Raw genomic sequence first — 72089 nt, forward strand, 5'->3', positions numbered from 1 at the left:
AAGCATAAAATACAATATAAATAGAAGGGCTTTTCCATCGCACAAAATGAATAACTGCAGCCAGTGTGAAAGTACTGGTCATTTCTACGTTCCGGGCAGCCTATGCTACACTCTAGGGCGTTGCTCCACCAGATCGAATAGTTAGGACCTTAGAAGTCGACGCCAGAAGCATAAAATACAATAAACATGCAACAGTCTTTCCATCGTATAACAGGAATAACTGCAACCAGTGTGAAGGTACTGGCCATTTCTACGCTCCGGGTAACCCAGGGGTCACTCTAGGGCGTTGCTCCACCATATCGAATAGCTACGGCCTTAGAAGTCAACGCCAGAAGCATAAAGTACAATAAAAATACAACAGTATTTCTATCGTATAACAGGAATAACTGCAACCAGTGTGAAAGTACTGGCCATTTCTACGTTCCGGGTAACCTAGGGGTCACTCTAGGGCGTTGCTCCACCACATCGAATAGCTACGGCCTTAGAAGTCAACGCCGAAAGCATAAAATACAATATAAATACAACAGCTTTTCCATCGTATAAAATGAATAATTGCAACCAGTGTGATAGCAATGGTCATTTCTACGTTCCGGGCAACCTAGGTTCCACTCTAGGGCGTTGCTCCACCAGATCGAATAGTTAGGGCCTAAGAAGTCAACGCCAGAAGCATAAAATACGACATAAATACAACAGCTTTTCCATCGTCTAAAACGAATAATGGTAACCAGTGTGTAAGTTATGGTCATTTCTACGTTCCGGTGAACCTAGGCTTCACTCTAGGACGTTGCTCCACCAGATCGAAAAGTTAGGGCCTTAGAAGTCAACGCCCGAAGCATAAAATGCAAAATAAATAGAACAGTTGTTCCATTGTATAAAACGAATAACTGCAACCAGTGTGAAAGTACTGGTCATTTCTACGTTCCGGGCAGCCTAGGCTTCACCCTAGGGCGTTGTTCCACCAGATGGAATAGTTAGGGCCTAAGAAGTCAACGCCAGAAGCATAAAATACGACATAAATACAACAGCTTTTCCATCGTATAAAACGAATAATGGTAACCAGTGTGTAAGTTATGGTCATTTCTACGTTCCGGTGAACCTAGGCTTCACTCTAGGACGTTGCTCCACCAGATCGAATAGTTAGGGCCTATGAAGTCAACGCCAGAAGCATAAAATACAATAAAGGTGCAACAGTATTTCCTTCGTGTAACAGGAATAATTGCAACCAGTGTGATTGTTATGGTCATTTCTACTTCCCGGGCAACCTAGGCTTCACTCTAGGGCGTTGCTCCACCAGTTCGAATAGTTAGGGCCTTAGAAGTCAGCGCCCGAAGCATAAAATGCAAAATAAATAGAACAGTTTTTCCACTGTATAAGACGAATAACTGCAACCAGTGTGAAAGTACTGGTCATTTCTACGTTCCGGGTAACCTAGGCTTCACTCTAGTGCGTTGCTCCACCAGATCGAATAGCTAGGGACTTAGAATTCAACGCCAGAAGGATAAAATACAATATAAGTACAACAGTTTTTCCATCGTATAAAATGAATAATTGCAGACATTGTGAAAGTAATGGTCATTTCTACGTTCCGGTCAACCTAGGCGTCACTCTAGGGCGTTGCTCCACCAGATCGAATAGTTAGGGACTTAGAAGTCAACGCCAGAAGCATAAAATACAATAAAGATGCAACAGTTTTTCCGTCATACAACAGGAATAACTGCAAACAGTGTGAAAGTACTGATCATTTCTACGTTCCGGGTAACCTAGGTTTCACTCTAGGGCGTTGCTCCACCAGATCGAACAGCTTGGGCCTTAGAAGTCAACGCCCGATGCATAAAATACAAAAAAATAGAACAGTTTTTCCATGTATAAAACGATTAATTGCTACCAGTGTGAAAGTTATGGTCATTTCTACGTTCCGGCCAACCTAGGCTTCACTCTAGGACGTTGCTCCACCAGATCGAATAGTTAGGGCCTTAGAAGTCAGCGCCCGAAGCATAAAATGCAAAATAAATAGAACAGTTTTTCCATCGTATAAAATGAATAATTGCAGACATTGTGAAAGTAATGGTCATTTCTACGTTCCGGTCAACCTAGGCGTCACTCTAGGGCGTTGCTCCACCACATCTAATAGCTACGGCCTTAGAAGTCAACGCCAGGAGCATAAAATACAATATATATACAACAGCTTTTCCATCGTATAAAATGAATAATTGCAAACAGTGTGAAAGTAATGGTCCTTTCTACGTTCCGGGTAACCTAGGCGTCACTCTAGGGCGTTGCTCCACCATATCTAGTAGATACGGCCTTAGAAGTCAACGCCAGAAACACAAAACACAATAAAAATGCATCAGTTTTTCCATCGTATAGCATGACTAATTGCAACCAGTGCGAAAGTAATGATCATATCGACATTTCGGGCATCCCAGACTTAACTCTGAGGCGTTGCTCCACCAGATCGAAGAGCTAGGGCCGTAGAAGTCAACGCCAGAAGCATAAACTACAAAATAAGTACAAAAGTCTTTCCATCGTATAAAACGAATAATTGCAACCTGTGTGATGGTTATGGACATATCTACGTTCCGGGCGACCTAGGCTTCACTGTAGGTCGTTGCTCCACCAAATCGAATAGTTAGGGCCTTAGAAGTCAACGCCCGAAGCATAAAATACAATATAAGTACAACAGTTTTGCCATCGTATAAAATGAATGATTGCGAACATTGTGAAAGTAATGGTCATTTCTACGTTCCGGGCAACCTACGCGTCACTCTAGGGCGTTGCTGCTCCACATCTGATAGCTACGGCCTTAGAAGTTAACGCCGGAAGCATAAAATACAATATAAATACAACAGCTTTGCCATAGTATAAAATGAATAATTGCAAACAGTGTGAAGGTAATGGTCGTTTCTACGTTCCGAGCAACCTAGGCTTCACTCTAGGCCGTTGCTCCACCAGATCGAATAGTTAGGGCCTTAGAAGTCAGCGCCAGAAGCATAAAATACAATAAAGATGCAACAGTTTTTCCGTCATGCAACAGGAATAACTGCAAACAGTGTGAAAGTACTGGTCATTTCTACGTTCCGAGCAACCTAGGCTTCACTCTAGGGTGTTGCTCCACCAGATGGAATTGCTAGGGCCTAAGAAGTCAACGCCCGAAGCATAAAATGCAAAATAAATACAACAGATTTTCCATGTATAAAACGAATAATTGCTTCCAGTGTGAAAGAGTTGGTCATTTCTGCGTTACGGGCAACCCTGGCTTCACCCTAGGGCGTTGTTCCACCAGATCGAACAGGTAGGGCCATGGAAGTCAACGCCCCAAGCATAAAATACAATAAATATACAAGAGTTCTTCCATCGTATAACAGGAATTATTGCAACCAGTCTGAAAGTGATGGCCATTTCTACGTTCCGGGCAACCTAGGCTTCACTCTGGGGCGTTGTTCCACCAGATCGAATAGTTAGGGCCTAAGAAGTCGACGCCAGAAGCATAAAATACAATATAAATATAACAGTTATTCCATCGTATAAAACTAATAATTGTTTCCAGTGTGAAAGTTATGATCATTTCTACGTTCCGGGCAACATAGGCTTCACCGTAGGGCGTTGTTCCACCAGATGGAATAGTTGGGGCCTAAGAAGTCAACGCCAGAAGCATAAAATACGTTATAAATACAACAGCTTTTCCATCGTATAAAACGGATAATGGCAACCAGTGTGAAAGTTATGGTCATTTCTACGTTCCGGGCAACCTAAGCTTCACCCTAGTGCGTTGCTACACCAGATCGAATAGCTAGGGCCTTAGAAGTCATCGCCTGAAGCATACAATACAATAAAAATACAACAGTTTTACCATCGTATAACAGGAAGAATTGTATCCAGTGTGAAAGTGATGGTCATTTCTACGATCCGGGTAACCCAGGTTTCACTCTAGGGCGTTACTGCGCCACATCGAATAGCTACGGCCGTAGAAGTCAACGCCTGAAGCATAAAATGCAATAAAAATACAACAGTTTTTTCATCGTATAACAGGAATAATTGCAGCAAGCGTGAAGGTAATGGTCATTTCTACGTTCCGGGCATCCTAGGCATCGCTCTTGGGCGTTGCTCCACCAAATCGGATAGTTAGGACCTTAGAAGACAACGCCAGAAGCATAAAATACAATATAAATACAACATTTGTTCCATCGCATAACAGGAATAATTGCAACCAGTGTGAAAGATATGGTCATAACTACGTTCCGGGCAACCTAGGCTTCACTCTAGTGTGTTGCCCCACCAGATGGGATTGCTAGGGACTTAGAATTCAATGCCAGAAGCATAAAATTCAATATAAATATAACACCTTTTCCATCGTATAAAACGAATAATAGCAACCAGTGTGAAAGTTATGGTCATTTCTACTTCCCGGGCAACCTAGGCTTCACTGTAGGTCGTTGCTCCACCAAATCGAATAGATAGGGCCTTAGAAGTGAACGCCAGAAGCATAAAATACAATATAAATACCACAGTTTTTCCATCGTATAAAACGAATAATTGCAACCAGTATGAAACTTATGTTCATTTCTACGTTCCAGGCAACCTAGGCTTCACTCTAGGGCGTTGCTCCACCAGATCAAACAGTTAGGGCCTCAGAAGTCAACGCCCGAAACATTAAATACAAAATAAATAGAACAGTTTTTCCATTGGATAAAACGAATAATTGCTACCAGTGTAAAAGTTATGGTCATTTCTACGTTCCGGGCAATCTAGGCTGCACTCTAGGGCGTTGCTCCACCAGATCGAATAGTTAGGGCCATAGAAGTCAACGCCCGAAGCATAAAATACAAAATAAATAAAACAGTTTTTCCATCGTACAAAACGAGAAATTGCAAACAGTGTGAGAGATATGGACATTTCTACGATCCGGGCTACCTAGGCTTCACTCTATGGCGTTCTTCCACCACATCGAATAGCAACGGCCTCAGAAGTCAACGCCAGAAGCTTAAATACAATATAAATATAACAGTTTTTCCATCGTATAAAACGAATAATAGCAACCAGTGTGAAAGTTATGGTCATTTCTACGTTCCGGGCAACCTAGGCTTCACTCTGCGGCGATGCTCCACCAGACCAAGCAGATAGGGCATTAGAAGTCAACGCCCGAAGCATAAAATACAAAATAAATAGAACGGTTTTTCCACTGTATAAAACGAATAATTGCTGCCAGTGTAAAAGTTATGGTCATTTCTACGTTCCGGGCAACCTAGGCTTCACCCTAGGGCGTTGTACCACCAGATCGAATAGTTAGGGCCTATGAAGTGAACGCCAGAAGCATAAAATACAATATAAATAGCACAGTTTTTCCATCGTATAAAACGAATAATTGCAACCAGTATGAAACTTATGTTCATTTCTACGTACCGGGCAACCCAGGTTTCACTCCAGGGCGTTGCTCCACCAGATCGAATAGTTACGGCCTAAGAAGTCAACGCCAGAAGCATAAAATACAATAAAAATACAACAGTCTTTTCATCGCATAACAGGAATAATTGCAACAAGCGTGAAAGTAATGATCATTTCGGCGTTACGGGCATCCTAGACTTAACTCTGAGGCATTGCTCCACCAGATCGAATAGTTACGGCCTAAGAAGTCAACGCCAGAAGCATAAAATACGATAAAGATGCAACAGTTTTTCCTTCGTATAAAATGAAGAATTGCAACCAGTGTGAAAGTTATGGTCATCTCTACGTTCCCGGCAACCTAGGCTTCACTGTATGGCGATCTTCCACCACATCGGATAGCTAGGGCCTCAGAAGTCAACGCCTGAAGTATAAAATACAATAAAAATACAACAGTCTTTCCATCCTATAACAGGAATAATTGCAACCCGTGTGAAAGGGATGGTCATTTCTACGTTCCAGGCAACCTAGGCTTCACTCTAGGGCGTTGCTCCACCAGATCAAACAGTTAGGGCCTCAGAAGTCAACGCCCGAAACATTAAATACAAAATAAATAGAACAGTTTTTCCATTGGATAAAACGAATAATTGCTACCAGTGTAAAAGTTATGGTCATTTCTACGTTCCGGGCAATCTAGGCTGCACTCTAGCGCGTTGCTCCACCAGATCGAATAGTTAGGGCCTTAGAAGTCTACGCCCGAAGCATAAAATACAAAATAAATGAAACAGTTTTTCCATCGTATAAAACGAAAACTTGCAAACAGTGTGAAAGATATGGACATTTCTACGATCCGGGCTACCTAGGCTTCACTCTATGGCGTTCTTCCACCACATCGAATAGCAACGGCCTCAGAAGTCAACGCCAGAAGCTTAAATACAATATAAATATAACAGTTTTTCCATCGTATAAAACGAATAATAGCAACCAGTGTGAAAGTTATGGTCATTTCTACGTACCGGGCAACCTAGGCTTCACTCTAGGGCGTTGCTCCACCAGATCGAATGGTTAGGGCCTTAGAAGACAACGCCCGAAGCATAAAATACAAAATAAATAGAACAGTTTTTCCATCGTATAAAACGAGTAATTGCTACCAGTACGAAAGTTATGGTCATTTTTACTTTCCGGGCAACCTAGGCTTCACCCTAGGGCGTTGTTCCACCTGATGGAATAGTTAGGACCTAAGAAGTCAACGCCAGAAGCATAAAATACGATATAAATACAACAGCTTTTCCATCGTATAAAACAAATAATTGCAACCAGTTTGATAGTGATGGTCATTTCTACGTACCGGGCAACCTAGGCTTCACTCTAGGGCGTTGCTCCACCAGATCGAATGGTTAGGGCCTTAGAAGACAACGCCCGAAGCATAAAATGCAATAAAAATACAACAGCTTTTCCATCGTATAGCAGGATTAATTTGCAACCAGTGTGATAGTAGTGGTCATTTCTACGTTCCGGGCAACCTAGGTTTCACTCCAGGGCGGTGCTCCACCAGATCGAATAGTTACGGCCTAAGAAGTCAACGCCAGAAGCACAAAATACGATAAAGATGCAACAGTTTTTCCATCGTATAAAACGAATAATTGCAACCAGTGTGAAAGTTATGGTCATTTCTACAGTCCGAGCAACCTAGGCTTCACTCTAGGGCGTTGCTCCACTACACCCAATGGTTAGGTCCTTAGAAGTCAACGCCAGAAGCATAAAATACGATATAAATACAACAGCTTTTCCATCGTATAAAAGGAATAATTGCAAACAGTGTGAAAGTAATGGTCATTTCTACGTTCCGGGCAACCTAGGCATCACTGTATGGCGTTCTTACACCACATCGAATAGCTACGGCCTCAGAAGTCAACGCCTGAAGTATAAAATACAATAAAAACACAACAGTCTTTCCATCCTATAACAGGAATAATTGCAACAAGCGTGAAAGTAATGATCATTTCGGCGTTTCGGGCAACCTAGGCTGCACTCTAGGGCGTTGCTCCACTAGATCGAATAGTTAGGGCCTTAGAAGTCAACGCCCGAAGCATAAAATACAAAATAAATAAAACAGTTATTCCATCGTATAAAACGAATAATTGCTACCAGTGTGAAAGATATGAACATTTCTACGATCCGGGCTACCTAGGCTTCACTCTATGGCGGTCTTCCACCACATCGAATAGCAACGGCCTCAGAAGTCAACGCCAGAAGCATAAAATACGATATAAATACAACAGCTTTTCCATCGTATAAAACAAACAATTGCAACCAGTGTGAAAGTTATGGTCATTTCTACGTTGCGGGCAACCTAGGCTTCACTCTACGGCGATGCTCCACCAGATCAAACAGATAGGGCATTAGAAGTCAACGCCCGAAGCATAAAATACAAAAGAAATAGAACGGTTTTTCCATTGTATAAAACGAATAATTGCTGCCAGTGTAAAAGTTATGGTCATTTCTACGTTCCAGGCAACCTAGGCTTCACCCTAGGGCGTTGTACCACCAGATCGAATAGTTAGGGCCTAAGAAGTGAACGCCAGAAGCATAAAATACAATATAAATACAACAGTTTTTCCATCGTATAAAACGAATAATTGCAACCAGTATGAAACTTATGGTCATTTCTACGTACCGGGCAACCTAGGCTTCACTCTAGGGCGTTGCTCTACCAGATCGAATAGTTAGGGCCTTAGAAGTCAACGCCCGAAGCATAAAATACAAAATAAATAGAACAGTTTTTCCATCCTATAAAACGAATAACTGCTACCAGTGTGAAAGTTATGGTCATTTATACTTTCCGGGCTACCTAGGCTTCACCCTAGGGCGTTGTTCCACCAGATGGAATAGTTAGGGCCTAAGAAGTCAACGCCAGAAGCATAAAATACGATATAAATACAACAGCTTTTCCATCGTATAAAACAAATAATTGCAACCAGTTTGATAGTGATGGTCATTTCTACGTTCCGGGCAACCTAGGCTTCACTCTACGGCGTTGCTTCACCAGATCAAACAGTTAGGGCCTTAGTAGTCAACGCCCGAAGCATAAAATATAAAATAAATAGTACTGTTTTTCCATTGTATAAAACGAATAATTGCTACCAGTGTAAAAGTTATGGTCATTTCTACGTTCCGGGCAACCTAGGCTTCACCCTAGGGCGTTGTACCACCAGATGGAGTAGTTAGGGCCTAAGAAGTCAACGCCAGAAGCATAAAAAACGATATAAATACAACAGCTTTTCCATCGTACAAAACGAATAATTGCAACCAGTGTGGAAGTTATGGTCATTTCTACGTTCCGGGCAACCTAGGCTTCACTCTAGGGCGGTGCTCCACCAAATCGAATAGCTAGGGTCTTAGAAGTCAACGCCAGAAGCATAAAATACAATAAAGATGCAAAAGCTTTTCCATCGTATAACAGGAATAACTGCAAACAGTATGAAAGTACTGGTCATTTCTACGTTCCGGGTAACCTAGGTTTCACTCTAGGGCGCTGCTCCACCTGATCGAATAGTTAGGGCCTAAGAAGTCAACGCCAGAAGCATAAAATACGATATAAATACAACAGCTGTTCCATCGTATAAAACAAATAATTGCAACCAGTTTGATAGTGATGGTCATTTCTACGTACCGGGCAACCTAGGCTTCACTCTAGGGCGTTGGTCCACCAGATCGAATAGTTAGGGCCTTAGAAGTCAACGCCCGAAGCATAAAATATAAAATAAATAGAACAGTTTTTCCATCGTATAAAACGAAAAATTGCTACCAGTGTGAAAGTTATGGTCATTTCTACGTTCCGCGCAATCTGGGCTTTACCCTAGTGCGTTGTTCCACCAGATCGAAGAGTTAGGGCCTAAGAATTCAACGCCAGGAGCATAAAAAACGATATAAATACAACAGCTTTTCCATCGTATAAAACGAATAATTGCAACCAGTGTGGATGTTATGGTCATTTCTACGTTCCGGGCAACCTAGGCTTCACTCTAGGGCGGTGCTCCACCAAATCGAATAGCTAGGGCCTTAGAAGTCAACGCCAGAAGCATAAAATACAATAAAGATGCAAAAGTTTTTTCATCGTATAACAGGAATAACTGCAAGCAGTATGAAGGTACTTGTCATTTCTACGTTCCGGGTAACCTACGTTTCACTCTAGGGCGTTGCTCCACCAGATCGAATAGCTAGGGACTTAGAATTCAACGCCCGAAGCATAAAATACAAAATAAATAGAACAGTTTTTCCATCGTATAAAACGAATAATTGCTACCAGTGTGAAAGTTATTGACATTTCTACTTTCCGTGCAACCTAGGCTTCACCCCAGGGCGTTGTTCCACCAGATGGAATAGTTAGGGCCTAAGAAGTCGACGCCAGAAGCATAAAATACGATATAAATACAACAGCTTTTCCATCGTATAAAACAAATAATTGCAACCAGTTTGATAGTGATGGTCACTTCTACATACCGGGCAACCTAGGCTTCACTCTAGGGCGTTGCTCCACCAGATCGAATAGTTAGGGCCTTAGAAGTCAACGCCCGAAGCATAAAATATAAAATAAATAGAACAGTTTTTCCATCGTATAAAACGAATAATAGCAACCAGTGTGAAAGTTATGGTCATTCCTACGTTCCAGGCAACCTAGGCTGCACTCTAGGGCGTTGCTCCACCAGATCGAACAGTTAGGGCCTCAGAAGTCAACGCCCGAAGCATTAAATACAAAATAAATAGAACAGTTTTTCCATTGGATAAAACGAATGATAGCAACCAGTGTGAAAGTTATGGTCATTTCTACGTTCCGGGCTATCTAGGCTGCACTCTAGGGCGTTGCTCCACCAGATCGAATAGTTAGGGCCTTAGAAGTCAGCGCCCGATGCATAAAATACAAAATAAATAAAACAGTTTTTCCATCGTATAAAACGAAAACTTGCAAACAGTGTGCAAGATATGGACATTTCTACGATCCGGGCTACCTAGGCTTCACTCTATGGCGTTCTTCCACCACATCGAATAGCAACGGCCTCAGAAGTCAACGCCAGCAGCTTAAATACAATATAAATATAACAGTTTTTCCATCGTATAAAACGAATAATAGCAACCAGTGTGAAAGTTATGGTCATTTCTACGTACCGGGCAACCTAGGCTTCACTCTAGGGCGTTGCTCTACCAGATCGAATAGTTAGGGCCTTAGAAGTCAACGCCCGAAGCATAAAATACAAAATAAATAGAACAGTTTTTCCATCGTATAAAACGAGTAATTGCTACCAGTGTGAAAGTTATGGTCATTTCTACTTTCCGGGCAACCTAGGCTTCACCCTAGGGCGTTGTTCCACCAGATGGAATAGTTAGGACCTAAGAAGTCAACGCCAGAAGCATAAAATACGATATAAATACAACAGCTTTTCCATCGTATAAAACAAATAATTGCAACCAGTTTGATAGTGATGGTCATTTCTACGTACCGCGCAACCTAGGCTTCACTCTAGGGCGTTGCTCAACCAGATCGAATGGTTAGGGCCTTAGAAGTCAACGCCCGAAGCATAAAATACGATATAAATACAACAGCTATTCAATCGTATAAAACGAATAATTGCAACCAGTGTGAAAGTTATGGTCATTTCTACGTTCCGGGCAACCTAGGCTGCACTCTAGGGCGTTGCTCCACTAGATCGAATAGTTAGGGCCTTAGAAGTCAACGCCCGAAGCATAAAATACGATATAAATACAACAGCTTTTCCATCGTATAAAACAAGTAATTGCAACCAGTGTGAAAGTTATGGTCATTTCTCCGTTCCGGGCAACCTAAGCTTGACTGTATGGCGATCTTCCACCACATCGGATAGCTACGGCCTCAGAAGTCAACGCCTGAAGTATAAAATACAATAAAAATACAACAGTCTTTCCATCCTATAACAGGAATAATTGCAACCCGTGTGAAAGGGATGGTCATTTCTACGTTCCACGCAACCTAGGCTTCGCTCTAGGGCGTTGCTCCACCAGATCAAACAGTTAGGTCCTTAGAAGTCAACGCCAGAAGCATAAAATACGATATAAATACAACAGCTTTTCCATCGTATAAAAGGAATAATTGCAAACAGTGTGAAAGTAATGGTCATTTCTACGTTCCGGGCAACCTAGGCTTCACTGTATGGCGTTCTGCCACCACATCGAATAGCTACGGCCTCAGAAGTCAACGCCTGAAGTATAAAATACAATAAAAACGCAACAGTCTTTCCATCCTATAACAGGAATAATTGCAACAAGCGTGAAAGTAATGATCATTTCGGCGTTTCGGGCAACCTAGGCTGCACTCTAGGGCGTTGCTCCACTAGGTCGAATAGTTAGGGCCTTAGAAGTCAACGCCCGAAGCATAAAATACAAAATAAATAAAACAGTTATTCCATCGTATAAAACGAATAATTGCTACCAGTGTGAAAGATATGAACATTTCTACGATCCGGGCTACCTAGGCTTCACTCTATGGCGGTCTTCCACCACATCGAATAGCAACGGCCTCAGAAGTCAACGCCAGAAGCATAAAATACGATATAAATACAACAGCTTTTCCATCGTATAAAACAAACAATTGCAACCAGTGTGAAAGTTATGGTCATTTCTACGTTCCGGGCAACCTAGGCTTCACTGTACGGCGATGCTCCACCAGATCAAACAGTTAGGGCCTTAGAAGTCAACGCCCGAAGCATAAAATACAAAATTAATAGAACAGTTTTTCCATCGTATAAAACGAATAATTGCTACCAGTGTGAAAGTTATGGCCATTTCTACTTTCCGGGCAACCTAGGCTTCACCCTAGGGCGTTGTTCCACCAGATGGAATAGTTAGGGCCTAAGAAGTCGACGCCAGAAGCATAAAATACGATATAAATACAACAGCTTTTCCATCGTATAAAACAAATAATTGCAACCACTTTGATAGTGATAGTCATTTCTACGTACCGGGCAACCTAGGCTTCACTCTAGGGCGTTGCTCCACCAGATCGAATAGTTAGGGCCCTAGAAGTCAACGCCCGAAGCATAAAATATAAAATAAATAGAACAGTTTTTCCATCGTATAAAACGCAAAATTGCTACCAGTGTGAAAGTTATGGTCATTTCTACGTTCCGCGAAATCTGGGCTTTACCCTAGGGCGTTGTTCCACCAGATGGAATAGTTAGGGCCTAAGAAGTCAACGCCAGGAGCATAAAAAACGATATAAATACAACAGCTTTTCCATCGTATAAAACGAATAATTGCAACCAGTGTGGAAGTTATGGTCATTTCTACGTTCCGGGCTACCTAGGCTTCACCTTAGGGCATTGTTCCATCAGATCGAATAGTTAGGCCCTAAGAAGTGAACGCCAGAAGCATAAAATACAATATAAATACAACAGTTTTTCCATCGTATACAACGAATAATAGCAACCAGTGTGAAAGTTATGGTCATTTCTACGTTCCGGGCAACCTAGGCTTCACTCTACGGCGATGCTCCACCAGATCAAACAGTTAGGGCCTTAGAAGTCAACGCCCGAAGCATAAAATACAAAATAAATAGAACGGTTATTCCATTGTATAAAACGAATAATTGCAACCAGTGTAAAAGTTATGGACATTTCTACGTTCCGGGCATCCTAGGCTTCACTCTAGGGCGTTGCTCCACCAGATCGAATAGTTAGGGCCTTAGAAGTCAACGCCCGAAGCATAAAATATAAAAGATAGAACAGCTTTTCCATCGTATAAAACGAAAAATTGCTACCAGTGTGAAAGCTATGGTCATTTCTACTTTCCGGGCAACCTAGGCTTCACGCTAGGGCGTTGTTCCACCAGATGGAATAGTTAGGGCCTAAGAAGTCAGCGCCAGAAGCATAAAATACGATATAAATACAACAGCTTTTCCATCGGATAAAACAAATAATTGCAACCAGTTTGATAGTGATGGTCATTTCTACGTACCGGGCAACCTAGGCTTCACTCTAGGGCGTTGCTCCACCAGATCGAATAGTTAGGGCCTTAGAAGTCAACGCCCGAAGCATTAAATATAAAATAAATAGAACAGCTTTTCCATCGTATAAAACGAAAAATTGCTACCAGTGTGAAAGCTATGGACATTTCTACGTTCCGGCCAACCAAGGCTTCACCCTAGGCCGTTGTTCCACCAGATCGAATAGTTAGGGCCTAAGGAGTGAACGCCAGAAGCATAAAATACAATATAAATACAACAGTTTTTCCATCATATAAAACGAATGATAGCCACCAGTGTGAAAGCTATGGTTATTTGTACGTTCCGGGCAACCTAGGCTGCACTCTAGGGCGTTGCTCCACCAGATCGAATAGTTAGGGCCTTAGAAGTCAACGCCCGAAGCGTAAAATACAAAATAAATAAAACAGTTTTTCCATCGTATAAAACGAAAAATTGCAAACAGTGTGAAAGATATGGACATTTCTACGATCCGGGCTACCTAGGCTTCCCTCTATGGCGTTCTTCCACCACATCGAATAGTTAGGGCCTTAGAAGTCAACGCCCGAAGCATAAAATACAAAATAAATAAAACAGTTTTTCCATCGTATAAAACGAAAAATTGCAAACAGTGTGAAGGATATGGACATTTCTACGATCCGGGCTACCTAGGCTTCACTCTATGGAGTTCTTCCACCACATCGAATAGCAACGGCCTCAGAAGTCAACGCCAGAAGTTTAAATGCAATATAAATATAACAGTTTTTCCATCGTATAAAACGAATAATAGCAACCAGTGTGAAAGTTATGGTCATTTCTACGTTCCGGGCAACCTAGGCTTCACTCTACGGCGATGCTCCACCAGATGAAACAGTTAGGACCTTAGAAGTCAACGCCCAAAGCATAAAATACAAAATAAATAGAACGGTTTTTCCATTGTATAAAACGAATAATTGCTGCCAGTGTAAAAGCTATGGTCATTTCTACGTTCCGGGCAACCTAGGCTTCACCCTAGGGCGTTGCTCCACCAGATCGAATAGTTAGGGCCCTAGAAGTCAACGCCCGAAGCATAAAATATAAAATAAATAGAACAGTTTTTCCATCGTATAAAACGCAAAATTGCAACCAGTGTGGAAGTTATGGTCATTTCTACGTTCCGGGCAACCTAGGCTTCACCCTAGGGCATTGTTCCATCAGATCGAATAGTTAGGCCCTAAGAAGTGAACGCCAGAAGCATAAAATACAATATAAATACAACAGTTTTTCCATCGTATACAACGAATAATAGCAACCAGTGTGAAAGTTATGGTCATTTCTACGTTCCGGGCAACCTAGGCTTCACTCTACGGCGATACTCCACCAGATCAAACAGTTAGGGCCTTAGAAGTCAACGCCCGAAGCATAAAATACAAAATAAATAGAACGGTTATTCCATTGTATAAAACGAATAATTGCAACCAGTGTAAAAGTTATGGACATTTCTACGTTCCGGGCATCCTAGGCTTCACTCTAGGGCGTTGCTCCACCAGATCGAATAGTTAGGGCCTTAGAAGTCAACGCCCGAAGCATAAAATATAAAATAAATAGAACAGCTTTTCCATCGTATAAAACGAAAAATTGCTACCAGTGTGAAAGCTATGGTCATTTCTACTTTCCGGGCAACCTAGGCTTCACGCTAGGGCGTTGCTCCACCAGATGGAATAGTTAGGGCCTAAGAAGTCAGCGCCAGAAGCATAAAATACGATATAAATACAACAGCTTTTCCATCGTATAAAACAAATAATTGCAACCAGTTTGATAGTGATGGTCATTTCTACGTACCGGGCAACCTAGGCTTCACTCTAGGGCGTTGCTCCACCAGATCGAATAGTTAGGGCCTTAGAAGTCAACGCCCGAAGCATAAAATATAAAATAAATAGAACAGCTTTTCCATCGGATAAAACCAAAAATTGCTACCAGTGTGAAAGCTATGGTCATTTCTACTTTCCGGGCAACCTAGGCTTCACGCTAGGGCGTTGTTCCACCAGATGGAATAGCTAGGGCCTAAGAAGTCAGCGCCAGAAGCATAAAATACGATATAAATACAACAGCTTTTCCATCGTATAAAACAAATAATTGCAACCAGTTTGATAGTGATGGTCATTTCTACGTACCGGGCAACCTAGGCTTCACTCTAGGGCGTTGCTCCACCAGATCGAATAGTTAAGGCCTTAGGAGTCAACGCCCGAAGCATAAAATATAAAATAAATAGAACAGTTTTTCCATTGTACAAAACGAATAATTGCAACCAGTGTAAAAGTTATGGACATTTCTACGTTCCGGCCAACCTAGGCTTCACCCTAGGCCGTTGTTCCACCAGATCGAATAGTTAGGGCCTAAGGAGTGAACGCCAGAAGCATAAAATACATTATAAATACAACAGTTTTTCCATCATATAAAACGAATGATAGCCACCAGTGTGAAAGCTATGGTTATTTGTACGTTCCGGGCAACCTAGGCTGCACTCTAGGGCGTTGCTCCACCAGATCGAATAGTTAGGGCCTTAGAAGTCAACGCCCGAAGCGTAAAATACAAAATAAATAAAACAGTTTTTCCATCGTATAAAACGAAAAATTGCAAACAGTGTGAAAGGTATGGACATTTCTACGATCCGGGCTACCTAGGCTTCCCTCTATGGCGTTCTTCCACCACATCGAATAGTTAGGGCCTTAGAAGTCAACGCCCGAAGCATAAAATACAAAATAAATAAAACAGTTTTTCCATCGTATAAAACGAAAAATTGCAAACAGTGTGAAGGATATGGACATTTCTACGATCCGGGCTACCTAGGCTTCACTCTATGGAGTTCTTCCACCACATCGAATAGCAACGGCCTCAGAAGTCAACGCCAGAAGTTTAAATGCAATATAAATATAACAGTTTTTCCATCGTATAAAACGAATAATAGCAACCAGCGTGAAAGTTATGGTCATTTCTACGTTCCGGGCAACCTAGGCTTCACTCTACGGCGATGCTCCACCAGATGAAACAGTTAGGACCTTAGAAGTCAACGCCCAAAGCATAAAATACAAAATAAATAGAACGGTTTTTCCATTGTATAAAACGAATAATTGCTGCCAGTGTAAAAGCTATGGTCATTTCTACGTTCCGGGCAACCTAGGCTTCACCCTAGGGCGTTGTACCACCAGATCGAATAGTTAGGGCCTAAGAAGTGAACGCCAGACGCATAAAATACAATATAAATACAACAGTTTTTCCATCGTATAAAACGAATAATTGCAACCAGTAAGAAAGTTACGGACATTTCTACTTTCCGGGCAACCTAGGCTTCACCCCAGGGCGTTGTTCCACCAGATGGAATAGTTAGGGCCTAAGAAGTCGACGCCAGAAGCATAAAATACGATATAAATACAACAGCTTTTCCATCGTATAAAACAAATAATTGCAACCAGTTTGATAGTGATGGTCACTTCTACGTACCGGGCAACCTAGGCTTCACTCTAGGGCGTTGCGCCACCAGATCGAATAGTTAGGGCCTTAGAAGTCAACGCCCGAAGCATAAAATATAAAATAAATACAACAGTTTTTCCATCGTATAAAACGAAAAATTGCTACCAGTGTGAAAGTTATGGTCATTTCTACGTTCCGGGCAACCTAGGCTTCACTCTAGGGCGTTGCTCCACCAGATCGAATAGCTAGGGAATTAGAATTCAACGCCATAAGAATAAAATACAATATAAGTACAACAGTTTTTCCATCGTATAAAATGAATAATAGCAACCAGTGTGAAAGTTATGGTCATTTCTACGTTCCGGGCAACCTAGGCTTCACTCTACGGCGATGCTCCACCAGATCAAACAGTTAGGGCCTTAGAAGTCAACGCCCGAAGCATAAAATACAAAATTAATAGAACAGTTTTTACATCGTATAAAACGAATAATTGCTACCAGTGTGAAAGTTATGGCCATTTCTACTTTCCGGGCAACCTAGGCTTCACCCTAGGGCGTTGTTCCACCAGATGGAATAGTTAGGGCCTAAGAAGTCGACGCCAGAAGCATAAAATACGATATAAATACAACAGCTTTTCCATCGTATAAAACAAATAATTGCAACCACTTTGATAGTGATAGTCATTTCTACGTACCGGGCAACCTAGGCTTCACTCTAGGGCATTGCTCCACCAGATCGAATAGTTAGGGCCCTAGAAGTCAACGCCCGAAGCATAAAATATAAAATAAATAGAACAGTTTTTCCATCGTATAAAACGAAAAATTGCTACCAGTGTGAAAGTTATGGTCATTTCTACGTTCCGCGAAATCTGGGCTTTACCCTAGGGCGTTGTTCCACCAGATGGAATAGTTAGGGCCTAAGAAGTCAACGCCAGGAGCATAAAAAACGATATAAATACAACAGCTTTTCCGTCGTATAAAACGAATAATTGCAACCAGTGTGGAAGTTGTGGTCATTTCTACGTTCCGGGCAACCTAGGCTTCACTCTAGGGCGGTGCTCCACCAGATCGGATAGTTAGGGCCTTAGAAGTCAACGCCCGAAGCATAAAATACAAAATAAATAAAACAGTTTTTCCATCGTATAAAACGAAAAATTGCAAACAGTGTGAAGGATATGGACATTTCTACGATCCGGGCTACCTAGGCTTCACTCTATGGAGTTCTTCCACCACATCGAATAGCAACGGCCTCAGAAGTCAACGCCAGAAGTTTAAATGCAATATAAATATAACAGTTTTTCCATCGTATAAAACGAATAATAGCAACCAGTGTGAAAGTTATGGTCATTTCTACGTTCCGGGCAACCTAGGCTTCACTCTACGGCGATGCTCCACCAGATGAAACAGTTAGGACCTTAGAAGTCAACGCCCAAAGCATAAAATACAAAATAAATAGAACGGTTTTTCCATTGTATAAAACGAATAATTGCTGCCAGTGTAAAAGCTATGGTCATTTCTACGTTCCGGGCAACCTAGGCTTCACCCTAGGGCGTTGTACCACCAGATCGAATAGTTAGGGCCTAAGAAGTGAACGCCAGAAGCATAAAATACAATATAAATACAACAGTTTTTCCATCGTATAAAACGAATAATTGCAACCAGTATGAAACTTATGGTCATTTCTACGTACCGGGCAACCTGGGCTTCACTCTAGGGCGTTGCTCTACCAGATCGAATAGTTAGGGCCTTAGAAGTCAACGCCCGAAGCATAAAATACAAAATAAATAGAACAGTTTTTCCATCGTATAAAACGAATAATTGCTACCAGTGTGAAAGTTATGGTCATTTCTACTTTCCGGGCAACCTAGGCTTCACCCCAGGGCGTTGTTCCACCAGATGGAATAGTTAGGGCCTAAGAAGTCAACGCCAGAAGCATAAAATACGATATAAATACAACAGCTTTTCCACCGTATAAAACAAATAATTGCAACCAGTATGATAGTGATGGTCACTTCTACGTACCGGGCATCCTAGGCTTCACTCTAGGGCGTTGCTCCACCAGATCGAATAGTTAGGGCCTTAGAAGTCAACGCCCGAAGCATAAAATATAAAATAAATAGAACAGCTTTTCCATCGTATAAAACGAAAAATTGCTACCAGTGTGAAAGCTATGGTCATTTCTACTTTCCGGGCAACCTAGGCTTCACGCTAGGGCGTCGTTCCACCAGATGGAATAGTTAGGGCCTAAGAAGTCAGCGCCAGAAGCATAAAATACGATATAAATACAACAGCTTTTCCATCGTATAAAACAAATAATTGCAACCAGTTTGATAGTGATGGTCATTTCTACGTACCGGGCAACCTAGGCTTCACTCTAGGGCGTTGCTCCACCAGATCGAATTGTTAGGGCCCTAGAAGTCAACGCCCGAAGCATAAAATATAAAATAAATAGTACAGTTTTTCCATCGTATAAAACGAAAAATTGCTACCAGTGTGAAAGTTATGGTCATTTCTACGTTCCGCGAAATCTGGGCTTTACCCTAGGGCGTTGTTCCACCAGATGGAATAGTTAGGGCCTAAGAAGTCAACGCCAGGAGCATAAAAAACGATATAAATACAACAGCTTTTCCATCGTATAAAACGAATAATTGCAACCAGTGTGGAAGTTGTGGTCATTTCTACGTTCCGGGCAACCTAGGCTTCACTCTAGGGCGGTGCTCCACCAGATCGAATAGTTAGGGCCTTAGAAGTCAACGCCCGAAGCATAAAATACAAAATAAATAAAACAGTTTTTCCATCGTATAAAACGAAAAATTGCAAACAGTGTGAAGGATATGGACATTTCTACGATCCGGGCTACCTAGGCTTCACTCTATGGAGTTCTTCCACCACATCGAATAGCAACGGCCTCAGAAGTCAACGCCAGAAGTTTCAATGCAATATAAATATAACAGTTTTTCCATCGTATAAAACGAATAATAGCAACCAGTGTGAAAGTTATGGTCATTTCTACGTTCCGGGCAACCTAGGCTTCACTCTACGGCGATGCTCCACCAGATGAAACAGTTAGGACCTTAGAAGTCAACGCCCAAAGCATAAAATACAAAATAAATAGAACGGTTTTTCCATTGTATAAAACGAATAATTGCTGCCAGTGTAAAAGCTATGGTCATTTCTACGTTCCGGGCAACCTAGGCTTCACCCTAGGGCGTTGTACCACCAGATCGAATAGTTAGGGCCTAAGAAGTGAACGCCAGAAGCATAAAATACAATATAAATACAACAGTTTTCCCATCGTATAAAACGAATAATTGCAACCAGTATGAAAGTTATGGACATTTCTACTTTCCGGGCAACCTAGGCTTCACCCCAGGGCGTTGTTCCACCAGATGGAATAGTTAGGGCCTAAGAAGTCGACGCCAGAAGCATAAAATACGATATAAATACAACAGCTTTTCCATCGTATAAAACAAATAATTGCAACCAGTTTGATAGTGATGGTCACTTCTACGTACCGGGCAACCTAGGCTTCACTCTAGGGCGTTGCGCCACCAGATCGAATAGTTAGGGCCTTAGAAGTCAACGCCCGAAGCATAAAATATAAAATAAATACAACAGTTTTTCCATCGTATAAAACGAAAAATTGCTACCAGTGTGAAAGTTATGGTCATTTCTACGTTCCGGGCAACCTAGGCTTCACTCTAGGGCGTTGCTCCACCAGATCGAATAGCTAGGGAATTAGAATTCAACGCCATAAGAATAAAATACAATATAAGTACAACAGTTTTTCCATCGTATAAAATGAATAATAGCAACCAGTGTGAAAGTTATGGTCATTTCTACGTTCCGGGCAACCTAGGCTTCACTCTACGGCGATGCTCCACCAGATCAAACAGTTAGGGCCTTAGAAGTCAACGCCCGAAGCATAAAATACAAAATTAATAGAACAGTTTTTCCATCGTATAAAACGAATAATTGCTACCAGTGTGAAAGTTATGGCCATTTCTACTTTCCGGGCAACCTAGGCTTCACCCTAGGGCGTTGTTCCACCAGATGGAATAGTTAGGGCCTAAGAAGTCGACGCCAGAAGCATAAAATACGATATAAATACAACAGCTTTTCCATCGTATAAAACAAATAATTGCAACCACTTTGATAGTGATTGTCATTTCTACGTACCGGGCAACCTAGGCTTCACTCTAGGGCGTTGCTCCACCAGATCGAATAGATAGGGCCCTAGAAGTCAACGCCCGAAGCATAAAATATAAAATAAATAGAACAGTTTTTCCATCGTATAAAACGAAAAATTGCTACCAGTGTGAAAGTTATGGTCATTTCTACGTTCCGGCCAACCTAGGCTTCACCCTAGGCCGTTGTTCCACCAGATCGCATAGTTAGGGCCTAAGAAGTGAACGCCAGAAGCATAAAATACAATATAAATACAACAGTTTTTCCATCATATAAAACGAATGATAGCAACCAGTGTGAAAGCTATGGTTATTTGTACGTTCCGGGCAACCTAGGCTGCACTCTAGGGCGTTGCTCCACCAGATCGAATAGTTAGGGCCTTAGAAGTCAACGCCCGAAGCGTAAAATACAAAAGAAATAAAACAGTTTTTCCATCGTATAAAACGAAAAATTGCAAACAGTGTGAAAGATACGGACATTTCTACGATCCGGGCTACCTAGGCTTCCCTCTATGGCGTTCTTCCACCACATCGAATAGTTAGGGCCTTAGAAGTCAACGCCGAAGCATAAAATACAAAATAAATAAAACAGTTTTTCCATCGTATAAAACGAAAAATTGCAAACAGTGTGAAGGATATGGACATTTCTACGATCCGGGCTACCTAGGCTTTACTCTATGGAGTTCTTCCACCACATCGAATAGCAACGGCCTCAGAAGTCAACGCCAGAAGTTTAAATGCAATATAAATGTAACAGTTTTTCCATCGTATAAAACGAATAATAGCAACCAGTGTGAAAGTTATGGTCATTTCTACGTTCCGGGCAACCTAGGCTTCACTCTACGGCGATGCTCCACCAGATGAAACAGTTAGGACCTTAGAAGTCAACGCCCGAAGCGTAAAATACAAAATAAATAGAACAGTTTTTCCATCGTATAAAAGGAATAATTGCAAACAGTGTGAAAGTAATGGTCATTTCTACGTTCCGGGCAACCTAGGCTTCACTCTAGGGCGTTGCTCCAACAGATTGAATAGTTAGGGCCTTAGGAGTCAATGCACGAAGCATAAAATGCAATAAAAATACAACAGTTTTTCCATCGTATAACAGGATTAATTGCAACCAGTTTGAAAGTGATGGTCATTTCTACGTTCCGGGCAACCTAGGCTTCACCCTAGGGCGTTGCTCCACTAGATCGAATAGCTAGGGCCTAAGAAGTCAACACCAGAAGAATAAAATACAAAATAAATACAACAGCCTTTCCACCGTATAAAGCGAATAATTGCAACCTGTGTGAAGGTTATGGTCATATCCACGTTCCGGGCAACCTAGGCTTCACTGTAGGGCGTTGCTCCACCAGATCGAATTGTTAGGGCCAAAGAAGTCAACGCCCGAAGCATAAAATACAAAATAAAAAGAACAGTTTTTCCATCGTATAAAAGGAATAATTGCAAACAGTGTGAAAGTAATGGTCATTTCTACGTTCCGGGCAACCTAGGCTTCACTCTAGGGCGTTGCTCCACCAGATGAAACAGTTAGGGCCTTAGAAGTCAACGCCCGAAGCATAAAATACAAAATAAATAGCACAGTTTTTCCATTGTATAAAACGAATAATTGCTACCAGTGTAAAAGTTATGGTCATTTCTGCTTTCCGGGCAACCTAGGGTTCACCCTAGGGCGTTGTTCCACCAGATGGAATAGTTAGGGCCTAAGAAGTCAACGCCAGAAGCATAAAATACGATATAAATACAACAGCTTTTGCATCGTATGAAAGGAATAATTGCAAACAGTGTGAGAGTAATTGTCATTTCTACGTTCCGGGCAACCTAGGCTTCACTCTAGGGCGTTGCTCCACCAGACCAAACAGTTAGGGCATTAGAAGTCAACGCCCGAAGCATAAAATACAAAAGAATTAGAACAGTTTTTCCATTGTATAAAACGAATAATTGCTACCAGTGTAAAAGTTATGGTCATTTCTACGTTCCGGGCAACCTACGCTTCACCCTAGGGCGTTGCTCCACCAGACCGAATAGTCAGGGCCTAAGAAGTGAACGCCAGAAGCATAAAATGCAATAAAAATACAACAGTCTTTCCATCCTATAACAGGAATAATTGCAACCCGTGTGAAAGTGATTGTCATTTGTACGTTCCAGGGAACCTAGGCTTCACTCTAGGGCGTTGCTCCACCAGATCGAATTGTTAGGGCCAAAGAAGTCAACGCCCGAAGCATAAAATACAAAATAAATAGAACAGTTTTTCCACTTTATAAAACGAAGAATTGCTACCAGTGTAAAAGTTATGGTTATTTCTACGTTCCGGGCAACCTAGGCTTTACCCTAGGGCATTGTTCCATCAGATCGAATAGTTAGGCCCTAAGAAGTGAACGCCAGAAGCATAAAATACAATATAAATACAACAGTTTTTCCATCGTAGAAAACGAATAATTGCAACCAGTGTGAAAGTTATGGTCATTTCTGCTTTCCGGGCAACCTAGGCTTCACTCTAGGGCGTTGCTCCACTAGATCGAATGGCTAGGGCCTTAGAAGCCAACGCCAGAAGCATAAAATACGATATAAATACAACAGCTTTTCCATCGTATAAAAGGAATAAATGCAAACAGTGTGAAAGTAATGGTCATTTCTACGTTTCGGGCAACCTAGGCTTCACTCTAGGGCGTTGCTCCGACAGATTGAATAGTCAGGTCCTTAGAAGTCAACGCCCGAAGCATAAAATGCAATAAAAATGCAACAGTTTTTCCATCGTATAACAGGATTAATTGCATCCAGTTTGAAAGTGATGGTCATTTCTACGTTCCGGGCAACCTAGGCTTCACCCTAGGACATTGTTCCATCAGATCGAATAGTTAGGCCCTAAGAAGTGATCGCCAGAAGCATAAAATACAATATAAATACAACAGTTTGTCCATCGTAGAAAACGAATAATTGCAACCAGTCTGAAAGTTATGGTCATTTCTATATTCCGAGCAACCTAGGCTTCACTCTAGGGCGGTGCTCCACCATATCCAATAGCTACGGCCTTAGAAGCCTACGGCTGAAGCATAAAATACAATAAAAATACAACGGTCTTTTCATCGTTTAACAGGAATAATTGCAACAAGCGTGAAAGTAATGATCATTTCGGCGTTTCGGGCATCCTAGACTTAACTCGGAGGCACTCCTCCACCAGATCGAATAGTTAGGGCCTAACAAGTCAACGCCAGAAGCATAAAACACAATATAAATACAACAGTTTTTCCATTGTATAAAACGAATAATTGCTACCAGTGTAAAAGTTATGGTCATTTCTACGTTCCGGGCAACCTAGGCTTCACCCTAGGGCGTTCCTCCACCAGATCGAATAGTTAGGGCCTAAGAAGTTAACGCCAGAAGCATAAAATACAATATAAATACAACAGTTTTTCCGTCGTATAAAACGAATAATTGCAACCAGTGTGAAAGCTATGGTAACTTCTACATTCCGAGCAACCTAGGCTTCACTCTAGGGCGTTGCTCCGACAGATTGAATAGTCAGGTCCTTAGAAGTCAACACCCGAAGCATAAAATGCAATGAAAATACAACTGTTTTTCCACCGTATAACAGGATTAATTGCAACCAGTTTGAAAGTGATGGTCATTTCTACGTTCCGGGCAACCTAGGCTTCACTCTAGGGCGTTGCTCCACTAGATCGAATAGCTAGGGCCTCAGAAGTCAACGCCCGAAGCATAAAATACAAAATAAATAGAACTGTTTTTCCATTGTATAAAACGAATAATTGCTGCCAGTGTAAAAGTTATGGTCATTTCTACGTTCCGGGCAACCTAGGCTTCACCCTAGGGCGTTGTACCACCAGATCGAATAGTTAGGGCCTAAGAAGTCAACGCCAGGATCATAAAAAACGATATAAATACAACAGCTTTTCCATCGTATAAAACGAATAATTGCAACCAGTGTGGAAGTTATGGTCATTTCTACGTACCGGGCAACCTGGGCTTCACTCTAGGGCGTTGCTCTACCAGATCGAATAGTTAGGGCCTTAGAAGTCAACGCCCGAAGCATAAAATACAAAATAAATAGAACAGTTTTTCCATCGTATAAAGCGAATAATTGCTACCAGTGTGAAAGTTATGGTCATTTCTACTTTCCGGGCAACCTAGGCTTCACCCCAGGGCGTTGTTCCACCAGATGGAATAGTTAGGGCCTAAGAAGTCGACGCCAGAAGCATAAAATACGATATAAATATAACAGCTTTTCCATTGTATAAAACAAATAATTGCAACCAGTTTGATAGTGATGGTCACTTCTACGTACCGGGCAACCTAGGCTTCACTCTACGGCGTTGCTCCACCAGATCGAATAGTTAGGGCCATAGAAGTCAACGCCCGAAGCATAAAATATAAAATAAATAGAACAGTTTTTCCATCGTATAAAACGAAAAATTGCTACCAGTGTGAAAGTTATGGTGATTTCTACTTTCCGGGCAACCTAGGCTTCACCCTAGGCCGTTGTTCCACCAGTTCGAATAGTTAGGGCCTAAGAAGTGAACGCCAGAAGCATAAAATACAATATAAATACAACAGTTTTTCCATCATATAAAACGAATGATAGCAACCAGTGTGAAAGTTATGGTCATTTCTACGTTACGGGCAACCTAGGCTGCGCTCTAGGGCGTTGCTCCACCAGATCGAATAGTTGGGGCCTTAGAAGTCAACGCCCGAAACATAAAATACAAAATAAATAAAACAGTTTTTCCATCGTATAAAACGAAAAATTGCAAACAGTGTGAAAGATATGGACATTTCTACGATCCGGGCTACCTAGGCTTCACTCTATGGCGTTCTTCCACCACATCGAATAGCAACGGCCTCAGAAGTCATCGCCAGAAGCTTAAATACAATATAAATATAACAGTTTTTCCATCGTATAAAACGAATAATAGCAACCAGTGTGAAAGTTATGGTCATTTCTACATTCCGAGCAACCTATGCTTCACTCTAGGGCGTTGCTCCAACAGATTGAATAGTTAGGTCCTTAGAAGTCAACGCCAGAAGCATAAAATACGATATAAATACAACAGCTTTTCCATGGTATAAAAGGAATAATTGCAAACAGTGTGAAAGCAATGGTCATTTCTACGTTCCGGGCAACCTAGGCTTCATTCTACGGCGTTGTTCCACCAGATCGAATAGTTAGGGCCTAAGAAGTCAACACCAGAAGAATAAAATACAAAATAAATACAACAGCTTTTCCATCGTAAAAAACGAGTAATTGCAACCAGTGTGAAAGTTATGGTTATTTCTACATTCCGAGCAACCTAGGCTTCACTCTAGGGCGTTGCTCCACCAGATCGAATAGTTAGGTCCTTAGAAGTCAACGCCAGAAGCATAAAATACGATATAAATACAACAGCTTTTGCATCGTATAAAAGGAATAATTGCAAACAGTGTGAAAGTAATTGTCATTTCTACGTTCCGGGCAACCTAGGCTTCACTCTAGGGCGTTGCTCCACCAGACCAAACGGTTAGGGCCTTAGAAGTCAACGCCCGAAGCATAAAATACAATTTAAATAGAACAGTTTTTCCATTTTATAAAACGAATAATTGCTACCAGTGTAAAAGTTATGGTCATTTCTACGTTCCGGGCAACCTAGGCTTCACCCTAGGGCATTGATCCATCAGATCGAATAGTTAGGCCCTAAGAAGTGAACGCCAGAAGCACAAAATACAATATAAATACAACAGTTTTTCCTTCGTAGAAAACGAATAATTGCAACCAGTGTGAAAGTTATGGTCATTTCTACGTTCCGGTCAACCTAGGCTTCACTCTAGGACGTTGCTCCACCAGATCGAATAGTTAGGGCCTATGAAGTCAACGCCAGAAGCATAAAATACAATAAAGGTGCAACAGTTTTTCCATCGTATAACAGGAATAATTGTAACCAGTGTGAAGGTAATGGTACGTTCTACGTTCCGGGCAACCTAGGCTTCACTCTAGGGCGGTGCTCCACCAGATCAAACAGTTACGGCCTATGAAGTCAACGCAAGAAGCATAAATTACAATATAAGTACAACAGCTTTTCCATCGTATATAATGTATATTTGCAAACAGTGTGGAAGTAATTGTCATTTCTACGTTCCGGGCAACCTAGACTTCACGCTAGGGTGTTGCTCCACCAGATGGAATAGCTAGGGCCTTAGAAGTCAACGCCCGAAGCATAAAATGCAAAATAAATACAACAGTTTTTCCATTGTATAAAACGAATAACTGCAACCAGTGTGAAAGTACCTGTCATTTCTACGTCCCGGGTAACCTATGTTTCACTCTAGGGCGTTGCTCCACCAGATCGAATAGCTAGGGACTTAGAATTTAACGCCAGAAGGATAAAACACAATATAAGTACAACAGTTTTTCCATCGTATAAGATGAATAATTGCAGACATTGGGAAAGTAATGGTCATTTCTACGTTCCGGTCAACCTAAGCGTCACTCTAGGGCGTTGCTCCACCACGTCTAATAGCTACGGCCTTAGAAGTCAACGCCAGGAGCATAAAATCGCTTCTGTCTCGCAGTCGCGAGACTGCGACGACAGAAGAATGGAAGAAAGCGCAGTCTGAAGACGAAGACGTCGGGAATATCCTCCGTTGCAAACAGCAAAGGCACAAACCCGACTGGCAGGAAATCGCAAAATACTCGCCCCTGACCAAATTCTATTGGACGGTGTGGGATTCCCTGGAAGTCAGAGAAGAGCTTCTATTCCGGAAGTGGGAATCCGCGAATGAAACAGCGTCCACGTGGCTTTTGGTTGTGCCCCAAGGGAAAGTACCGCAGGTCCTGCAAGAATGCCATGGATCCCCTATAGCAGGGCACTTTGGCATCAAGAAAACACTTGCGAAGGCACGGCAACAGTACTACTGGGCGAGCTGCCGCCGAGACGTGGAAGAGTGGTGCCAGCGCTGCAAGATATGCGCGGCGAAGAAAGGGCCACGACAGAAAGGAGCGGGACCCCTGAAGACTTATAACGTGGGAGCCCCCTTTGAAAGGATTGCACTGGATGTCGTGGGTCCACTTCCAAAGTCAAATGCAGGGAACAAATACTTGCTGGTAGTGGCCGACTATTTCACGAAGTGGCCAGAGGCGATACCCATGCCGAATCAGCAAGCCGTGACCGTAGCCAGGGCCCTCCTGGTGCACGTGATCAGTCGACACGGAGTCCCCTTGGAGCTACACTCGGACCAAGGAAGAAACTTCGAGTCGGCTGTGTTCCAGGAGTTGATGCGGATACTGGGAATCCGGAAGACTCGGACTACGCCGCTGCACCCCCAGTCAGATGGAATGGTGGAACGCCTGAATCGAACATTGCTGCAGTACCTGGCCATGTTCGTTTCGGAACACCAAAGAGACTGGGACGAATGGATCCCGCTATTCCTACTGGCGTATCGGTCCTCCAAACACGAGTCGACACAGATGACACCGTCAATGGTGCTTTATGGAGAAGAGATACGCCTCCCAGCTCATCTCTGGAGAGGATCCCCACCAGAGGAGGAGCATGACGATGCAGAGACAGAATACACCACTCGCATCAGAGAGAAGATGAAGAGGATCCATCGATTCGTTCGTCATTGCCTGGACTTGACCAGCACAAAAATGAAAACCTGGTACGATAGCCACGTCCGAGCAATCGTCTTCGTCCCAGGCGAAAAGGTCTGGTTGTTCCAACCACGGAGGACCAAAGGAAAATGTCCAAAACTCCAGTCCGACTGGGAAGGACCGTACACGGTGGAAGACAAACTAAATGACATCATCTACCGTATTCGACGCTCGCCGAGGTGCAAATGCAAGATCGTGCACGTGAACCGTTTGGCGAAGTATGAAGGGCAGGAACACCCATTCCCTTAGCAAGCATGACTTCAAGAGGATAACATGCAAAGAAGAGAAGAAACAAGGTCGCAAGAAACATCAAGAGGCAAGAGGAGAGCTAAGGGAAGCCGGAGGAAAACCCTTCACAGTATAGTTTCCCCAGTCAGCAACGAGAGGACGAACGAAGCAGCCATGAATCCCCACTTGGACGAGCAAGAATGTGGAGGACGTCATCGTGGGTCCCGTAGGACTGGACGCCTGTCTCCGTAAGACGTCTGAAGCCAGGTCTTGCGCTCCTGGCAGGACGCAGAGACGAGAGGGCGTCGCCTGCCACCGCGGGATGCCGGATGGTTTTCTCTGGCCAAACGCACGTCCAAGGTCACCGCCGAAGAAGAGAGATCAATCACAATACCGACAGGAAGTCGAAGGAGGGACCTGGAGACAATCAAGGAAGAATGGGAGTTCACGAAACTTCGGACCGTCCTCACCCAAGAAGAAGATGCGCCATCGAAGAAGACTAGGGTGAGTTTCCCTTCTCTACCCTTCGTACTGCTTCGCCGTCCAGGGACACAACGGCTACCATCGTGTGCCGCCCGGGGTCCGCAGTGCGGGCCGGCCGACAGCGGGTGGGGGACTTAACCGTACGCGGGTCTGCTTCCCCACACCGGAGAAGTCTCGCTTTCCCGGGAAGGCGGGCCTCCGGGGCCGGTCCCTGGATTTGCGGCGCACCTATGGATCTATATAGAGATCCCCTTGCCATACGAGGAATGATGATTCCTCGGTGGGAAACAAGGAGGTGCGTCCGGCGGGGTTGCTTCGTCGGGAGAGACCGTAGGGAACAGGACCCGAGAAAACGTCAAGAGAGAAGCACGCAAGTCACAAGAAGCAAGAGGAAGGGTGAGGAACCAAAGAAGAAAACTCCCATGGAAACAGGACCAGGTCCCAGAGAACCACCACCTTGCCCAAGGTTTTTGCGTGGTTTTCCTTGGGACAAAGGGCGAATGCCAAGGTGGCATCTGTCTGGAAAGGCCACGCAGGTATTATTCTTGTATACCTCTTTTTCCAGGCAGCAGTTTCCGAGTGCCGACCGTTCCAGAGGACTGACTTGAAGCGGTCGGGACGCCCGCTCTAGAAGGAGGGGAGCAATGTTGCGAGCACCCGGTACACAGCCACGGCCAACTGGTGCTCGCGAGAAGAATAATCGAAAATCGAAAGAGATCGATTAGAGTGACAGCTGTCAAGCTGTCAGTGGAGACCGCGATCGCGAGTGAATTGGTTGTACGCGAAACTATCGGCCAACTAACTGTATACTCAAGTGTAAATAAAGTGTATTATAAACTAAAATGCCCCGTGGAGTTCCTCGAGCGGCGGTGGGCCGTCGCCGGCGGACCTACCGTCGCAACAATATAAATACAACCGCTTTTCCATCGTATAAAATGAATAATTGCAAACACTGTGCAAGTAATTGTCATTTCTACGTCCGGGCAACCTGGGCTTGACTCTAGGGCGTTGCTCCACCAGATCGAATAGCTAGGGACTTAGAACTCAATGCCAGGAGCATAAAATGCAATATAAATAGAACAGCTTTTCCATCGTTTACAACCAAAATAATAGCAACCAGTGTGAAAGTTATGGTCATTTCTACGTTCCGGGCAACCTAGGCTTCACTCTAGGGCGTTGCTCCACCAGATCGAATAGTTAGGGCCTTAGAAGTCAACGCCCGAAGCATAAAATGCAATAAAGATGCAAGAGTTTTTCCATCGCATAACAGGAATAATTACAACCAGAGTGAAGGTAATGGTATGGTCTACGTTCCGGGCAACCTAGGCTTCACTCTAGGGCGGTGCTCCACCAGATCAAATAGTTAAGGCCTAAGAAGTCAACGCCAGAAGAATAAAATACAATATAAGTACAACAGTTTTTCCATCGTATAAAATGAATGATTGCGAACATTGTGAAAGTAATGGTCATTTCTGCGTGCCTGGCAACCTACGCGTCACTCTAGGGCGTTGCTGCTCCACATCTGATAGCTACGGCCTTAGAAGTTAACGCCGGAAGCATAAAATACAATATAAATAGAACAGCTTCGCCATCGTATAAAATGAATAATTGCAAACAGTGTGAAGGTAATGGTCATTTCTACATTCCGAGCAACCTAGGCTTCACTCTAGGGCGTTGTTCCACCACACGGAATAGTTAGGGCCTAAGAAGTCAACGCCAGGAGCATAAAAAACGATATAAATACAACAGTTTTTCCATCGTGTAAAACGAATAATTGCAACCATTATGAAACTTATGGTCATTTCTACGTTCCGGGCAACCTAGGCTTCACCCTAGGGCGTTGTTCCACCAGATCGAATAGTTAGGGCCTAAGAAGTGAACGCCAGAAGCATAAAATGCAATAAAAATACAACAGCCTTTCCATCCTATAACAGGAATAATCGCAACCCGTGTGAAAGTGATGGTCATTTCTACGTTCGAGGCAACCTAGGCTTCCCTCTAGGGCGTTGCTCCACCAGATCGAATTGTTAGGGCCAAAGAAGTCAACGCCCGAAGCATAAAATACAAAATAAATAGAACAGTTTTTCCATCGTATAAAAGGAATATTTGCAAACAGTGTGAAAGTAATGGTCATTTCTACGTTGCGGGCAACCTAGGCTTCACTCTAGGGCGTTGTTCCACCAGATGGAATAGTTAGGGCCTAAGAAGTGAACGCCAGAAGCATAAAATACAATATAAATACAACAGTTTTTCCATCGTAGAAAACGAATAATTGCAACCAGTGTGAAAGTTATGGTCATTTCTGCTTTCCGGGCAACCTAGGGTTCACCCTAGGGCGTTGTTCCACCAGATGGAATAGTTAGGGCCTAAGAAGTCAACGCCAGAAGCATAAAATATGATATAAATACAACAGATTTTCCATCGTATAAAACAAATAATTGCAACCAGTTTGATAGTGATGGTCATTTCTACGTACCGGGCAACCTAGGCTTCACTCTAGGGCCTTGCTCCACCAGATCGAATAGTTAGGGCCTTAGAAGTCAACGCCCGAAGCATAAAGTATAAAATAAATAGAACTGTTTTTCCATTGTATAAAACGGATAATTGCTACCAGTGTAAAAGTTATGATCATTTCTACGTTCCGGGCAACCTAGGCATCACTCTACGGCGTTGTTCCACCAGATCGAATAGTTAGGGCCTGAGAAGTCAACACCAGAAGAATAAAATACAAAATTAATACAACAGCCTTTACACCGTATAAAACGATTAATTGCAACCTGTGTGAAGGTTATGGTCATATCTACGTTCCGGGCAATCTAGGCTTCACTGTAGGGCGTTGCTCCAGCAGATCGAAGTGTTAGGGCCTAAGAAGTCAACGCCCGAAGCATAAAATACAATAGAAATACAACAGTTTTTCCATCGTATAAAACGAATAATTGCAACCATTATGAAACTTATGGTCATTTCTACGTTCCGGGCAACCTAGGCTTCACTCTATGGCGTTCTTCCACCACATCGAATGGCTACGGCCTCAGAAGTCAACGCCTGAAGCATAAAATACAATAAAAATGCAACAGTCTTTCCATCCTATAACAGGAATAATTGCAACCCGTGTGAAAGTGATGGTCATTTCTAAGTTCCAGGCAACCTAGGAATCACTCAAGGGCGTTGTTCCACCAGATCGAATAGTTAGGGCCTAAGAAGTCAACGCCAGAAGCATAAAATACAATATAAATACAACAGTTTTTCCATCGTATAAAGCGAATAATAGCAGCTAGTGTGAAAGTTATGGTCATTTCTACGTTCCGGGCAACCTAGGCTTCACTCTAGGGCGTTGCTGCACCAGATCAAACAGTTAGGGCCTTAGAAGTCAACGCCCGAAGCATAAAATACAAAATAAATAGAACAGTTTTTCCATTGTATAAAACGAATAATTGCTACCAGTGTAAAAGTTATGGTCATTTCTACGTTCCGGGCAACCTAGGCTTCACCCTAGGGCGTTGTTCCACAAGATCGAATAGTTAGGGCCTAAGAAGTGAACGCCAGAAGCATAAAATGCAATAAAAATACAACAGTCTTTCCATCGTATAACAGGAATAATTGCAATCCGTGTGAAAGTGATGGTCATTTGTACGTTCCAGGCAACCTAGGCTTCACTCTAGGGCGTTGCTCCACCAGATCGAATTGTTAGGGCCAAAGAAGTCAACGCCCGAAGCATAAAATACAAAATAAATAGAACAGTTTTTCCATCGTATAAAAGGAATAATTGCAAACAGTGTTAAAGTAATGGTCATTTCTACGTTCCGGGCAACCTAGGCTTCACTCTAGGGCGTTGCTCCACCAGATCAAACAGTTAGGGCCTTAGAAGTCAACGCCCGAAGCATAAAATACAAAATAAATAGAACATTTTTTCCATTGTATAAAACGAATAATTGCTACCAGTGTAAAAGATATGGTCATTTCTACGTTCCGGGCAACCTAGACTTCACTCTAGGGCGGTGCTGCACCACATCGAATAGCTACGGCCTTAGAAGCCTACGCCTGAAGCATAAAATACAATAAAAATACAACAGTCTTTTCATCGTATAACAGGAATAATTGCAACAAGCGTGAAAGTAATGATCATTTGGGCGTTTCGGGCATCCTAGACTTAACTCTGAGGCACTGCTCCACCAGATTGAATAGTTTGGACCTAAGAAGTCAACGCCAGAAGCATAAAATACAATATAAATACAACAGTTTTTCCATTGTATAAAACGAATAATTGCTACCAGTGTAAAAGTTATGGCCATTTCTACGTTCAGGGCAACCTAGGCTTCACCCTAGGGCGTTGTTCCACCAGATCGAATAGTTAGGTCCTAAGAAGTGAACGCCAGAAGCATAAAATACAATATAAATACAACAGTTTTTCCATCGTATAAAACGAATAATTGCAACCAGTGTGAAAGTTATGGTCATTTCTACATTCCGAGCAACCTAGGCTTCACTCTAGGGCGTTGGTCCAACAGATTGAATAGTTAGGGCCTTAGAAGTCAACGCCCGAAGCATAAAATGCAATAAAAATACAACAGTTTTTTCATCGTATAACAGGATTAATTCAAACCAGTTTGAAAGTGATGGTCATTTCTACGTTTCGGGCAACCTAGACTTCACTCTAGGGCGTTGCTCCACTAGATCGAATAGCTAGGGCCTATGAAGTCAACGCCAGAGGCATAAAATACAATATAAATACAACAGTTTTTCCATCGCAGAAAACGAATAATTGCAACCTGTGTGAAGGTTATGGTCATATCTACGTTCCGGGCAACCTAGGCTTCACTGTAGGGCGTTGCTCCACCAGATCGAAGTGTTAGGGCCTAAGAAGTCAACGCCCGAAGCATAAAATACGATATAAATACAACAGCTTTTCCATCGTATTAAATGAATAATTGCAAACTGTGTGAAAGTAGTGGTCATTTCTGCGTTCCGAGCAACCTAGGCTTCACTCTAGGGCGTTGCTCCACCAGATCAAACAGTTAGGGCCTTAGAAGCCAACGCCTGAAGCATAAAATACAATATAAATATAACAGTTTTTCCATCGTATAAATGAATAATAGCAACCAGTGTGAAAGTTATGGTCATTTCAACGTTCCGGGCAACCTAGGCTTCACGCTAGGGCGTTGCACGACCAGATCAAACAGTTAGGGCCTATGAAGTCAACGCCAGAAGCATAAAATACAATAAAGGTGCAACAGTTTTTCCATCGTATAACAGGAATAATTGTAACCAGTGTGAAGGTAATGGTATGTTCTACGTTCCGGGCAACCTAGGCTTCACTCTAGGGCGGTGCTCCACCAGATCAAACAGTTACGGCCTAAGAAGTCAACGCAAGAAGCATAAATTACAATATAAGTACAACAGCTTTTCCATCGTATATAATGTATATTTGCAAACAGTGTGGAAGTAATTGTCATTTCTACGTTCCGGGCAACCTAGACTTCACGCTAGGGTGCTCCTCCACCAGATGGAATAGTTAGGGCCTTAGAAGTCAACGCCCAAAGCATAAAATGCAAAATAAATAGAACAGTTTTTCCATTGTATAAAACGAATAATTGCTACCAGTGTAAAAGTTATGGTCATTTCTACGTTCCGGGCAACCTAGGCTTCACCCTAGGGCGTTGCTCCACCAGATCGAATAGTTAGGTCCTTAGAAGTCAACGCCAGAAGCATAAAATACGATATAAATACAACAGCTTTTGCATCGTATAAAAGGAATAATTGCAAACAGTGTGAAAGTAATTGTCATTTCTACGTTCCGGGCAACCTAGGCTTCACTCTAGGGCGGTGCTCCACCAAATCGAATAGCTAGGGCCTTAGAAGTCAGCGCCAGAAGCATAAAATACAATAAAGATGCAAAAGCTTTTCCATCGTATAACAGGAATAACTGCAAACAGTATGAAAGTACTTGTCATTTCTACGTTCCGGGTAACCTAGGTTTCACTCTAGGGCGTTGCTCCACCAGATCGAATAGCTAGTGACTTAGAATTCAACGCCATAAGAATAAAATACAATATAAGTACAACAGTTTTTCCATCGTATAAAATGAATAAATGCAACCAGTGTGAAAGTTATGGTCATTTCTACATTTCGAGCAACCTAGGCTTCACTCTAGCGCGTTGCTCCACCTGATCGAATAGTTAGGGCCTTAGAAGTCCTCGCCTGAAGCATTAAATACAAAATAAATAGAACAGTTTTTCCATTGTATAAAACGAATAATTGCTACCAGTGTGAAAGTTATGGTCATTTCTACGTTCCGCGCAACCTGGGCTTTACCCTAGGGCGTTGTTCCACCAGATGGAATAGTTAGGGCCAAAGAAGTCAACGCCCGAAGCATAAAATACAAAATAAATAAAACAGTTTTTCCATTGTATAAAACGAATAATTGCACACAGTGTGAAAGTAATGGTCATTTCTACGTTGCGGGCAACCTAGGCTTCACTCTAGGGCGGTGCTCCACCATATCGAATAGCTACGGCCTTAGAAGCCTACACCTGGAGCATAAAATACAATAAAAATACAACGGTCTTTTCATCGTATAACAGGAATAATTGCAACAAGCGTGAAAGTAATGATCATTTCGGCGTTTCGGGCATCCTAGACTTAACTCTGAGGCATTGCTCCACCAGATCGAATAGTTAGGGCCTAAGAAGTCAACGCCAGAAGCATAAAATACAATATAAATACAACACTTTTTCCATTGTATAAAACGAATAATTGCTACCAGTGTAAAAGTTATGGTCATTTCTACGTTCCCGGCAACCTAGGCTTCACCCCAGGGCGTTGTTCCACAAGATCGAATGGTTAGGGCCTAAGAAGTGAACGCCAGAAGCATAAAATGCAATAAAAATACAACAGTCTTTCCATCCTATAACAGGAATAATTGCAATCCGTGTGAAAGTGATGGTCATTTGTACGTTCCAGGCAACCTAGGCTTCACTCTAGGGCGTTGCTCCACCAGATCGATTTGTTAGGGCCAAAGAAGTCAACGCCCGAAGCATAAAATACAAAATAAATAGAACAGTTTTTCCATCGTATAAAAGGAATAATTGCAAACAGTGTTAAAGTAATGGTCATTTCTACGTTCCGGGCAATCTAGGCTTCACTCTAGGGCGTTGCTCCACCAGATCGAATAGTTAGGGCCTAAGAAGTGAACGCCAGAAGCATAAAATACAATATAAATACAACTGCTTTTCCATCGTATAAAACGAATAATTGCAACCAGTGTGGAAGGTATGGTCATTTCTACGTTCCGGGCAACCTAGGCTTCACTCTAGGGCGGTGCTCCACCAAATCGAATAGCTAGGGCCTTAGAAGTCAGCTCCAGAAGCATAAAATACAATAAAGATGCAACAGCTTTTCCATCGTATAACAGGAATAACTGCAAACAGTATGAAAGTACTTGTCATTTCTACGTTCCGGGTAACCTAGGTTTCACTCTAGGGCGTTGCTCCACCAGATCGAATAGCTAGTGACTTAGAATTCAACGCCATAAGAATAAAATACAATATAAGTACAACAGTTTTTCCATTGTATAAAACGAATAATTGCTACCAGTGTAAAAGTTATGGTCATTTCTTCGTTACGGGCAACATAGGCTTCACTCTAGGGCGGTGTTCCACCATATCGAATAGCTACGGCCTTAGAAGCCTACGCCTGAAGCATAAAATACAATAAAAATACAACGGTCTTTTCATCCTATAAAAGGAATAATTGCAACAAGCGTGAAAGTAATGATCATTTCGGCGTTTCGGGCATCCTAGACTTAACTCTGAGGCATTGCTCCACCCGATCGAATAGTTAGGGCCTAAGAAGTCAACGCCAGAAGCATAAAATACAATATAAATACAACAGTTTTTCCATCGTATAAAACGAATAATTGCAACCAGTGTGAAAGTTATGGTCATTTCTACATTCCGAGCAACCTAGGCTTCACTCTAGGGCGTTGCACCAACAGATTGAATAGTTAGGGCCTTAGAAGTCAGCGCCCGAAGCATAAAATGCAATAAAAATACAACAGTTTTTCCATCGTATAACAGGATTAATTGCAACCAGTTTGAAAGTGATGGTCATTTCTACGTTCCGGGCAACCTAGGCTTCAGTCTAGGGCGTTGCTCCGCTAGATCGAATAGCTAGGGCCTTAGAAGTCAACGCCAGAGGCATAAAATACAATGTAAATACAACAGCTTTTCCATCGTAAAAAACGAATAATTGCAACCAGTGTGAAAGTTATGGTCATTTCTACATACCGAGGAACCTAGTATTCACTCTAGGGCGTTGCACCAACAGATTGAATAGTTAGGGCCTTAGAAGTCAGCGACCGAAGCATAAAATGCAATAAAAATACAACAGTTTTTCCATCGTATAACAGGATTAATTGCAACCAGTTTGAAAGTGATGGTCATTTCTACGTTCCGGGCAGCCTAGGCTTCAGTCTAGGGCGTTGCTCCACTAGATCGAATAGCTAGGGCCTTAGAAGTCAACGCCAGAGGCATAAAATACAATATAAATACAACAGCTTTTCCATCGTAAAAAACGAATAATTGCAACCAGTTTGAAAGTGATGGTCATTTCTACGTTCCGGGCAACCTAGGATACACCCTAGGGCGTTTCTCCAACAGATTGAATAGTTAGCGCCTTAGAAGTCAACGCCCGAAGCATAAAATGCAGAATAAATAGAACAGTTTTTCCATCGTATAAAACGAATAACTGCAACCAGTGTGAAAGTACTGGTCATTTCTACGTCCCGGGTAACCTATGTTTCAGTCTAGGGCGTTGCTCCACCAGATCGAATAGCTACGGCCTTAGAAGTCATCGCCAGGAGCATAAAATACAATATAAATACAACCGCTTTTCCATCGTATAATATGAATAATTGCAAACACTGTGCAAGTAATTGTCATTTCTACGTTCCGGGCAACCTAGGCTTCACTCTAGGGCGTTGCTCCACCAGATCGAATAGCTAGGGACTTAGAACTCAATGCCAGGAGCATAAAATGCAATATAAATAGAACAGCTTTGCCATTGTTTACAACCAAAATAATAGCAACCAGTGTGAAAGTTATGGTCATTTCTACGTTCCGGGCAACCTAGGCTTCACTCTAGGGCGTTGCTCCACCAGATCGAATAGTTAGGGCCTTAGAAGTCAACGCCCGAAGCATAAAATGCAATAAAGATGCAAGAGTTTTTCCATCGCATAACAGGAATAATTACCACCAGTGTGCAGGTAATGGTATGGTCTACGTTCCGGGCAACCTAGGCTTCACTCTAGGGCGGTGCTCCACCAGATCAAATAGTTAGGGCCTAAGAAGTGAACGCCAGAAGCATAAAATACAATATAAATACAACAGATTTTCCACCATATAAAACGAATAATTGCAACCAGTGTGAAAGCTATGGTCATTTCTACGTTGCGGGCAACCTAGGCTTCACTCTAGGGCGTTGCTCCAACAGATTGAATAGTCAGGGCCTTATAAGTCAACGCCCGAAGCATAAAATGCACTAAAAATACAACAGTTTTTCCATCGTATAACAGGATTAATTGCAACCAGTTTGAAAGTGATGGTCATTTCTACGTTCCGGGCAACGTAGGCTACACTCTAGGGCGTTGCTCCACCAGATCAAACAGTTAAGGCCTTAGAAGTCAACGCCCGAAGCATAAAATACAAAATAAAAAGAACAGTTTTTCCATCGTATAAAACGAATAACTGCAGCCAGTGTGAAAGTACTGGTCATTTCTACGTCCCGGGTAACCTATGTTTCACTCTAGGGCGTTGCTCCACCATATCGAATAGCTACGGCCTTAGAAGCCTACGCCTGAAGCATAAAATACAATAAAAATACAACGGTCTTTTCATCGTATAACAGGAATAATTGCAACAAGCGTGAAAGTAATGACCATTTCGGCGTTTCGGGCATCCTAGACTTAACTCTGAGGCATTGCTCCACCAGATCGAATAGTTAGGGCCTAAGAAGTCAAAGCCAGAAGCATAAAATACAATATAAATACAACAGTTTTTCCATTGTATAAAACGAATAATTACTACCAGTGTAAAAGTTATGGTCATTCCTACGTTCCGGGCAACCTAGGCTTCTCCCTAGGGCGTTGTTCCACCAGGTCGAATAGTTAGGGCCTAAGAAGTGAACGCCAGAAGCATAAAATACAATATAAATAAAACAGTTTTTCCATCGTATAAAACGAATAATAGCAACCAGTGTGAAAGTTATGGTCGTTTCTACATTCCGAGCAACCTAGGCTTCACTCTAGGGCGTTGCTCCAACAGATTGAATAGTTAGGGCCTTAGGAGTCAATGCACGAAGCATAAAATGCAATAAAAATACAACAGTTTTTCCATGGTATAACAGGATTAATTGCAACCAGTTTGAAAGTGATGGTCATTTCTACGTTCCGGGCAACCTAGGCTTCCCTCTAGGGCGTTGCTCCACTAGATCGAATAGCTAGGGCCTAAGAAGTCAACACCAGAAGAATAAAATACAAAATAAATACAACAGCCGTTACACCGTATAAAACGAATAATTGCAACCTGTGTGAAGGTTATGGTCATATCCACGTTCCGGGCAACCTAGGCTTCACTGTAGGGCGTTGCTCCACCAGATCGAAGTGTTAGGGCCTAAGAAGTCATCGCCCGAAGCATAAAATACAATAGAAATGCAACAGTTTTTCCATCGTACAAAACGAATAATTGCAACCATTATGAAACTTATGGTCATTTCTACGTTCCGGGCAACCTAGGCTTCACCCTAGGGCGTTGTTCCACCAGATCGAATAGTTAGAGCCTAAGAAGTGAACGCCAGAAGCATAAAATGCAATAAAAATACAACAGCCTTTCCATCCTATAACAGGAATAATTGCAACCCGTGGGAAAGTGATGGTCATTTCTACGTTCCAGGCAACCTAGGCTTCCCTCTAGGGCGTTGCTCCACCAGATCGAATTGTTAGGGCCAAAGAAGTCAACGCCCGAAGCATAAAATACAAAATAAATAGAACAGTTTTTCCATCGTATAAAAGGAATAATTGCAAACAGTGTGAAAGTAATGGTCATTTCTACGTTTCGGGCAACCTAGGCTTCACTCTAGGGCGTTGCTCCACCAGATTAAGCAGTTAGGGCCTTAGAAGTCAACGCCCGAAGCATAAAATACAAAATAAATAGAACAGTTTTTCCATTGTATAAAACGAATAATTGCTACCAGTGTAAAAGTTATGGTCATTTCTGCTTTCCGGGCAACCTAGGGTTCACCCTAGGGCGTTGTTCCACCAGTTGGAATAGTTAGGGCCTAAGAAGTCAACGCCAGAAGCATAAAATACGACATAAATACAACAGCTTTTCCATCGTATAAAACAAATAATTGCAACCAGTTTGGTAGTGATGGTCATTTCTACGTACAGGGCAACCTAGGCTTCACTCTAGGGCGTTGCTCCACCAGATCGAATAGTTAGGGCCTAAAAAGTCAACGCCAGAAGCATAAAATACAATATAAATACAACATTTTTTCCATTGTATAAAACGAATAATTGCTACCAGTGTAAAAGTTATGGCCATTTCTACGTTGCGGGCAACCTAGGCTTCACCTTAGGCCGTTGTTCCACCAGATCGAATAGTTAGGGCCTAAGAAGTGAACGCCAGAAGCATAAAATACAATATAAATACAACAGATTTTCCATCATATAAAACGAATAATTGCAACCAGTGTGAAAGCTATGGTCATTTCTACATTCCGAGTAACCTAGGCTTCACTCTAGGGCGTTGCTCCAACAGATTGAATAGTCAGGGCCTTATAAGTCAACGCCCGAAGCATAAAATGCACTAAAAATACGACAGTTTTTCCATCGTTTAACAGGATTAATTGCAACCAGTTTGAAAGTGATGGTCATTTCTACGTTCCGGGCAACCTAGGCTTCACTCTAGGGCGTTGCTCCACTAGATCGAATAGCTAGGGCCTTAGAAGTCAACGCCAGAGGCATAAAATACAATATACATACAACAGCTTTTCCATCGTAAAGAACGAATAATTGCAACCAGTGTGAAAGTTATGGTTATTTCTACATTCCGGGCAACCTAGGCTTCACTCTAGGGCGTTGCTTCACCAGATCGAACAGTTAGGTCCTTAGAAGTCAACGCCAGAAGCATGAAATACGATATAAATACAACAGGTTTTGCATCGTATAAAAGGAATAATTGCAAACAGTGTGAAAGTAATTGTCATTTCTACGTTCCGGGCAACGTAGGCTACACTCTAGGGCGTTGCTCCACCAGATCAAACAGTTAGGGCCTTAGAAGTCAACGCCCGAAGCATAAAATACAAAATAAATAGAACAGTTTTTCCATTGTATAAAACGAATAATTGCTACCAGTGTAAAAGTTATGGCCATTTCTGCGTTGCGGGCAACCTAGGCTTCACCTTAGGCCGTTGCTCCACCAGATCGAATGGTTAGGTCCTTAGAAGTCAACGCCAGAAGCATAAAATACGATATAAATACAACAGCTTTTGCATCGTATAAAAGGAATAATTGCAAACAGTGTGAAAGTAATTGTCATTTCTACGTTCCGGGCAACGTAGGCTACACTCTAGGGCGTTGCTCCACCAGATCAAACAGTTAGGGCCTTAGAAGTCAACGCCCGAAGCATAAAATACAAAATAAATAGAACAGTTTTTCCATTGTATAAAACGAATAATTGCTACCAGTGTAAAAGTTATGGTCATTTCTACGTTTCGGGCAACCTAGGCTTCACCCTAGGGCGTTGTTCCACCAGATCGAATAGTTAGGGCCTAAGAAGTGAACGCCAGAAGCATAAAATCCAGTATAAATACAACAGTTTTTCCATGGTATAAAACGAATAATTGCGACCAGTGTGAAAGCTATGGTCATTTCTACATTCCGAGCAACCTGGGCTTCACTCTAGGGCGTTGCTCCAACAGATTGAATAGTCAGGGCCTTAGAAGTCAACGCCCGAAGCATAAAATACAAAATAAATAGAACAGTTTTTCCATTGTATAAAACGAATAATTGCTACCAGTGTAAAAGTTATGGTCATTTCTACGTTCCGGGCAACCTAGGCTTCACCCTAGGGCGTTGCCCCACCAGATCGAATAGTTAGGGCCTAAGAAGTGAACGCCAGAAGCATGAAATGCGATATAAATACAACAGTTTTTCCATCGTATAACAGGATTAATTGCAACCAGTGTGAAAGTTATGGTTATTTCTGCATTCCGGGCAACCTAGGCTTCACTCTAGGGCGTTGCTCCAACAGATTGAATAGTCAGGGCCTTAGAAGTCAACGCCCGAAGCATAAAATACAAAATAAATAGAACAGTTTTTCCATTGTATAAAACGAATAATTGCTACCAGTGTAAAAGTTATGGTCATTTCTACGTTCCGGGCAACCTAGGCTTCACCCTAGGGCGTTGTTCCACCAGATCGAATAGTTAGGGCCTAAGATGTGAACGCCAGAAGCATAAAATGCAATAAAAATACAACAGTTTTTCCATCGTATAACAGGATTAATTGCAACCAGTGTGAAAGTTATGGTTATTTCTACATTCCGGGCAACCTAGGCTTCACTCTAGGGCGTTGCTCCACCAGATCGAATAGTTAGGTCCTTAGAAGTCAACGCCAGAAGCATGAAATACGATATAAATACAACAGCTTTTGCATCGTATAAAAGGAATAATTGCAAACAGTGTGAAAGTTATGGTTATTTCTACATTCCGGGCAACCTAGGCTTCACTCTAGGGCGTTGCTTCACCAGATCGAATAGTTAGGTCCTTAGAAGTCAACGCCAGAAGCATGAAATACGATATAAATACAACAGGTTTTGCATCGTATAAAAGGAATAATTGCAAACAGTGTGAAAGTAATTGTCATTTCTACGTTCCGGGCAACGTAGGCTACACTCTAGGGCGTTGCTCCACCAGATCAAACAGTTAGGGCCTTAGAAGTCAACGCCCGAAGCATAAAATACAAAATAAATAGAACAGTTTTGCATTGTACAAAACGAATAATTGCTACCAGTGTAAAAGTTATGGCCATTTCTGCGTTGCGGGCAACCTAGGCTTCACCTTAGGCCGTTGCTCCACCAGATCGAATGGTTAGGTCCTTAGAAGTCAACGCCAGAAGCATAAAATACGATATAAATACAACAGCTTTTGCATCGTATAAAAGGAATAATTGCAAACAGTGTGAAAGTAATTGTCATTTCTACGTTCCGGTCAACCTAGGCTTCACTCTAGGGCGTTGCTCCACCAGATCAAACAGTTAGGGCATTAGAAGTCAGCGCCCGAAGCATAAAATACAAAATAAATAGAACAGTTTTTCCATTGTATAAAACGAATAATTGCTACCAGTGTAAAAGTTGTGGTCATTTCTTCGTTTCGGGCAACCTAGGCTTCACCCTAGGGCGTTGTTCCACCAGATCGAATAGTTAGGGCCTAAGAAGTGAACGCCAGAAGCATAAAATCCAGTATAAATACAACAGTTTTTCCATGGTATAGAACGAATAATTGCGACCAGTGTGAAAGCTATGGTCATTTCTACGTCCCGGGTAACCTATGTTTCACTCTAGGGCGTTGCTCCACCATATCGAATAGCTACGGCCTTAGAAGCCTACGCCTGAAGCATAAAATACAATAAAAATACAACGGTCTTTTCATCGTATAACAGGAATAATTGCAACAAGCGTGAAAGTAATGACCATTTCGGCGTTTCGGGCATCCTAGACTTAACTCTGAGGCATTGCTCCACCAGATCGAATAGTTAGGGCCTAAGAAGTCAAAGCCAGAAGCATAAAATACAATATAAATACAACAGTTTTTCCATTGTATAAAACGAATAATTACTACCAGTGTAAAAGTTATGGTCATTCCTACGTTCCGGGCAACCTAGGCTTCTCCCTAGGGCGTTGTTCCACCAGGTCGAATAGTTAGGGCCTAAGAAGTGAACGCCAGAAGCATAAAATACAATATAAATAAAACAGTTTTTCCATCGTATAAAACGAATAATAGCAACCAGTGTGAAAGTTATGGTCGTTTCTACATTCCGAGCAACCTAGGCTTCACTCTAGGGCGTTGCTCCAACAGATTGAATAGTTAGGGCCTTAGGAGTCAATGCACGAAGCATAAAATGCAATAAAAATACAACAGTTTTTCCATGGTATAACAGGATTAATTGCAACCAGTTTGAAAGTGATGGTCATTTCTACGTTCCGGGCAACCTAGGCTTCCCTCTTGGGCGTTGCTCCACTAGATCGAATAGCTAGGGCCTAAGAAGTCAACACCAGAAGAATAAAATACAAAATAAATACAACAGCCGTTACACCGTATAAAACGAATAATTGCAACCTGTGTGAAGGTTATGGTCATATCCACGTTCCGGGCAACCTAGGCTTCACTGTTGGGCGTTGCTCCACCAGATCGAAGTGTTAGGGCCTAAGAAGTCATCGCCCGAAGCATAAAATACAATAGAAATGCAACAGTTTTTCCATCGTACAAAACGAATAATTGCAACCATTATGAAACTTATGGTCATTTCTACGTTCCGGGCAACCTAGGCTTCACCCTAGGGCGTTGTTCCACCAGATCGAATAGTTAGAGCCTAAGAAGTGAACGCCAGAAGCATAAAATGCAATAAAAATACAACAGCCTTTCCATCCTATAACAGGAATAATTGCAACCCGTGGGAAAGTGATGGTCATTTCTACGTTCCAGGCAACCTAGGCTTCCCTCTAGGGCGTTGCTCCACCAGATCGAATTGTTAGGGCCAAAGAAGTCAACGCCCGAAGCATAAAATACAAAATAAATAGAACAGTTTTTCCATCGTATAAAAGGAATAATTGCAAACAGTGTGAAAGTAATGGTCATTTCTACGTTTCGGGCAACCTAGGCTTCACTCTAGGGCGTTGCTCCACCAGATTAAGCAGTTAGGGCCTTAGAAGTCAACGCCCGAAGCATAAAATACAAAATAAATAGAACAGTTTTTCCATTGTATAAAACGAATAATTGCTACCAGTGTAAAAGTTATGGTCATTTCTGCTTTCCGGGCAACCTAGGGTTCACCCTAGGGCGTTGTTCCACCAGTTGGAATAGTTAGGGCCTAAGAAGTCAACGCCAGAAGCATAAAATACGACATAAATACAACAGCTTTTCCATCGTATAAAACAAATAATTGCAACCAGTTTGGTAGTGATGGTCATTTCTACGTACAGGGCAACCTAGGCTTCACTCTAGGGCGTTGCTCCACCAGATCGAATAGTTAGGGCCTAAAAAGTCAACGCCAGAAGCATAAAATACAATATAAATACAACATTTTTTCCATTGTATAAAACGAATAATTGCTACCAGTGTAAAAGTTATGGCCATTTCTACGTTGCGGGCAACCTAGGCTTCACCTTAGGCCGTTGTTCCACCAGATCGAATAGTTAGGGCCTAAGAAGTGAACGCCAGAAGCATAAAATACAATATAAATACAACAGATTTTCCATCATATAAAACGAATAATTGCAACCAGTGTGAAAGCTATGGTCATTTCTACATTCCGAGTAACCTAGGCTTCACTCTAGGGCGTTGCTCCAACAGATTGAATAGTCAGGGCCTTATAAGTCAACGCCCGAAGCATAAAATGCACTAAAAATACGACAGTTTTTCCATCGTTTAACAGGATTAATTGCAACCAGTTTGAAAGTGATGGTCATTTCTACGTTCCGGGCAACCTAGGCTTCACTCTAGGGCGTTGCTCCACTAGATCGAATAGCTAGGGCCTTAGAAGTCAACGCCAGAGGCATAAAATACAATATACATACAACAGCTTTTCCATCGTAAAGAACGAATAATTGCAACCAGTGTGAAAGTTATGGTTATTTCTACATTCCGGGCAACCTAGGCTTCACTCTAGGGCGTTGCTTCACCAGATCGAACAGTTAGGTCCTTAGAAGTCAACGCCAGAAGCATGAAATACGATATAAATACAACAGGTTTTGCATCGTATAAAAGGAATAATTGCAAACAGTGTGAAAGTAATTGTCATTTCTACGTTCCGGGCAACGTAGGCTACACTCTAGGGCGTTGCTCCACCAGATCAAACAGTTAGGGCCTTAGAAGTCAACGCCCGAAGCATAAAATACAAAATAAATAGAACAGTTTTTCCATTGTATAAAACGAATAATTGCTACCAGTGTAAAAGTTATGGCCATTTCTGCGTTGCGGGCAACCTAGGCTTCACCTTAGGCCGTTGCTCCACCAGATCGAATGGTTAGGTCCTTAGAAGTCAACGCCAGAAGCATAAAATACGATATAAATACAACAGCTTTTGCATCGTATAAAAGGAATAATTGCAAACAGTGTGAAAGTAATTGTCATTTCTACGTTCCGGGCAACGTAGGCTACACTCTAGGGCGTTGCTCCACCAGATCAAACAGTTAGGGCCTTAGAAGTCAACGCCCGAAGCATAAAATACAAAATAAATAGAACAGTTTTTCCATTGTATAAAACGAATAATTGCTACCAGTGTAAAAGTTATGGTCATTTCTACGTTTCGGGCAACCTAGGCTTCACCCTAGGGCGTTGTTCCACCAGATCGAATAGTTAGGGCCTAAGAAGTGAACGCCAGAAGCATAAAATCCAGTATAAATACAACAGTTTTTCCATGGTATAAAACGAATAATTGCGACCAGTGTGAAAGCTATGGTCATTTCTACATTCCGAGCAACCTGGGCTTCACTCTAGGGCGTTGCTCCAACAGATTGAATAGTCAGGGCCTTAGAAGTCAACGCCCGAAGCATAAAATACAAAATAAATAGAACAGTTTTTCCATTGTATAAAACGAATAATTGCTACCAGTGTAAAAGTTATGGTCATTTCTACGTTCCGGGCAACCTAGGCTTCACCCTAGGGCGTTGCCCCACCAGATCGAATAGTTAGGGCCTAAGAAGTGAACGCCAGAAGCATGAAATGCGATATAAATACAACAGTTTTTCCATCGTATAACAGGATTAATTGCAACCAGTGTGAAAGTTATGGTTATTTCTGCATTCCGGGCAACCTAGGCTTCACTCTAGGGCGTTGCTCCAACAGATTGAATAGTCAGGGCCTTAGAAGTCAACGCCCGAAGCATAAAATACAAAATAAATAGAACAGTTTTTCCATTGTATAAAACGAATAATTGCTACCAGTGTAAAAGTTATGGTCATTTCTACGTTCCGGGCAACCTAGGCTTCACCCTAGGGCGTTGTTCCACCAGATCGAATAGTTAGGGCCTAAGATGTGAACGCCAGAAGCATAAAATGCAATAAAAATACAACAGTTTTTCCATCGTATAACAGGATTAATTGCAACCAGTGTGAAAGTTATGGTTATTTCTACATTCCGGGCAACCTAGGCTTCACTCTAGGGCGTTGCTCCACCAGATCGAATAGTTAGGTCCTTAGAAGTCAACGCCAGAAGCATGAAATACGATATAAATACAACAGCTTTTGCATCGTATAAAAGGAATAATTGCAAACAGTGTGAAAGTTATGGTTATTTCTACATTCCGGGCAACCTAGGCTTCACTCTAGGGCGTTGCTTCACCAGATCGAATAGTTAGGTCCTTAGAAGTCAACGCCAGAAGCATGAAATACGATATAAATACAACAGGTTTTGCATCGTATAAAAGGAATAATTGCAAACAGTGTGAAAGTAATTGTCATTTCTACGTTCCGGGCAACGTAGGCTACACTCTAGGGCGTTGCTCCACCAGATCAAACAGTTAGGGCCTTAGAAGTCAACGCCCGAAGCATAAAATACAAAATAAATAGAACAGTTTTGCATTGTACAAAACGAATAATTGCTACCAGTGTAAAAGTTATGGCCATTTCTGCGTTGCGGGCAACCTAGGCTTCACCTTAGGCCGTTGCTCCACCAGATCGAATGGTTAGGTCCTTAGAAGTCAACGCCAGAAGCATAAAATACGATATAAATACAACAGCTTTTGCATCGTATAAAAGGAATAATTGCAAACAGTGTGAAAGTAATTGTCATTTCTACGTTCCGGTCAACCTAGGCTTCACTCTAGGGCGTTGCTCCACCAGATCAAACAGTTAGGGCATTAGAAGTCAGCGCCCGAAGCATAAAATACAAAATAAATAGAACAGTTTTTCCATTGTATAAAACGAATAATTGCTACCAGTGTAAAAGTTGTGGTCATTTCTTCGTTTCGGGCAACCTAGGCTTCACCCTAGGGCGTTGTTCCACCAGATCGAATAGTTAGGGCCTAAGAAGTGAACGCCAGAAGCATAAAATCCAGTATAAATACAACAGTTTTTCCATGGTATAGAACGAATAATTGCGACCAGTGTGAAAGCTATGGTCATTTCTACATTCCGAGCAACCTGGGCTTCACTCTAGGGCGTTGCTCCAACAGATTGAATAGTCAGGGCCTTAGAAGTCAACGCCCGAAGCATAAAATACAAAATAAATAGAACAGTTTTTCCATTGTATAAAACGAATAATTGCTACCAGAGTAAAAGTTATGGTCATTTCTACGTTCCGGGCAACCTAGGCTTCACCCTAGGGCGTTGTTCCACCAGATCGAATAGTTAGGGCCTAAGAAGTGAACGCCAGAAGCATGAAATACGATATAAATACAACAGTTTTTCCATCGTATAACAGGATTAATTGCAACCAGTGTGAAAGTTATGGTTATTTCTACATTCCGGGCAACCTAGGCTTCACTCTAGGGCGTTGCTCCAACAGATTGAATAGTCAGGGCCTTAGAAGTCAACGCCCGAAGCATAAAATGCAAAATAAATAGAACAGTTTTTCCATTGTATAAAACGAATAATTGCTACCAGTGTAAAAGTTATGGTCATTTCTACGTTCCGGGCAACCTAGGCTTCACCCTAGGGCGTTGTTCCACCAGATCGAATAGTTAGGGCCTAAGAAGTGAACGCCAGAAGCATAAAATGCAATAAAAATACAACAGTTTTTCCATCGTATAACAGGATTAATTGCAACCAGTTTGAAAGTGATGGTCATTTCTACGTTCCGGGCAACATAGGCTTCACTCTAGGGCGGTGTTCCACCATATCGAATAGCTACGGCCTTAGAAGCCTACGCCTGAAGCATAAAATACAATAAAAATACAACGGTCTTTTCATCCTATAAAAGGAATAATTGCAACAAGCGTGAAAGTAATGATCATTTCGGCGTTTCGGGCATCCTAGACTTAACTCTGAGGCATTGCTCCACCAGATCGAATAGTTAGGGCCTAAGAAGTCAACGCCAGAAGCATAAAATACAATATAAATACAACAGTTTTTCCATCGTATAAAACGAATAATTGCAACCAGTGTGAAAGTTATGGTCATTTCTACATTCCGAGCAACCTAGGCTTCACTCTAGGGCGTTGCACCAACAGATTGAATAGTTAGGGCCTTAGAAGTCAGCGCCCGAAGCATAAAATGCAATAAAAATACAACAGTTTTTCCATCGTATAACAGGATTAATTGCAACCAGTTTGAAAGTGATGGTCATTTCTACGTTCCGGGCAACCTAGGCTTCAGTCTAGGGCGTTGCTCCGCTAGATCGAATAGCTAGGGCCTTAGAAGTCAACGCCAGAGGCATAAAATACAATGTAAATACAACAGCTTTTCCATCGTAAAAAACGAATAATTGCAACCAGTGTGAAAGTTATGGTCATTTCTACATACCGAGGAACCTAGGCTTCACTCTAGGGCGTTGCACCAACAGATTGAATAGTTAGGGCCTTAGAAGTCAGCGACCGAAGCATAAAATGCAATAAAAATACAACAGTTTTTCCATCGTATAACAGGATTAATTGCAACCAGTTTGAAAGTGATGGTCATTTCTACGTTCCGGGCAGCCTAGGCTTCAGTCTAGGGCGTTGCTCCACTAGATCGAATAGCTAGGGCCTTAGAAGTCAACGCCAGAGGCATAAAATACAATATAAATACAACAGCTTTTCCATCGTAAAAAACGAATAATTGCAACCAGTTTGAAAGTGATGGTCATTTCTACGTTCCGGGCAACCTAGGATACACCCTAGGGCGTTTCTCCAACAGATTGAATAGTTAGCGCCTTAGAAGTCAACGCCCGAAGCATAAAATGCAGAATAAATAGAACAGTTTTTCCATCGTATAAAACGAATAACTGCAACCAGTGTGAAAGTACTGGTCATTTCTACGTCCCGGGTAACCTATGTTTCAGTCTAGGGCGTTGCTCCACCAGATCGAATAGCTACGGCCTTAGAAGTCATCGCCAGGAGCATAAAATACAATATAAATACAACCGCTTTTCCATCGTATAATATGAATAATTGCAAACACTGTGCAAGTAATTGTCATTTCTACGTTCCGGGCAACCTAGGCTTCACTCTAGGGCGTTGCTCCACCAGATCGAATAGCTAGGGACTTAGAACTCAATGCCAGGAGCATAAAATGCAATATAAATAGAACAGCTTTGCCATTGTTTACAACCAAAATAATAGCAACCAGTGTGAAAGTTATGGTCATTTCGACGTTCCGGGCAACCTAGGCTTCACTCTAGGGCGTTGCTCCACCAGATCGAATAGTTAGGGCCTTAGAAGTCAACGCCCGAAGCATAAAATGCAATAAAGATGCAAGAGTTTTTCCATCGCATAACAGGAATAATTACCACCAGTGTGCAGGTAATGGTATGGTCTACGTTCCGGGCAACCTAGGCTTCACTCTAGGGCGGTGCTCCACCAGATCAAATAGTTAGGGCCTAAGAAGTGAACGCCAGAAGCATAAAATACAATATAAATACAACAGATTTTCCACCATATAAAACGAATAATTGCAACCAGTGTGAAAGCTATGGTCATTTCTACGTTGCGGGCAACCTAGGCTTCACTCTAGGGCGTTGCTCCAACAGATTGAATAGTCAGGGCCTTATAAGTCAACGCCCGAAGCATAAAATGCACTAAAAATACAACAGTTTTTCCATCGTATAACAGGATTAATTGCAACCAGTTTGAAAGTGATGGTCATTTCTACGTTCCGGGCAACGTAGGCTACACTCTAGGGCGTTGCTCCACCAGATCAAACAGTTAGGGCCTTAGAAGTCAACGCCCGAAGCATAAAATACAAAATAAAAAGAACAGTTTTTCCATCGTATAAAACGAATAACTGCAACCAGTGTGAAAGTACTGGTCATTTCTACGTCCCGGGTAACCTATGTTTCACTCTAGGGCGTTGCTCCACCATATCGAATAGCTACGGCCTTAGAAGCCTACGCCTGAAGCATAAAATACAATAAAAATACAACGGTCTTTTCATCGTATAACAGGAATAATTGCAACAAGCGTGAAAGTAATGACCATTTCGGCGTTTCGGGCATCCTAGACTTAACTCTGAGGCATTGCTCTACCAGATCGAATAGTTAGGGCCTAAGAAGTCAAAGCCAGAAGCATAAAATACAATATAAATACAACAGTTTTTCCATTGTATAAAACGAATAATTACTACCAGAGTAAAAGTTATGGTCATTCCTACGTTCCGGGCAACCTAGGCTTCTCCCTAGGGCGTTGTTCCACCAGGTCGAATAGTTAGGGCCTAAGAAGTGAACGCCAGAAGCATAAAATACAATATAAATAAAACAGTTTTTCCATCGTATAAAACGAATAATAGCAACCAGTGTGAAAGTTATGGTCGTTTCTACATTCCGAGCAACCTAGGCTTCACTCTAGGGCGTTGCTCCAACAGATTGAATAGTTAGGGCCTTAGGAGTCAATGCACGAAGCATAAAATGCAATAAAAATACAACAGTTTTTCCATGGTATAACAGGATTAATTGCAACCAGTTTGAAAGTGATGGTCATTTCTACGTTCCGGGCAACCTAGGCTTCCCTCTAGGGCGTTGCTCCACTAGATCGAATAGCTAGGGCCTAAGAAGTCAACACCAGAGGAATAAAATACAAAATAAATACAACAGCCGTTACACCGTATAAAACGAATAATTGCAACCTGTGTGAAGGTTATGGTCATATCCACGTTCCGGGCAACCTAGGCTTCACTGTAGGGCGTTGCTCCACCAGATCGAAGTGTTAGGGCCTAAGAAGTCATCGCCCGAAGCATAAAATACAATAGAAATGCAACAGTTTTTCCATCGTACAAAACGAATAATTGCAACCATTATGAAACTTATGGTCATTTCTACGTTCCGGGCAACCTAGGCTTCACCCTAGGGCGTTGTTCCACCAGATCGAATAGTTAGAGCCTAAGAAGTGAACGCCAGAAGCATAAAATGCAATAAAAATACAACAGCCTTTCCATCCTATAACAGGAATAATTGCAACCCGTGGGAAAGTGATGGTCATTTCTACGTTCCAGGCAACCTAGGCTTCCCTCTAGGGCGTTGCTCCACCAGATCGAATTGTTAGGGCCAAAGAGGTCAACGCCCGAAGCATAAAATACAAAATAAATAGAACAGTTTTTCCATCGTATAAAAGGAATAATTGCAAACAGTGTGAAAGTAATGGTCATTTCTACGTTTCGGGCAACCTAGGCTTCACTCTAGGGCGTTGCTCCACCAGATTAAGCAGTTAGGGCCTTAGAAGTCAACGCCCGAAGCATAAAATACAAAATAAATAGAACAGTTTTTCCATTGTATAAAACGAATAATTGCTACCAGTGTAAAAGATATGGTCATTTCTGCTTTCCGGGCAACCTAGGGTTCACCCTAGGGCGTTCTTCCACCAGTTGGAATAGTTAGGGCCTAAGAAGTCAACGCCAGAAGCATAAAATACGACATAAATACAACAGCTTTTCCATCGTATAAAACAAATAATTGCAACCAGTTTGGTAGTGATGGTCATTTCTACGTACAGGGCAACCTAGGCTTCACTCTAGGGCGTTGCTCCACCAGATCGAATAGTTAGGGCCTAAAAAGTCAACGCCAGAAGCATAAAATACAATATAAATACAACATTTTTTCCATTGTATAAAACGAATAATTGCTACCAGTGTAAAAGTTATGGCCATTTCTACGTTGCGGGCAACCTAGGCTTCACCTTAGGCCGTTGTTCCACCAGATCGAATAGTTAGGGCCTAAGAAGTGAACGCCAGAAGCATAAAATACAATATAAATACAACAGATTTTCCATCATATAAAACGAATAATTGCAACCAGTGTGAAAGCTATGGTCATTTCTACATTCCGAGTAACCTAGGCTTCACTCTAGGGCGTTGCACCAACAGATTGAATAGTTAGGGCCTTAGAAGTCAGCGCCCGAAGCATAAAATGCAATAAAAATACAACAGTTTTTCCATCGTATAACAGGATTAATTGCAACCAGTTTGAAAGTGATGGTCATTTCTACGTTCCGGGCAACCTAGGCTTCAGTCTAGGGCGTTGCTCCGCTAGATCGAATAGCTAGGGCCTTAGAAGTCAACGCCAGAGGCATAAAATACAATGTAAATACAACAGCTTTTCCATCGTAAAAAACGAATAATTGCAACCAGTGTGAAAGTTATGGTCATTTCTACATACCGAGGAACCTAGGCTTCACTCTAGGGCGTTGCACCAACAGATTGAATAGTTAGGGCCTTAGAAGTCAGCGACCGAAGCATAAAATGCAATAAAAATACAACAGTTTTTCCATCGTATAACAGGATTAATTGCAACCAGTTTGAAAGTGATGGTCATTTCTACGTTCCGGGCAGCCTAGGCTTCAGTCTAGGGCGTTGCTCCACTAGATCGAATAGCTAGGGCCTTAGAAGTCAACGCCAGAGGCATAAAATACAATATAAATACAACAGCTTTTCCATCGTAAAAAACGAATAATTGCAACCAGTTTGAAAGTGATGGTCATTTCTACGTTCCGGGCAACCTAGGATACACCCTAGGGCGTTTCTCCAACAGATTGAATAGTTAGCGCCTTAGAAGTCAACGCCCGAAGCATAAAATGCAGAATAAATAGAACAGTTTTTCCATCGTATAAAACGAATAACTGCAACCAGTGTGAAAGTACTGGTCATTTCTACGTCCCGGGTAACCTATGTTTCAGTCTAGGGCGTTGCTCCACCAGATCGAATAGTTAGGGCCTAAGAAGTGAACGCCAGAAGCATAAAATACAATATAAATACAACAGATTTTCCATCATATAAAACGAATAATTGCAACCAGTGTGAAAGCTATGGTCATTTCTACATTCCGAGTAACCTAGGCTTCACTCTAGGGCGTTGCACCAACAGATTGAATAGTTAGGGCCTTAGAAGTCAGCGCCCGAAGCATAAAATGCAATAAAAATACAACAGTTTTTCCATCGTATAACAGGATTAATTGCAACCAGTTTGAAAGTGATGGTCATTTCTACGTTCCGGGCAACCTAGGCTTCAGTCTAGGGCGTTGCTCCGCTAGATCGAATAGCTAGGGCCTTAGAAGTCAACGCCAGAGGCATAAAATACAATGTAAATACAACAGCTTTTCCATCGTAAAAAACGAATAATTGCAACCAGTGTGAAAGTTATGGTCATTTCTACATACCGAGGAACCTAGGCTTCACTCTAGGGCGTTGCACCAACAGATTGAATAGTTAGGGCCTTAGAAGTCAGCGACCGAAGCATAAAATGCAATAAAAATACAACAGTTTTTCCATCGTATAACAGGATTAATTGCAACCAGTTTGAAAGTGATGGTCATTTCTACGTTCCGGGCAGCCTAGGCTTCAGTCTAGGGCGTTGCTCCACTAGATCGAATAGCTAGGGCCTTAGAAGTCAACGCCAGAGGCATAAAATACAATATAAATACAACAGCTTTTCCATCGTAAAAAACGAATAATTGCAACCAGTTTGAAAGTGATGGTCATTTCTACGTTCCGGGCAACCTAGGATACACCCTAGGGCGTTTCTCCAACAGATTGAATAGTTAGCGCCTTAGAAGTCAACGCCCGAAGCATAAAATGCAGAATAAATAGAACAGTTTTTCCATCGTATAAAACGAATAACTGCAACCAGTGTGAAAGTACTGGTCATTTCTACGTCCCGGGTAACCTATGTTTCAGTCTAGGGCGTTGCTCCACCAGATCGAATAGCTACGGCCTTAGAAGTCATCGCCAGGAGCATAAAATACAATATAAATACAACCGCTTTTCCATCGTATAATATGAATAATTGCAAACACTGTGCAAGTAATTGTCATTTCTACGTTCCGGGCAACCTAGGCTTCACTCTAGGGCGTTGCTCCACCAGATCGAATAGCTAGGGACTTAGAACTCAATGCCAGGAGCATAAAATGCAATATAAATAGAACAGCTTTGCCATTGTTTACAACCAAAATAATAGCAACCAGTGTGAAAGTTATGGTCATTTCTACGTTCCGGGCAACCTAGGCTTCACCCTAGGGCGTTGTTCCACCAGATCGAATAGTTAGAGCCTAAGAAGTGAACGCCAGAAGCATAAAATGCAATAAAAATACAACAGCCTTTCCATCCTATAACAGGAATAATTGCAACCCGTGGGAAAGTGATGGTCATTTCTACGTTCCAGGCAACCTAGGCTTCCCTCTAGGGCGTTGCTCCACCAGATCGAATTGTTAGGGCCAAAGAAGTCAACGCCCGAAGCATAAAATACAAAATAAATAGAACAGTTTTTCCATCGTATAAAAGGAATAATTGCAAACAGTGTGAAAGTAATGGTCATTTCTACGTTTCGGGCAACCTAGGCTTCACTCTAGGGCGTTGCTCCACCAGATTAAGCAGTTAGGGCCTTAGAAGTCAACGCCCGAAGCATAAAATACAAAATAAATAGAACAGTTTTTCCATTGTATAAAACGAATAATTGCTACCAGTGTAAAAGTTATGGTCATTTCTGCTTTCCGGGCAACCTAGGGTTCACCCTAGGGCGTTGTTCCACCAGTTGGAATAGTTAGGGCCTAAGAAGTCAACGCCAGAAGCATAAAATACGACATAAATACAACAGCTTTTCCATCGTATAAAACAAATAATTGCAACCAGTTTGGTAGTGATGGTCATTTCTACGTACAGGGCAACCTAGGCTTCACTCTAGGGCGTTGCTCCACCAGATCGAATAGTTAGGGCCTAAAAAGTCAACGCCAGAAGCATAAAATACAATATAAATACAACATTTTTTCCATTGTATAAAACGAATAATTGCTACCAGTGTAAAAGTTATGGCCATTTCTACGTTGCGGGCAACCTAGGCTTCACCTTAGGCCGTTGTTCCACCAGATCGAATAGTTAGGGCCTAAGAAGTGAACGCCAGAAGCATAAAATACAATATAAATACAACAGATTTTCCATCATATAAAACGAATAATTGCAACCAGTGTGAAAGCTATGGTCATTTCTACATTCCGAGTAACCTAGGCTTCACTCTAGGGCGTTGCTCCAACAGATTGAATAGTCAGGGCCTTATAAGTCAACGCCCGAAGCATAAAATGCACTAAAAATACGACAGTTTTTCCATCGTTTAACAGGATTAATTGCAACCAGTTTGAAAGTGATGGTCATTTCTACGTTCCGGGCAACCTAGGCTTCACTCTAGGGCGTTGCTCCACTAGATCGAATAGCTAGGGCCTTAGAAGTCAACGCCAGAGGCATAAAATACAATATACATACAACAGCTTTTCCATCGTAAAGAACGAATAATTGCAACCAGTGTGAAAGTTATGGTTATTTCTACATTCCGGGCAACCTAGGCTTCACTCTAGGGCGTTGCTTCACCAGATCGAACAGTTAGGTCCTTAGAAGACAACGCCAGAAGCATGAAATACGATATAAATACAACAGGTTTTGCATCGTATAAAAGGAATAATTGCAAACAGTGTGAAAGTAATTGTCATTTCTACGTTCCGGGCAACGTAGGCTACACTCTAGGGCGTTGCTCCACCAGATCTAACAGTTAGGGCCTTAGAAGTCAACGCCCGAAGCATAAAATACAAAATAAATAGAACAGTTTTTCCATTGTATAAAACGAATAATTGCTACCAGTGTAAAAGTTATGGCCATTTCTGCGTTGCGGGCAACCTAGGCTTCACCTTAGGCCGTTGCTCCACCAGATCGAATGGTTAGGTCCTTAGAAGTCAACGCCAGAAGCATAAAATACGATATAAATACAACAGCTTTTGCATCGTATAAAAGGAATAATTGCAAACAGTGTGAAAGTAATTGTCATTTCTACGTTCCGGGCAACGTAGGCTACACTCTAGGGCGTTGCTCCACCAGATCAAACAGTTAGGGCCTTAGAAGTCAACGCCCGAAGCATAAAATACAAAATAAATAGAACAGTTTTTCCATTGTATAAAACGAATAATTGCTACCAGTGTAAAAGTTATGGTCATTTCTACGTTTCGGGCAACCTAGGCTTCACCCTAGGGCGTTGTTCCACCAGATCGAATAGTTAGGGCCTAAGAAGTGAACGCCAGAAGCATAAAATCCAGTATAAATACAACAGTTTTTCCATGGTATAAAACGAATAATTGCGACCAGTGTGAAAGCTATGGTCATTTCTACATTCCGAGCAACCTGGGCTTCACTCTAGGGCGTTGCTCCAACAGATTGAATAGTCAGGGCCTTAGAAGTCAACGCCCGAAGCATAAAATACAAAATAAATAGAACAGTTTTTCCATTGTATAAAACGAATAATTGCTACCAGTGTAAAAGTTATGGTCATTTCTACGTTCCGGGCAACCTAGGCTTCACCCTAGGGCGTTGCCCCACCAGATCGAATAGTTAGGGCCTAAGAAGTGAACGCCAGAAGCATGAAATACGATATAAATACAACAGTTTTTCCATCGTATAACAGGATTAATTGCAACCAGTGTGAAAGTTATGGTTATTTCTGCATTCCGGGCAACCTAGGCTTCACTCTAGGGCGTTGCTCCAACAGATTGAATAGTCAGGGCCTTAGAAGTCAACGCCCGAAGCATAAAATACAAAATAAATAGAACAGTTTTTCCATTGTATAAAACGAATAATTGCTACCAGTGTAAAAGTTATGGTCATTTCTACGTTCCGGGCAACCTAGGCTTCACCCTAGGGCGTTGTTCCACCAGATCGAATAGTTAGGGCCTAAGATGTGAACGCCAGAAGCATAAAATGCAATAAAAATACAACAGTTTTTCCATCGTATAACAGGATTAATTGCAACCAGTGTGAAAGTTATGGTTATTTCTACATTCCGGGCAACCTAGGCTTCACTCTAGGGCGTTGCTCCACCAGATCGAATAGTTAGGTCCTTAGAAGTCAACGCCAGAAGCATGAAATACGATATAAATACAACAGCTTTTGCATCGTATAAAAGGAATAATTGCAAACAGTGTGAAAGTTATGGTTATTTCTACATTCCGGGCAACCTAGGCTTCACTCTAGGGCGTTGCTTCACCAGATCGAATAGTTAGGTCCTTAGAAGTCAACGCCAGAAGCATGAAATACGATATAAATACAACAGGTTTTGCATCGTATAAAAGGAATAATTGCAAACAGTGTGAAAGTAATTGTCATTTCTACGTTCCGGGCAACGTAGGCTACACTCTAGGGCGTTGCTCCACCAGATCAAACAGTTAGGGCCTTAGAAGTCAACGCCCGAAGCATAAAATACAAAATAAATAGAACAGTTTTGCATTGTACAAAACGAATAATTGCTACCAGTGTAAAAGTTATGGCCATTTCTGCGTTGCGGGCAACCTAGGCTTCACCTTAGGCCGTTGCTCCACCAGATCGAATGGTTAGGTCCTTAGAAGTCAACGCCAGAAGCATAAAATACGATATAAATACAACAGCTTTTGCATCGTATAAAAGGAATAATTGCAAACAGTGTGAAAGTAATTGTCATTTCTACGTTCCGGTCAACCTAGGCTTCACTCTAGGGCGTTGCTCCACCAGATCAAACAGTTAGGGCATTAGAAGTCAGCGCCCGAAGCATAAAATACAAAATAAATAGAACAGTTTTTCCATTGTATAAAACGAATAATTGCTACCAGTGTAAAAGTTGTGGTCATTTCTACGTTTCGGGCAACCTAGGCTTCACCCTAGGGCGTTGTTCCACCAGATCGAATAGTTAGGGCCTAAGAAGTGAACGCCAGAAGCATAAAATCCAGTATAAATACAACAGTTTTTCCATGGTATAGAACGAATAATTGCGACCAGTGTGAAAGCTATGGTCATTTCTACATTCCGAGCAACCTGGGCTTCACTCTAGGGCGTTGCTCCAACAGATTGAATAGTCAGGGCCTTAGAAGTCAACGCCCGAAGCATAAAATACAAAATAAATAGAACAGTTTTTCCATTGTATAAAACGAATAATTGCTACCAGAGTAAAAGTTATGGTCATTTCTACGTTCCGGGCAACCTAGGCTTCACCCTAGGGCGTTGTTCCACCAGATCGAATAGTTAGGGCCTAAGAAGTGAACGCCAGAAGCATGAAATACGATATAAATACAACAGTTTTTCCATCGTATAACAGGATTAATTGCAACCAGTGTGAAAGTTATGGTTATTTCTACATTCCGGGCAACCTAGGCTTCACTCTAGGGCGTTGCTCCAACAGATTGAATAGTCAGGGCCTTAGAAGTCAACGCCCGAAGCATAAAATGCAAAATAAATAGAACAGTTTTTCCATTGTATAAAACGAATAATTGCTACCAGTGTAAAAGTTATGGTCATTTCTACGTTCCGGGCAACCTAGGCTTCACCCTAGGGCGTTGTTCCACCAGATCGAATAGTTAGGGCCTAAGAAGTGAACGCCAGAAGCATAAAATGCAATAAAAATACAACAGTTTTTCCATCGTATAACAGGATTAATTGCAACCAGTTTGAAAGTGATGGTCATTTCTACGTTCCGGGCAACATAGGCTTCACTCTAGGGCGGTGTTCCACCATATCGAATAGCTACGGCCTTAGAAGCCTACGCCTGAAGCATAAAATACAATAAAAATACAACGGTCTTTTCATCCTATAAAAGGAATAATTGCAACAAGCGTGAAAGTAATGATCATTTCGGCGTTTCGGGCATCCTAGACTTAACTCTGAGGCATTGCTCCACCAGATCGAATAGTTAGGGCCTAAGAAGTCAACGCCAGAAGCATAAAATACAATATAAATACAACAGTTTTTCCATCGTATAAAACGAATAATTGCAACCAGTGTGAAAGTTATGGTCATTTCTACATTCCGAGCAACCTAGGCTTCACTCTAGGGCGTTGCACCAACAGATTGAATAGTTAGGGCCTTAGAAGTCAGCGCCCGAAGCATAAAATGCAATAAAAATACAACAGTTTTTCCATCGTATAACAGGATTAATTGCAACCAGTTTGAAAGTGATGGTCATTTCTACGTTCCGGGCAACCTAGGCTTCAGTCTAGGGCGTTGCTCCGCTAGATCGAATAGCTAGGGCCTTAGAAGTCAACGCCAGAGGCATAAAATACAATGTAAATACAACAGCTTTTCCATCGTAAAAAACGAATAATTGCAACCAGTGTGAAAGTTATGGTCATTTCTACATACCGAGGAACCTAGGCTTCACTCTAGGGCGTTGCACCAACAGATTGAATAGTTAGGGCCTTAGAAGTCAGCGACCGAAGCATAAAATGCAATAAAAATACAACAGTTTTTCCATCGTATAAAAGGATTAATTGCAACCAGTTTGAAAGTGATGGTCATTTCTACGTTCCGGGCAGCCTAGGCTTCAGTCTAGGGCGTTGCTCCACTAGATCGAATAGCTAGGGCCTTAGAAGTCAACGCCAGAGGCATAAAATACAATATAAATACAACAGCTTTTCCATCGTAAAAAACGAATAATTGCAACCAGTTTGAAAGTGATGGTCATTTCTACGTTCCGGGCAACCTAGGATACACCCTAGGGCGTTTCTCCAACAGATTGAATAGTTAGCGCCTTAGAAGTCAACGCCCGAAGCATAAAATGCAGAATAAATAGAACAGTTTTTCCATCGTATAAAACGAATAACTGCAACCAGTGTGAAAGTACTGGTCATTTCTACGTCCCGGGTAACCTATGTTTCAGTCTAGGGCGTTGCTCCACCAGATCGAATAGCTACGGCCTTAGAAGTCATCGCCAGGAGCATAAAATACAATATAAATACAACCGCTTTTCCATCGTATAATATGAATAATTGCAAACACTGTGCAAGTAATTGTCATTTCTACGTTCCGGGCAACCTAGGCTTCACTCTAGGGCGTTGCTCCACCAGATCGAATAGCTAGGGACTTAGAACTCAATGCCAGGAGCATAAAATGCAATATAAATAGAACAGCTTTGCCATTGTTTACAACCAAAATAATAGCAACCAGTGTGAAAGTTATGGTCATTTCTACGTTCCGGGCAACCTAGGCTTCACTCTAGGGCGTTGCTCCACCAGATCGAATAGTTAGGGCCTTAGAAGTCAACGCCCGAAGCATAAAATGCAATAAAGATGCAAGAGTTTTTCCATCGCATAACAGGAATAATTACCACCAGTGTGCAGGTAATGGTATGGTCTACGTTCCGGGCAACCTAGGCTTCACTCTAGGGCGGTGCTCCACCAGATCAAATAGTTAGGGCCTAAGAAGTGAACGCCAGAAGCATAAAATACAATATAAATACAACAGATTTTCCACCATATAAAACGAATAATTGCAACCAGTGTGAAAGCTATGGTCATTTCTACGTTGCGGGCAACCTAGGCTTCACTCTAGGGCGTTGCTCCAACAGATTGAATAGTCAGGGCCTTATAAGTCAACGCCCGAAGCATAAAATGCACTAAAAATACAACAGTTTTTCCATCGTATAACAGGATTAATTGCAACCAGTTTGAAAGTGATGGTCATTTCTACGTTCCGGGCAACGTAGGCTACACTCTAGGGCGTTGCTCCACCAGATCAAACAGTTAGGGCCTTAGAAGTCAACGCCCGAAGCATAAAATACAAAATAAAAAGAACAGTTTTTCCATCGTATAAAACGAATAACTGCAACCAGTGTGAAAGTACTGGTCATTTCTACGTCCCGGGTAACCTATGTTTCACTCTAGGGCGTTGCTCCACCATATCGAATAGCTACGGCCTTAGAAGCCTACGCCTGAAGCATAAAATACAATAAAAATACAACGGTCTTTTCATCGTATAACAGGAATAATTGCAACAAGCGTGAAAGTAATGACCATTTCGGCGTTTCGGGCATCCTAGACTTAACTCTGAGGCATTGCTCCACCAGATCGAATAGTTAGGGCCTAAGAAGTCAAAGCCAGAAGCATAAAATACAATATAAATACAACAGTTTTTCCATTGTATAAAACGAATAATTACTACCAGTGTAAAAGTTATGGTCATTCCTACGTTCCGGGCAACCTAGGCTTCTCCCTAGGGCGTTGTTCCACCAGGTCGAATAGTTAGGGCCTAAGAAGTGAACGCCAGAAGCATAAAATACAATATAAATAAAACAGTTTTTCCATCGTATAAAACGAATAATAGCAACCAGTGTGAAAGTTATGGTCGTTTCTACATTCCGAGCAACCTAGGCTTCACTCTAGGGCGTTGCTCCAACAGATTGAATAGTTAGGGCCTTAGGAGTCAATGCACGAAGCATAAAATGCAATAAAAATACAACAGTTTTTCCATGGTATAACAGGATTAATTGCAATCAGTTTGAAAGTGATGGTCATTTCTACGTTCCGGGCAACCTAGGCTTCCCTCTAGGGCGTTGCTCCACTAGATCGAATAGCTAGGGCCTAAGAAGTCAACACCAGAAGAATAAAATACAAAATAAATACAACAGCCGTTACACCGTATAAAACGAATAATTGCAACCTGTGTGAAGGTTATGGTCATATCCACGTTCCGGGCAACCTAGGCTTCACTGTAGGGCGTTGCTCCACCAGATCGAAGTGTTAGGGCCTAAGAAGTCATCGCCCGAAGCATAAAATACAATAGAAATGCAACAGTTTTTCCATCGTATAAAACGAATAATTGCAACCATTATGAAACTTATGGTCATTTCTACGTTCCGGGCAACCTAGGCTTCACCCTAGGGCGTTGTTCCACCAGATCGAATAGTTAGAGCCTAAGAAGTGAACGCCAGAAGCATAAAATGCAATAAAAATACAACAGCCTTTCCATCCTATAACAGGAATAATTGCAACCCGTGGGAAAGTGATGGTCATTTCTACGTTCCAGGCAACCTAGGCTTCCCTCTAGGGCGTTGCTCCACCAGATCGAATTGTTAGGGCCAAAGAGGTCAACGCCCGAAGCATAAAATACAAAATAAATAGAACAGTTTTTCCATCGTATAAAAGGAATAATTGCAAACAGTGTGAAAGTAATGGTCATTTCTACGTTTCGGGCAACCTAGGCTTCACTCTAGGGCGTTGCTCCACCAGATTAAGCAGTTAGGGCCTTAGAAGTCAACGCCCGAAGCATAAAATACAAAATAAATAGAACAGTTTTTCCATTGTATAAAACGAATAATTGCTACCAGTGTAAAAGTTATGGTCATTTCTGCTTTCCGGGCAACCTAGGGTTCACCCTAGGGCGTTGTTCCACCAGTTGGAATAGTTAGGGCCTAAGAAGTCAACGCCAGAAGCATAAAATACGACATAAATACAACAGCTTTTCCATCGTATAACAGGATTAATAGCAACCAGTGTGAAAGTTATGGTTATTTCTACATTCCGGGCAACCTAGGCTTCACTCTAGGGCGTTGCTCCAACAGATTGAATAGTCAGGGCCTTAGAAGTCAACGCCCGAAGCATAAAATGCAAAATAAATAGAACAGTTTTTCCATTGTATAAAACGAATAATTGCTACCAGTGTAAAAGTTATGGTCATTTCTACGTTCCGGGCAACCTAGGCTTCACCCTAGGGCGTTGTTCCACCAGATCGAATAGTTAGGGCCTAAGAAGTGAATGCCAGAAGCATAAAATGCAATAAAAATACAACAGTTTTTCCATCGTATAACAGGATTATTTGCAACCAGTGTGAAAGTTATGGCTATTTCTACATTCCGGGCAACCTAGGCTTCACTCTAGGGCGTTGCTCCACCAGATCGAATAGTTAGGTCCTTAGAAGTCAACGCCAGAAGCATGAAATACGATATAAATACAACAGCTTTTGCATCGTATAAAAGGAATAATTGCAAACAGTGTGAAAGTAATTGTCATTTCTACGTTCCGGGCAACGTAGGCTACACTCTAGGGCGTTGCTCCTCCAGATCAAACAGTTAGGGCCTTAGAAGTCAACGCCCGAAGCATAAAATACAAAATAAATAGAACAGTTTTTCCATTGTATAAAACGAATGATTGCTGCAAGTGTAAAAGTGATGGCCATTTCTACGTTGCGGGCAACCTAGGCTTCGCCTTAGGCCGTTGCTCCACCAGATCGAATGGTTAGGTCCTTAGAAGTCAACGCCAGAAGCATAAAATACGATATAAATACAACAGCTTTTGCATCGTATAAAAGGAATAATTGCAAACAGTGTGAAAGTAATTGTCATTTCTACGTTCCGGGCAACCTAGGCTTCACTCTAGGGCGTTGCTCCACCAGATCAAACAGTTAGGGCATTAGAAGTCAGCGCCCGAAGCATAAAATACAAAATAAATAAAACAGTTTTTCCATTGTATAAAACGAATAATTGCTACCAGTGTAAAAGTTATGGTCATTTCTACGTTCCGGGCAACCTAGGCTTCACCCTAGGGCGTTGCTCCACCAGATCGAATAGTTAGGGCCTAAGAAGTGAACGCCAGAAGCATAAAATCCAATATAAATACAACAGTTTTTCCATCGTATAAAACGAATAATTGCAACCAGTGTGAAAGCTATGGTCATTTCTACATTTCGAGCAACCTGGGCTTCACTCTAGGGCGTTGCTCCAAAAGATTGAATAGTCAGGGCCTTAGAAGTCAACGCCCGAAGCATAAAATACAATAAAAATCCAACCGGTTTTCCACCGTATAGCAGGAATAATTGCAGCCAGAGTGAAAGTAATGGTCATTTCTACGTTCCGGGCACCCTAGGCTTCACCCTAGGGCGTTGCTCCTCCAGATTGAATAGCTGGCGCATTAGAAGTCAACGCCGGAAGCATAAAATACCATATAAATACAACAGCTTTGCCATCGTATAAAATGAATATTTGCAAACAGTGTGAAAGTAACGGTCATTTCTACGTTCCGAGCAACCCAGGCTTCACACTAGGGCGTTGCTCCACCAGATCGAATAGTTAGGGCCTTAGAAGTCAACGCCAGAAGCGTAAAATACAATAAAGGTGCAACAGTTTTTCCATCGTATAACAGGAATAACTGCAAACAGTGTGAAAGTAATGGTCATTTCTACGTACCGGGCAACCTAGGCTCCACTCTCCGGCGTTGCTCCACCAAATCGAATAGCTAGGGCCTTAGAAGTCAACGCCTGAAGCATAAAATACAGAACAAATAGAACAGTTTTTCAATCGTATAAAACGAATAATAGCAACCAGTGTGAAAGTTATGGTCATTTCTACGTTCCGGGCAACCTAGGCTTCACCCCAGGGCGTTGTTCCACCAGATCGAATAGTTAGGGCCTAAGAAGTGAACGCCAGCTGCATAAAATACAATATAAATACAACAGTTCTTCCAACATATAAAACGAATGATTGCAACCAGTATGAAAGTTCTGGTCATTTCTACGTTCCGGGCAACCTAGGCTTCACTCTATGGCGTTCTTCAACCACATCGAATAGCTACGGCCTCAGAAGTCAACGCCTGAAGCATAAAATACTATACAAATACAACAGTCTTTCCATCCAATAACAGGAATAATTGCAACCCGTGTGAAAGTGATGGTCATTTCTACGTTCCGGGCAACCTCGGCTTCACTCTAGGGCGTTGCTCCACCAGATCAAACAGTTAGGGCCTTAGAAGTCAACGCCAGAAGCATAAGATGCAGTATAAATATAACAGTTTTTCCATCGTATAGAACCAATAATAGCAACCAGTGTGAAAGTTATGGTCATTTCTACGTTCCGGGCAACCTAGGCTTCACCCTAGGGCGTCGTTCCACCAGGTCGAATAGTTAGGGCCTAAGAAGTGAACGCCAGAAGCATAAAATTCAATATAAATACAACTGTTTTTCCATCATATAAAACGAGTAATTGCAACCAGTATGAAAGATATGGTCATTTCTACTTTCCAGGCAACCTAGGCTACACACTAGGGCGTTGCTCCAGCAGATTGAATAGTTAGGGCCTTAGAAGTCAATGCACGAAGCATAAAATGCAATAAAAGTACAACAGTTTTTCCATCATATAACAGGAATAATTGCAACCAGTTCGAAAGTGATGGTCATTTCTACGTTCCGGGCAATGTCGGCTTCACTCTAGGGCGTTGCTCCACCAGATCGAATAGTTAGTGCCTTAGAAGGCAACGCCAGAAGCATGATATACAATATAAATATAACAGTTTTTCCATCGTATAAAACGAATAATAGCATTCAGTGTGAAAGTTATGGCCATTTCGAGGCTCCGGGCTACCTAGGCTACACTCTAGGGCGTTGCTCCACCAGATCGAATAGGTAGGGCCATAGAAGTCAACGCCAGAAGCATAAAATACAATAAAAATGCAATAGTTTTTCCATCGTATAGCATGACTAATTGCAACCAGTGCGAAAGTAATGATCGTTTCTACGTTCCGGGCAACCCAGGCTTCACTCAATGGCGTTGCTCCACAAGATCAAACAGTTAGGGCCTTAGAAGTCAACGCCGGAAGCATAAAATACAGAACAAATAGAACAGTTTTTCAATCGTATAAAACGAATAATAGCAACCAGTGTGAAAGTTATGGTCATTTCTACGTTCCGGGCAACCTAGGCTTCACTCTAGGGCGTTGTTCCACCAGGTCGAATAGTTAGGGCCTAAGAAGTGAACGCCAGAAGCATAAAATACAATATAAATACAACAGTTTTTCCATCGTATAAAACGAATAATTGCAACCAGTGTGAAAGTTATGGTCGCTTCTACATTCCGAGCAACCTAGGCTTCACTCTAGGGCGTTGCTCCAACAGATTGAATAGTTAGGGCCTTAGGAGTCAATGCACGAAGCATAAAATGCAATAAAAATACAACAGTTTTTCCATCGTATAACAGGATTAATTGCAACCAGTTTGAAAGTGATGGTCATTTCTACGTTCCGGGCAACCTAGGCTTCCCTCTAGGGCGTTGCTCCACTAGATCGAATAGCTAGGGCCTAAGAAGTCAACACCAGAAGAATAAAATACAAAATAAATACAACAGCCGTTACACCGTATAAAACGAATAATTGCAACCTGTGTGAAGGTTATGGTCATATCCACGTTCCGGGCAACCTAGGCTTCACTGTAGGGCGTTGCTCCACCAGATCGAAGTGTTAGGGCCTAAGAAGTCAACGCCCGAAGCATAAAATACAATAGAAATACAACAGTTTTTCCATCGTATAAAACGAATAATTGCAACCATTATGAAACTTATGGTCATTTCTACGTTCCGGGCAACCTAGGCTTCACCCTAGGGCGTTGTTCCACCAGATCGAATAGTTAGAGCCTAAGAAGTGAACGCCAGAAGCATAAAATGCAATAAAAATACAACAGCCTTTCCATCCTATAACAAGAATAATTGCAACCCGTGTGAAAGTGATGGTCATTTCTACGTTCCAGGCAACCTAGGCTTCCCTCTAGGGCGTTGCTCCACCAGATCGAATTGTTAGGGCCAAAGAAGTCAACGCCCGAAGCATAAAATACAAAATAAATAGAACAGTTTTTCCATCGTATAAAAGGAATAATTGCAAACAGTGTGAAAGTAATGGTCATTTCTACGTTTCGGGCAACCTAGGCTTCACTCTAGGGCGTTGCTCCACCAGATTAAACAGTTAGGGCCTTAGAAGTCAACGCCCGAAGCATAAAATACAAAATAAATAGAACAGTTTTTCCATTGTATAAAACGAATAATTGCTACCAGTGTAAAAGTTATGGTCATTTCTGCTTTCCGGGCAACCTAGGGTTCACCCTAGGGCGTTGCTCCACCAGTTGGAATAGTTAGGGCCTAAGAAGTCAACGCCAGAAGCATAAAATACGACATAAATACAACAGCTTTTCCATCGTATAAAACAAATAATTGCAACCAGTTTGGTAGTGATGGTCATTTCTACGTACCGGGCAACCTAGGCTTCACTCTAGGGCGTTGCTCCACCAGATCGAATAGTTAGGGCCTAAGAAGTGAACGCCAGAAGCATAAAATACAATATAAATACAACAGCCTTTCCATCGTATAAAAGGAATAATTGCACACAGTGTGAAAGTAATGGTCATTTCTACGTTGCGGGCAACCTAGGCTTCACTCTAGGGCGGTGCTCCACCATATCGAATAGCTACGGCCTTAGAAGCATACGCCTGAAGCATAAAATACAATAAAAATACAACGGTCTGTTCATCGTATAACAGGAATAATTGCAACAAACGTGAAAGTAATGATCATTTCGGCGTTTCGGGCATCCTAGACTTAACTCTGAGGCATTGCTCCACCAGATCGAATAGTTAGGGCCTAAGAAGCCAACGCCAGAAGCATAAAATACAATATAAATACAACATTTTTTCCATTGTATAAAACGAATAATTGCTACCAGTGTAAAAGTTATGGCCATTTCTACGTTGCGGGCAACCTAGGCTTCACCTTAGGCCGTTGTTCCACCAGATCGAATAGTTAGGGCCTAAGAAGTGAACGCCAGAAGCATAAAATACAATATAAATACAACAGATTTTCCATCATATAAAACGAATAATTGCAACCAGTGTGAAAGCTATGGTCATTTCTACATTCCGAGTAACCTAGGCTTCACTCTAGGGCGTTGCTCCAACAGATTGAATAGTCAGGGCCTTATAAGTCAACGCCCGAAGCATAAAATGCACTAAAAATACGACAGTTTTTCCATCGTTTAACAGGATTAATTGCAACCAGTTTGAAAGTGATGGTCATTTCTACGTTCCGGGCAACCTAGGCTTCACTCTAGGGCGTTGCTCCACTAGATCGAATAGCTAGGGCCTTAGAAGTCAACGCCAGAGGCATAAAATACAATATACATACAACAGCTTTTCCATCGTAAAGAACGAATAATTGCAACCAGTGTGAAAGTTATGGTTATTTCTACATTTCGGGCAACCTAGGCTTCACTCTAGGGCGTTGCTTCACCAGATCGAATAGTTAGGTCCTTAGAAGTCAACGCCAGAAGCATGAAATACGATATAAATACAACAGGTTTTGCATCGTATAAAAGGAATAATTGCAAACAGTGTGAAAGTAATTGTCATTTCTACGTTCCGGGCAACGTAGGCTTCACTCTAGGGCGTTGCTCCACCAGATCAAACAGTTAGGGCCTTAGAAGTCAACGCCCGAAGCATAAAATACAAAATAAATAGAACAGTTTTTCCATTGTATAAAACGAATAATTGCTACCAGTGTAAACGTTATGGCCATTTCTGCGTTGCGGGCAACCTAGGCTTCACCTTAGGCCGTTGCTCCACCAGATCGAATGGTTAGGTCCTTAGAAGTCAACGCCAGAAGCATAAAATACGATATAAATACAACAGCTTTTGCATCGTATAAAAGGAATAATTGCAAACAGTGTGAAAGTAATTGTCATTTCTACGTTCCCGTCAACCTAGGCTTCACTCTAGGGCGTTGCTCTACCAGATCAAACAGTTAGGGCATTAGAAGTCAGCGCCCGAAGCATAAAATACAAAAAAATAGAACAGTTTTTCCATTGTATAAAACGAATAATTGCTACCAGTGTAAAAGTTATGGTCATTTCTACGTTTCGGGCAACCTAGGCTTCACCCTAGGGCGTTGTTCCACCAGATCGAATAGTTAGGGCCTAAGAAGTGAACGCCAGAAGCATAAAATCCAGTATAAATACAACAGTTTTTCCATGGTATAAAACGAATAATTGCGACCAGTGTGAAAGCTATGGTCATTTCTACATTCCGAGCAACCTGGGCTTCACTCTAGGGCGTTGCTCCAACAGATTGAATAGTCAGGGCCTTAGAAGTCAACGCCCGAAGCATAAAATACAAAATAAATAGAACAGTTTTTCCATTGTATAAAACGAATAATTGCTACCAGTGTAAAAGTTATGGTCATTTCTACGTTCCGGGCAACCTAGGCTTCATCCTAGGGCGTTGTTCCACCAGATCGAATAGTTAGGGCCTAAGAAGTGAACGCCAGAAGCATGAAATACGATATAAATACAACAGTTTTTCCATCGTATAACAGGATTAATTGCAACCAGTGTGAAAGTTATGGTTATTTCTACATTCCGGGCAACCTAGGCTTCACTCTAGGGCGTTGCTCCAACAGATTGAATAGTCAGGGCCTTAGAAGTCAACGCCCGAAGCATAAAATACAAAATAAATAGAACAGTTTTTCCATTGTATAAAACGAATAATTGCTACCAGTGTAAAAGTTATGGTCATTTCTACGTTCCGGGCAACCTAGGCTTCACCCTAGGGCGTTGTTCCACCAGATCGAATAGTTAGGGCCTAAGATGTGAACGCCAGAAGCATAAAATGCAATAAAAATACAACAGTTTTTCCATCGTATAACAGGATTAATTGCAACCAGTGTGAAAGTTATGGTTATTTCTACATTCCGGGCAACCTAGGCTTCACTCTAGGGCGTTGCTCCACCAGATCGAATAGTTAGGTCCTTAGAAGTCAACGCCAGAAGCATGAAATACGATATAAATACAACAGCTTTTGCATCGTATAAAAGGAATAATTGCAAACAGTGTGAAAGTAATTGTCATTTCTACGTTCCGGGCAACGTAGGCTACACTCTAGGGCGTTGCTCCACCAGATCAAACAGTTAGGGCCTTAGAAGTCAACGCCCGAAGCATAAAATACAAAATAAATAGAACAGTTTTTCCATTGTATAAAACGAATGATTGCTACCAGTGTAAAAGTGATGGCCATTTCTACGTTGCGGGCAACCTAGGCTTCGCCTTAGGCCGTTGCTCCACCAGATCGAATGGTTAGGTCCTTAGAAGTCAACGCCAGAAGCATAAAATACGATATAAATACAACAGCTTTTGCATCGTATAAAAGGAATAATTGCAAACAGTGTGAAAGTAATTGTCATTTCTACGTTCCGGGCAACCTAGGCTTCACTCTAGGGCGTTGCTCCACCAGATCAAACAGTTAGGGCATTAGAAGTCAGCGCCCGAAGCATAAAATACAAAATAAATAGAACAGTTTTTCCATTGTATAAAACGAATAATTGCTACCAGTGTAAAAGTTATGGTCATTTCTACGTTCCGGGCAACCTAGGCTTCACCCTAGGGCGTTGTTCCACCAGATCGAATAGTTAGGGCCTAAGAAGTGAACGCCAGAAGCATAAAATCCAATATAAATACAACAGTTTTATCATCGTATAAAACGAATAATTGCAACCAGTGTGAAAGCTATGGTCATTTCTACATTCCGAGCAACCTGGGCTTCACTCTAGGGCGTTGCTCCGACAGATTGAATAGTCAGGGCCTTAGAAGTCAACGCCCGAAACATAAAATACAGAACAAATAGCATAGTTTTTCCATCGCATAAAACGAATAATAGCAACCAGTGTGAAAGTTATGGTCATTTCTACGTTCCGGGCAACCTAGGCCTCACTCTAGGGCGTTGTTCCACCAGACCGAATAGATAGGGCCTTAGAAGTCAACGCCCGAAGCAT

Source organism: Calliopsis andreniformis, unplaced genomic scaffold (genome assembly GCF_051401765.1).
Source record: "Calliopsis andreniformis isolate RMS-2024a unplaced genomic scaffold, iyCalAndr_principal scaffold0025, whole genome shotgun sequence".
Taxonomy (NCBI): domain Eukaryota; kingdom Metazoa; phylum Arthropoda; class Insecta; order Hymenoptera; family Andrenidae; genus Calliopsis; species Calliopsis andreniformis.